The sequence below is a fragment of the Bidens hawaiensis genome, unplaced genomic scaffold (assembly GCF_021521415.1).
Source record: "Bidens hawaiensis isolate Kalapana, Puna unplaced genomic scaffold, B.hawaiensis_p1.1 tig00004682_1, whole genome shotgun sequence".
Lineage (NCBI taxonomy): Eukaryota > Viridiplantae > Streptophyta > Magnoliopsida > Asterales > Asteraceae > Bidens > Bidens hawaiensis.
Window position 1 is genome coordinate 824,412 of NW_027491286.1, and position 72,089 is coordinate 896,500.

The following is a 72,089-nucleotide window of genomic DNA, read 5'->3' on the forward strand; positions in this document are numbered from 1 at the left end:
ACCACTATCGCCTCCACCACCGCCGCCACCTTCGCCGTACCACCATCACCACCGCCGCCGCCGGGCGTGGAGCTGGCGGCGGTGATGGGTTTGAAGTTTATTACATTTTTCATTTGTCCCTCTCAACTTAGAGAAATGACATTTTTTGCCCTAAACTAACCGGGTTAGTCCCGTTAGGAAAAGGCTTAGTAGAGGCCAGTAGAATGAAAATTGAGATTAACCTAAGGAATTTATTAAGTTTGGATTAATACCGGCCAATAGGCTAAAGTTTGGATTATTAAAATCCAACATTCCAAAATTAAATAAGCACTTAATTTGTATATGTGAAGTTAAATTTTTTTGGCATTCACTTTCCTATATATAGAGCATCGTGTTTAGACCATGTGCGAGAAAGATCAGGAGCGCCATTCATCTCATTTTTACAAAACCTACACTCCTCCCTCAAAGTTATACGCTAATGCCATTCAAACTTTGTTAATTTTTTTTCGTCATTTTGTTATCTTTTATTATTTTTTAATTTTAAAACCTATTTTTAAGATTTTTTTACTCTTTTTTATATATTTTTTTAAAATGCCTTTTTATCTTTTTTTAAAACAACAAACATTTTTTCTTATTTAAAAATAAGTTTTTCTTTTGTTTTTTTAGAGACCGTTTTCAAAATTGTTTTTAGATATAGTTTGTAATTTTTTAATACAATATTCATATTTGTTTATTAATTAAAAAAAATAGTATATTTATGTAATAAACTTCACAAATTTTATAATTGAGACTAAAATATACTAATGTTAGTGATAATTAATATTTTTACATAGCAATTGTGTTAGATGAGGATATATACATCAAACAAAATTGTTAGAGAGTTGAAAGTTTATAGAATGAGATATGACAAATAAGGAATAGAGTGTACATTTAGCCTAACCATGTATTTTACTATTTAAGCAATGAGCCAATGACTATACGTGAGTAATGGAAGCACATTGGGCCTCCCCGTGAGCCGCTATATGTGAGACTGTGATTAGGCTTACCCTTATAATATATTATTTTAAATAGCGTGTGCTTGTTAGATTTAAAAGAAATTGAATGCATAATTTTGTTTTTACTTTTTTCTGGCATTATGATATAAATTAAACCAAAACGAGTTGTTTTCAAAAATGTTGATTGTATTAAAATTCATAAAAGTTAAATAATAATATGAGTGAGCAAGTAAGAAGGGGTGAGTGTTATGGAGAGCCGGAGAGGTGAGGGTGCCACTCTCTCTTACCTCATCCATTTAAACGCCAATTCCACCACACAAGAAAAAGGAAGTGCCATCCCTCTAGCTCGTCAATACGGTAAATGGGCATCTTTGGTGGAGCCAAGGTTTTCTCTAACCAATCAAAATATCTACGTACTCACCTTTCTATAAATTAAAAAAAGATTTAGTAATAAATGTTTTTCGGTTAAACAAGGACACGTTTTTTAATGAAAAGTTAGTGGATGCCCCATGCCTAGGCGGCACTTAGCAGCGACGTGGCCACACTTTTGGTTAACTAACCATGCTCCATAAGACATGGTCTAAAAAGCGTGTTGATGTGGTGCTCAAGGTGGCGGGGCCTGTGAGCATAGGTACCCAAACCGGTTTCAAACTCTAAACCAGTTGGGGTTGAAAACGGTTCGGTTTGATAAATAAACAGTCAAAAACAGGTTGAAACTGGTTCCTTGGCTGGTTAATTACCTAATGTTTGATCGGTTTTGGTTTAGTTAAACTGGTTTAGAATCAGTTTTAATGAAGTTGATTACAAACCAGGCTGAAACCTACGGTTTCTATTGGTTCCAAACTGGTTCGGTTCTTTCTTACATAATAATACTTAACAACTCTGCTTTTAAATCTTTTAAGGAGACAGAGAAGAATACCTCAGCATTTGTGTACCTCTGTATGAAGCATCAATCAAAGGTAACTGGGTAGCTGCTGAAAACATCATAATGCAGCATCAAGAGGTGAAGCGGTGTAGTATCACTAGAAGTCATGAAACGGCACTTCATATAGCAGCATCCGCTAAAAGCACCAATTTGATGGAGGATTTTGTTAGTAAGCTAGTCCTTTCTATGGAACCGGAAGACCTAAAGCTTTGGAGTGAAAGTGGCAATACTGCACTGTGTTTAGCAGCAGCAGGAGGTACCGTAAGTATTGCTAGAATTTTGGTAAGTCGTTGCGACGACCTACTAAATATTCCTGGTAGTCTAGGAATGCTGCCACTCTATATGGCTTCTTTATGTGGAAACTACGATATGGTGGATTATCTCTATCAAAATTCAAACAACATGAATGGTGCGTTTTGGACTGATCAGAATCGTGGTTGGGTTCTCATGAGATGTGTAGAAGCTGATTTCTTCGGTAAGAGTGTGTGTGTGTGTGTGTGTTACAGTTTTTTTAATGCTTCTCTCCAGTTTTTTTATCACCGACAAAAAAAAATATTTATATCTTACATGTTTTAATGTAACTATTATTTAATGGGTTTTTCTTCTACTATGAGAGGGCTTTGCAAAAATAACAAACCGCGTCCAAGAAGAAGGAATGATATATATCGATAATAGAATTTAGGTGTTTAATTAATAATGGATGGAAAAAATGTAGAATTAGTGACAAGTTGACTCACATAAGGGAGAAAAAACTTTTGAGTAGTTTACAAGCTAGTGGGAAACCATTGTTAAGGATATGCAAACACTAGAAAACAAGCAAGTTCTCTTAGGAGACTCAAATTTTTTTTAAAAAGACTTATGTTAAACACGAATTCACAACCAAAAACCTTTTTGTTCTTCATCTCGTTCTTACATTTTAATTTATAAGTTCTAAATGTACTGTATTCTTTTAATTTTGTATTGTAATTCAAATTAAATGTGTTTATTTTACTTTATTATACAAACAGTTCCTACAACCTCATGTGATCATGTTGTTATGAACATCTTAATACATAAGATTTATTCTTTCTTTTGGGTTCTTTTGGCCACGGTTTTCTCGGTGAATAGTTGCGATTTATTTTAACACTTTTTCACTATGTGATAGATCTTTCAATACTTTGTAGATTTGCGCTGAGAATAGTGACAAATCGGCCAGAACTTGCTATAAACGGTGATGTGCTTAGAGCTTTCGCTAAAAAGACTAACGCATTTGGGGATATAAAACTTCATTTTATCCAGAGAGTCATCAATAAAAGTAAGTTTCTCTTCCATGGAAGGGCGCCTAAATGGCTAAATGTGCTACGCTCTTCTAAAACTTTATTGCGCTTACCTTGAAGTAGATGTGGGCTTGGATTATGGGTTCTAGGGTTTTATTAGTTTTCTTATTGACCAAGTTAGGTTAGCACTATACATATGTTTTAACCGAGTTTAGGGTTTTGATATGAAAGTTATTGTGTTAATGTTTTTGAATTATATTTCCATGGTATAATAAAAGTGGCATCTCTTAAATATTGTGTGTTCTGATTATTCCTTTGAGGCATTGACTTTGTGTTTGTGATTGATGAGTCTAAAGTATGACATGATATGATAGTGTGACATGATGTCTATATGATATGGTGATGATATGAGACGATGTAATACTAGATACCATAAGACAAAATATGGCGTGATATACTATGAAAGTTCCGCATCAAGGTTGGACCGAAGAAGTTCTTGGTTCATAAAAAAATTCTCATCTCAAATATATCAACACGTTTTGGATTTAATGTTCAGGGGTGAGAGAAAAACTCCAAATTTAAGCGTGTTCAAATTTCAATGGAAGTAATATCATGATGGGTAACTAAAAACAAGTTCTTGAGTCCTTTATGGGCAAATCATACATTATTGCTGGTACAGGGGGCTAAATGTTAATTACAAATGGTATCAAAGTCACTCATGTGTCATTCGAGATGTTGGGACAAACTTCCGCACGGACATTTTTGGAATTTTCCCTATATAATATCTTGTGTCTGTCTAATGGTTTATTCTAAAGCAATAGTTCGTATATGTTGGTTTCTTATTTGGTTGTCTTTCAGTATTTGCAGCTATTCATGTTGTTGAAAGAGAAAGGCTTGCTATTCAATTATTAAGAGACATTTGGAATGCTATAGTGAAGAAGCCCAAAAAAGAAATTGATGATATTTTAAGAGGGCCACCAGACAAGGAACAGCAAAATGACAAGGCAACAACATCAAAACATGTCAAAAAGAATACATACTCTTCCCGAGTGCTATTTATTGCTGCTGAAATGGGAAACACTAGATTTCTGGTTGAGCTCATTCGCCGATATCCAGATCTTATTTGGAAGTTAAATGATAGCAACCAAAGTATATTTCATGTTGCTGTCTCACACCGTCAAGAGGGTGTCTACAATCTTATGTACGAGATAGGCTCCATGAAGGATTTCATAAGTCCTATAAAGGACATTAACGGAAATAACATGTTGCATTTAGCTGCAAAGAGTGCAAAGAAGAAGCGACTTCAAGAAACTTCAGGAGTGGCTCTACAAATGCAAAGGGAACTCTTATGGTACAAGGTAATTAATACAATTTTCTCTCCTAATCTAGAAAGTTAAGTGTTTGTGTGTATGTGTGTGTGTGTATGATCATTGTTCTTTTTTCCCTTTTTAATACAAATATGAATCAAAATTCCAATAAGAGCATAGAAATTGAGTTCCTTGTGCTTTTGTTTTCTCAAAATTTTGACCCCAAATCTAACGTCTTTTGTGTAGGAAGGGGAAGGTATGCTCCCTCCTTCTTGTCAAGAAAAGAAGAACAACGATGGTCTACTGCCACACGAATTGTTCACCAACGGACACAAAGATCTCATGATTGCAAGTGAGAAGTGGATGAAGAACACAGCTAGCCATTGTATGGTAGTTGCTGCGCTAATTGCCACCGTAGTATTTGCAGCCGCTTTTACTGTACCAGGTGGATACAATAACACTAGTGGTATTCCTATTTTACGAAATCATAGAGCATTTATAGTCTTTGTTATATCAGATGCCATTTCTTTGTCATTTGCCACAATTTCAATCCTCGTGTTCTTATACATTCTCACATCTCGTTACGCCGAGGAAGATTTCTTGGAATCATTACCTAAAAAACTTATGAGAGGTCTAGCAGCACTTTTCCTCTCTATCACTGCCATGATGGTCGCTTTTAGTGTTAGTTTTTTCGCTCTTTATCACAACGAGTTGATTTGGGTACCAATTATTATCACTGCATTTGCTTCGATGCCCGTTATATTATATGCCAGACTTCAGTATGGTCTTCTAGCAGATGTTTACAGCTCAACATATGGTTCCAAAAACCTCTTCAAGCCAAAAAAGCCTATGCTTTACTAGCCAAGTCTTAAATTCGGAATAATCGTTTGTTTCTCACTGTCACTATCGTGTTCATTTCAGTGTTGGGAAAAGTTGTTAAATTGAGCATGATTATGTAGTTGTTAAAGCTAATTATATTTATAAGCAATGTTTTATGTGTCATTGTACATTTGTCGTACTTCTTATTAAGTAAATAATTGATTGTTGTTTATATAGGAGCTATGATCATGAAACTAGTATTAGACATATCTATATTAGAACACTTCGTTTTAAAAAGATTTTATTACGAACATATAAAAATGTTCGGTAATATAGATACATATAAAATTACGAAATAGTTTTCCTAGAGCGGTAGATTTTAGGGAAAGCAACCTCTCTATCTACACGTACTACATAGAAAATGATCGAACTTAAACTTTCACATGGATGTAATGTAATTATAAATCGGCCTGGTGTCTAGAGGTTGAAATAAGAACAGTTCCAAGCATGGGAGATGGACACATACCCCATTCTGGGACGAGATTATGTCCGATATAGTTCTAAATATTGCATTATATGTGCACTTTTTCATTCCTGTAGCCTGGTTTCTAAATACACGACCCGAATTGGGCTATTTTCATTTGTTTATTATGTTTTTGTTGGGTCAGGTCCAAACAATTAACTACGAGTTCTGTTTTATGTTTAGACCACTTAATTAACTCGATACGTTTAAGACAGTGTTTAGCGGTGTGTCGGTTTATTGGTCAATTTTTTGGTGAACATGTGGTTCATTGCAAAGAACTCTCGGGGTTTAAATATAGGCATGATTTAGTCAAGGATGTCCTTTATGATGTGTTAAAACGGGCGGGAATCTCGGCAAAGAAAGAGGCTCCTGTGAATTTCTTGTCGGATTCGCATGAAGGAAGGTCTACTCTCCGACCAGCGGACATTCTTGTGTTTGGATGGGGGGGGAGGCATGCTTGTGTGGACCTTACTGAGGTATCCCCTCTTGTCGGGCTTAGGGACACCGGGTTCGTTGCTAAGCAGGCCGTGTTAAAGGCAGAAGCAGGAAAAATTGCTAAGCACGAGAAGGCGTGTGTTGAGAATCAACCCGCCTTCATCCTTTTGCTTTCAATACATTTGGGTCTCTTGCCCCCGTGCTGCTACTTTTCTGAAAGAGTTCAGCGGGTCGTGCACAGTAACTCAACAACACCGAAGAACGATAACTTTGTTTTCAGTAGGATCAGTTTTGCTATTCAAAAGGGGGGTAGCGGCGCAGCTTGTTGCCCGCTTACCTGCCTCTTTATTGTAATTGGATCATTTTATTTTTCATAAATAAATAAAAAATCTTTGTTTGGTTGTTTGGTTGTTCATATACGGCTTGTGGATTACAAAGTCAAAGAATTTGATGTGAAGCTCAAACTCGACTCGTTGAGCGAAGATGATAACAATCGTGCCTATTAATTCTATAGTATATTATGGGGAAAGTTAACGTACAAATAAAATTAGCGTACTAATTGTAAGAATCAAGTAGAGTAATTATATATACAACTAGAGTAATTACGTAATTACTCTATAATTTAATTACATAATTACTCTACTTGTATATATACTTACTCTTCTTGATTCTCACAATTAGCACATTAATTTCATTTGCATTTGATCAAACCCTATATATCATGTGTTTTTATACAAACTTTCAATCAGTTTTACTTTGCGTTGTTAAAATTTAACAATGTCATCAACAATGATTTTGATGCTACTATAAAACTTTCTATGAAAACACCAAAATAAATTATATTAACTTACAACTCTATAGTCTATAATGTTGATTTTTTATGAGATCGAGATCCTTCATAGTAGGTGTGTGGATTCGGATAAACTCATATCGTGTGGAGTAAACCCAAATCGTAAAATTTATGTTCTTAAGTAAAATTTAGACCAGAATGTATTAAATTTGATAAATGTTAAGGAACATAGGGAAGTACTAAAATTTTACATATAAGACTATAAGATGCACAACCATATAGTCTTTTTTTTTAGTTTTACAACATCACCTCTGCTTATGGTGAAGCTAAGTGTACCATGAACGTAAAATATTTTTGCTGCTCAATACCAAAATTCTGCCATAATGATTACTATGCATTGAATTTTAAGAAGTTGACTCGTGGAATTGGTCATCTAACATACGTTCAAAAGTCAAATGTAATCCATATGATGTGGTGTTCACAACATTTACTTTATAATAATATAATATAATAAATAAGTTTTTGATAGTGACTTAATGCATTTAAAATGTTTTTATTGACAAAACTAAAATTCAGAATGTCATAAAAAATTCAATGATATTATTTTTATGCTTGAACTTGATTCGGATTCGAATTTTTTTGGAAATCAATTATCTTTCTGTTATCTTAGATAAATGTATGATTTGCTTACATCATATTTTTTATAGGCTCTACTAATAATTTTGTTACGAGTGATGTTTTAATAGGTATAGTTGTTATTACATGATATCAATGTTAGTTAATGATAGTAAATCAGTAATTTACTAAACATTTATATTCCTAACTGTATCGAGGGCACTAAGAGAGTTCAAGAAATATACACCTTACTATTTTAGTATTATGTGTGCATGTATTAAGTCACTTCAAGAAATGCATCACGCATACGAAAATTGGAATAAGTTAAACATGACAAAAGAAAAATATTTTTTGATTATTTTAATACATAAAAGTTATAAATTATCTTTCATTACACAAATAAAAATATATGTATATTTATATATACTGTGTATGAAAAAGAAAATTATATTATATATATATATATATATTAAAAAGCAAGTTTTAGTTACCTTACAAAGGTTATTATTCATAATCACTAACCAGTAACTTTAATACATATGTACAAAAGAGTTAGTTTTTTCAAATGGGTAGTTAAAACTTCATTTTGTTTTGCGCATATAGGTCCCTTCAAAATTGTTATTGTACATATTAGTCATTATTCATTGTATGCGTCTTTTGTATGTTTGTACCGTATGCTTTAGTGATGGTTAGCAATTTCTATTATTATTTACTTCTCATTTGTTCCTTTGGTTTACACGCCATAAGCAAACGGCGACGACTGGTCGTTTCGTATCAACCAGCAGGGCCACATCATTTGATGGTTCGCTAGCGATAACAACCAACACCAGATTCACAACTACCTAACATGTTTTTTTATTCATTTTTCATCCCTTTCTACCAGCTTCAAACTTGCTTTTCTTCTGCAAGGCTCGATACTGATTGTCTGCATTGTTTAGGGCTTCTTCTTTGTTTTTTTGAGGTGTTAACTGACTTCTACGTCTCTTAACAAATTGGGTTTAATAATTCAAGCCCTGTAAATATCATCTTTGTTTGGGGCTTCTTTTTTGTTTTTTTGAGGTGTTAACTGACTTCTACGTCTCTTAATAATTTGGGTTTAATAATTCAAGCCTTGTAAATATCATCTTTGTTTGGGGCTTCTTCTTTGTTTTTTTAAGATGTTAACTGGCTTCTACGTCTCTTAATAATTTGGGTTTAATAATTCAAGCCCTGTAAATATTATCTTTGTTTGGGGCTTCTTCTTTGTTTTTTTGAGGTGTTAGTTGACTTCTACGTCTCTTAACAATTTGGGTTTAATAATTCAAGCCCTGTAAATATCATCTTACGATTTCATCATTGGTTAGAGAATTAAATTATCTATTTATATGAAAAACAATTCTGGACACAGAGTGATGATAGTTATTTTATGTTACTTTCGGGTATTACGAAGGTGTTATTGCTGATTTTTCCTATTAAAATGAAGCATAATGATATTCTGGTGTTTCTTACATGTTCAAGCTTTTGCGCATTCAAAAACAGAATGCAAACACGACCTATTTTACGGTTTAACACATCCGCCGCAAGGCGCGAGTAATAATACTAGTTTATATTAAATAATTAATAGTATATTACTGAATAGTATTGAAAATTAATAAAATTAAGGATGCCGACAAAAATATGAAGTTTAGAAGCCACTTCTTTTGTTTTTGTTTTTTTCCTAAATGCTAAAAGAACATTTTACTTGTTATATTATAGATTTACTTTTAGTTGACTTTTTAATTAACTTATGAGTTATAAAGCTATTAAATATACTTACAAAATTCGTGTCATTAAACCTAAGACAATTTATTCAAAACGTTCAAAAGAAAATAGTATTAAAATCTAACAGATTAAACATGGATAAAACTATAAGGTTGGAAATTCTAGGATTCAAGTCACGCAAATAACAAAAAAATATGTTTTACTTAATATAAACATTATATTTTATTAAAAATAAATATACTTATGGAATACGTGTTCTTTTTCCTTTAAAGTTTGTGATAAGTGATGAGTTAATTAAAAAAAATTGCTTGGGGGAATCAATCAAGTATACGTCATTATTTGTTGTTTAATCCTTCAAATTCCGAGTCCTGTCATTTTTCATAATAAAAGATTAATACTGTAAAGAAAATCAAAGCAAATCTTTCATATTATATGGCATATCATTTTAGCCGGCCGATTACATAAGATATACACGAATAGTAAGTCCTTTGGGGATGTTGGTCATCTTTTTTCTTTTTATTTTTTTAATTGACCTTTTAGCAAATATTCAAAGATTCGACATATTGGGATTTTGTGCATGATTTGTATTTAATTATTAACTATTTAAGTTACATAAATAAGATTTGCTTAACAAAATCTCACTTTCTAACAGTTAAATAGTTTTATCTCGATAACTATGTAAGGTTTACGGTAACGAAAGTACTTTCTTAGAATATATATATATATATATATATAACTAGTTTTTATCCTCTGTATTACGGAGTTGTTTTACATTATTCGTTTCTACTATTTATATATTTTTCTGGATTTTAATTTTAATTATTGTAAGGAATTTAATTAATTATATAATAATGAAAGTATTTCACAAATAAATAAGATTTTATAACCTGATTTAAAAGCTATATGATTTTGATGAGACCCATGTCCCGCTTATATTTTTTTACTATAAAATTGTTTCTTAACTATAAATAATATCTTTTTTTTTTAAAATGGAATATTAATTTTTAGTATATCTCTATTTTATAAAATTTTCATATCAAATATTTGGTGAGTTTAATTTTTAATTTAATGAGATGTTATAATACGTTTAAGGGCTATCTAGGTTTGGTGAGAAGCCTTCATTAAAAAATAAAGCAATCTGGTGGCTTGAAAGAATGTAGAAAGCAACTAGAGAGTTTTTAAAAGTTTCGTTTATATGTATATAAAATTAGATAGATATCTCTAATGTAACAACTAAATGTTTGATTTTAAATCTCCAACTAGTATTAACACGACCCGCGTTGCGGCGGAGGTGTAAAACCGTGTATTTACTTATCCACTCCACTCGAAAGCATGAAGTTATCACAACTGCCTTCGTTCGTCATCCCCTCTCCCGTAGCCAGTAACTAACGTCAACAATTAAGAAAACTGAACAAAAAGTAGATGTAAAAACGTTGAACCATACACGCTCGTTGCATCGTGTTAACACATAGAAATTAGACCAAAACATAAAATATAGAAAAAAAATAACTAAGTCAACTTAACATCTACACATTGTGATGGGGTCGTTAAACGGGTAAATAGACAAAAACGTTCAACCACGCACATGCGTTGCAACGTGTTAACTCGTTAAACTTAGACGTAAATATTAAACAATATGTACACCTCCTAAAGCATGAGGTGCAACTTTAGAAGCCTAAGAACTCCCAAAATTGTAATATATATAATACTACATTAATTTTATAAATAGACTTTCAAATTCATTGAATAGGTTTAATTATGGTTGTTCATCGGATCGGATAACGGATTATTTGGTTTATTTGGTTCGGATTTGAAATTTTTAGGGCCCTATCCGCAATCCGATCCGATCTGAATTAGGGGTGTTCTTATCCAATCTGAATTGATTTCGGATGGATTCGGATAATCCGAATAACCAGAAATAAACCGCATAACAAACATTTAAACAAGCGTCTAATTAAATTAAAATATAACACCGGAAAACTAAACTAAAACATACACAAAGAAAAGTCAAACTTCAAAAAAAAGTCAAAATCAAACCATGAGCCATCATAATTCTAAAAATTAAAACGGATACGAATAAAGCCAAACTTCAAAATTATTAAATTGCATGTTATTTATTCGGATATGAAATCCCTATCCGGATTTGAATAAGAATTCAGATAAGATTATTCGGGTTTCGATTTCGGTTAGGATTTCGGGTTTCGATTTCGGTTAGGATTTCGGGTTTTTTATATCGGATTTTCTGAACACAAATAGGTTTAACTATGCATTTTCACAAAATATGTCCAAAAGCTAAGACTAGAATGCATTTGGCTTGCAATTTTTTTTTTTCACAAAAGTTCAAATTTGTAAAAAAAAAAACCGGGGGTGGGGGGGGGGGGGGGGTGGGGTTATAATATGAAGAATTTTTTTTTTTTCATTCTTAAAAGGAAGTGAAATTTTAAAAGGAAATGGAGCCTATGAAACCATTTTTAATTTGTAATGGATTTAAGCAGCATATCAATTATTTTGAAATTGTAATACATCACAATGGCCACCCGACAAACATGCTCTCATTGTCATCGTCATCTAGCCATCACCCATCGGGCCATCGCCATGACCCTGGCCACCACTAGGGTGGTAGCAGAAATGATCGAGGTGCCAGGATAGCAGCGGCTGTCTAAGGAACGGTATGCGAGGTGTCAGGGTAAGAACAGTGGCTAGGTGACAACGGTGGTCGAGATGAATGGTGACAATGACAACAGTTTGGTGGGTGAGCAAGTTGTAGATGGTGGTTAAGTTTTTTCTAGATATTGAAGTTCAAAATTAAGTAATTATAATTGATTGGCCAAAAAATAACGGGGAAGGTTAATATACAAATGAAATTAGCGTACTAATTGTGAGAATCAAGTAGAGTAATTATACATGCAAGTTGAATAATACATAATTACTCTACTTGATTCTCATAATTAATACGTTAATTTCATTTATATTTGATCCAAACCCAAAACTAACAATAAGAATGAGCGTTAGTGACAGACTCACAATTCCATTATTATTATCACTTTCTGAAAATGTTTGGGAATCGATGTCATGTGTCTATCGGAAATTCAGATAATATATATAAACGAATATCAAATACTATATAACATACTATATTTTATCCCCCGTATTACTGGAGTTGTTTTACATTTTTCGTTTTTAATATATATATATATATATATATTTGGATTTTAATTTTATTTATTATAAGAAAGTTAATAATTAATATACTTGGGGTTTGATGATAAAATGGTTTCACAAATAAATGATATGTTATAATCCGGTTTAAAAGCTTTCTGGGTTTGGTGATACCCATTACCCGTTTATTTTCTTTATTATAAAATTGTTTCATTAATTATAAATAATATCTTTTTTAAATAAAATAGGATATTAGTTTTTAGTATATCCCTATTTTATAGGATTTTCATATCAAATATTTGATGAGATTAATTTTTAATATAATGAGAAGTTATAACCCGTTTAAGAGCTATCTACGTTTGGTGAAACATTTACCAATGAATTCGGATCAAATGTGTTAGAAGCCTTCATTTACAAATAAAGCAATCTGATGGCTTGAGAGAATGGTTGTTTTACATTTTTCGTTTTTTAATATTTATTTTTTGAATTTTAATTTTCTTTATTGTAAAAAAGTTAATAACATACTTAAGGTTTGATGATGAAAGGGTTTCATAAATAAATGATATGTTATAAACCATTTAAAAGCTATCTGGATTTGGTGATCCATGACTTGCTTATGTTTTTTACTATAAAATTGTTTATTAATTATAAATAATATCTTTTTCTTTTTAAATTGGATATTAAATTTTAGTATATCCCTATTTTATAAGATTTTCATACCAAATAATTGGTAAGATTAATTTTTAATTTAATAGGATGTTATAACCCGTTTAAGAGCTATCTGGTTTTGGTAAGACACATACCCATGAATTTGGGTTAAATCAATGAGAGTTTTTATTTAAAAATCAAGCAATCTAGTGGCTTTCATAAAAAGGGGAGCGCGACGCGTAGGATTATAGGGGTTTCATTTATATATGTTATAGATAATAATACATATTTTGGTATAAATTATACTAGATTTTGTCCCCCGTATTACGGGGGTTGTTTTACATTTTTCGTTTTTTAATATTTATTTTTGGATTTTAATTTTCTTTATTGTAAGAAAGTTAATAATATACTTAGCGTTTGATGATGAAAGGGTTTCATAAATAAATTATATGTTATAACTCGTTTAAAAGCTATCTGGATTTGGTGATCCATGACCCGCTTATGTTTTTTTACTATAAAATTGTTTATTAATTATAAATAATATATATTTTTTTTAAATTGGATATTAAATATTAGTATATCCCTATTTTATAGGATTTTCATATCAAATAACTTGTAAGATTAATTTTTAATTTATTGATGTTATAACCCGTTTAAGAGCAATCTGGTTTTGGTAAGACCCATACCCATGAATTTGGGTTAAATCAATGAGAGGCCTCCATTTAAAAATCAAGCAATCTGATGGCTTTCATAAAAAGATGGAGCGACGACATCACGACACATAGGATTTTAGGGTTTTCATTTATATATATTATTATGGATAGATACAAATCAACCAAAGTATTTTTATTCAACCCATGACCAGAAGTAGCACGTTTTTATTCAATTTGATAAAAATAAACATGGCATTTTGTGAAGGTATTTTCGGTTATACAATCAAATGTCGACCATTTTATAATTTTGACTTCCATTCCAGCCCAACACCACACACCATGACGGAGACTTATCGAGATCTCATTTAACACCAATTCCAATTTCATTTCCCCTCATCTCATTCATCTTAAATAAATAAACCCAATTCCAACTCCATCCAAAAATGCATCAAATCCCGTCAACGTATCCACCCCAAATGAACCCAAACCCAAACCCAAACCCAAACCCTAGCCTCCAATTCCCAGAACACGAGCATCTGAACTGCCCTAGATGCGACTCCGACAACACCAAGTTCTGCTACTACAACAACTACAACCTCTCGCAGCCGCGCCATTACTGTAAGAACTGCCGCCGCTACTGGACCAAAGGCGGCACGCTTCGTAAGATTCCCATCGGCGGCGGTGTTCGTAAATCAACTAAACGATCCAATAAACGTCCTGCTGAGTCATCGCCTCCGGCAACGATATTGAAGCCGGAATCATCTCCGATTTTCGATATTAATAATAATAATAATAATGATAGTCAAAGTATAAAAATTGTTTCGAATTTGACGGATGGTGAATCAAGCGGTGCTGCTGGAGGAAATGGGTGGCCTCATCTCTCAATCTTCACATCTGGTTCCAGCCTTCGTTAGATTTTATTATTTTTTATTTAAAAAGAAAAGGTAATTGGGGATCATGGGGATATTTTTACTTGTTAATTATGATGGGTTTATTTTATGTTGTTATATAAAGTTGTCAAGATACTATTAATTATTAGTGGTAATTTTATACAGTTGATTTTGTGGATTCTTTTCTTACATTGGTTATGTTTGGCATTTCTTATTTACACCTCTTTTTTATTTTTTATACTTTTACAACTTATTTTTGATAAGTCGCTCCCTCTTGACTTATCAAAAACTCGTTGTTCCTTCATAACCCAAACACTTTTTTAACTTATAAAAGTTAATAAGCTAATAAGTTAGTTTATGATATTCTTGTTCTTTTCTTGCGTTATATCTTTCTGCTTGTGTAAATATGATGGGGGCAAATAGTGGACGATAGGCGATAGCAACGATCTACTTATACATTACGTAGCGATAGTGATGAAATAGCGAGCATTATTTCGAGTTTAGCGATGCGCTAGAAATTTTTTTAGAAAAATCGTTAGCCTTACCATGGTAAGAGTCCTGAGAGTAGACTTCTTCATATGAGGTAAAAGCATGATAAATGTTTTTACATGTGATTTCGGGTGTTTATGCTCTTATGTGGGGCGAGGGAGTAAATGTCGTTGACGTGGTCCTGGAATTTGCGGAGAGACCGCCGTGTCATGGCATGTATGTGTATTCATTGGGGGTCAGATCTAGTATGGATAATATTTGGGACCCTATCCTTGAAAATCTTTACAATCATGAATCACTCGGTCACTTCTTGTCTGGACCACGTCGGCAACAATTGATCCCGACAAACTTTAAAATTTCCGTTGTTTTAATCATATAGAACTATGGGGATTTGTTTGTTATAATACAACCCAAAGAGCTAGTGTTAGCATTCCGACGAATGTGCGTTATCTAACTCTACTTCATTTTTCAATGGAGGTTATACGAATGATCCTGAGTTATGCACATATTTTATGTTTTCTCTCACTGTTCTAAAAATTACAAGTATGATCCAAATGGTTTGTTACATGTAACACCGATGCTTCCTAGTATGAATGACCGTTGTATACTTGTATTCTAATTAAGTGTGCATAAAATGATTAAAATACACTTATTTAAGAAAATATTTTTTAAAAAGGCATTAATGTGTGGAACCCGTATATACTGATGATAAACAAATAAAATTAATTAATATAAAAACAAATCAATATATAAATGTGGTAACCACCAACCATCTCAACAAGTGGAATTGACCCTTCCTTTAGCAAGACAATGTTCAAATCAGATCATGGAATTAAACATTTATACAGTCTATAAATGAGAAACCAACAAAGTCAAACCTCAATTGTTCAAAAGCCAACAGATTCAATCGGCTTGCGCAATGCAATCATTGAGGCCACCATGATTGACTAAGCAGAAGAATTTTATTAAAACTCTATGCTTTGATCTTTGATTTATGCAAAGAAATCGTTTGAATTACAACTCAACAGAACTGAAGGATGAGCATTCTTCGATAATCGAAAACAAATTACTCATCAAAATTAAGGTATCTACAGATGAGATTTGAAGATAATGACTGAAATGAAAACGTGTCATTTCTTATTTCCTCCGTCATAGTTGGCGGTGGAATGTGTACGACGGAGCGAGAGCAATGGTCGACAGAACTGGATGGCTACCGAGCTAATAATACACGTAGATGAAGAAGATGGGATGGGTGGGGCAAGTAGGTTAAATAATGTAACAAATGAAATAGCATAAAAGGACCAAAGGGGAAATTTGTAATCCATCACATGGGACCCACAATCTTTTCCGTGGTTATTTTAACACATAACTAATACTTCAAACATATTAAAAAATGGCATAAAACACTTGGAACGGAACGGTTTGAAAGGTTCCACGTCTTGAGTCTTGACTTATGCAAGATTCAGCTACTATATCTCAACTTGTCTACCAGATCATATTTCAAATTATACCAAGGGATGTGTGTGTGTATGTGTGTGTCAAAATTGTTTTACTAAAAAAAATATTGAAAGCACATAATCAAACACAAATGTGAAATCGAAATGGGGGATTAATTCCTCACTCTATGTTCTAAGTTGGTGTAAACTAAATGACAGTTGAAACAATTAAGATACACAATTATAACAGAAAACAAATCACATTACATGAGAAAGGTGCGCGCCTTGTACATGCAAATGTAAGCCATATGCCAATCGCCTGTAGCAACAAAACAATCAATCGAAGTATCAGACTTGTACCATATGGTATGTAGTTACCAGAGTTGCAAACCATTCAAATGTTTGGGATTGAGTTTAAAAACAACTTATTGACTTATTGGCTTTTTCAAAAAGCCATTTTAAAAAGTCAGGATTTATGGCTTTTACATAACTTTGTAACCTAATCAAAAAGCTAAAATAAAAAGGACTTTTGTGATTGCCAAACATTTAAAAACTTTGTTACTATTTTTGATGATTTCTTATTTTAAAGTTCACCCTAAAATAGCACGTAACTGTAAAAAAGTACTAAACGATTACCAAGTTTCAAAACCGTTCAATTTAGATCACTTCAGATTAAATTAACAAAAGAATATTGAAACGTGAGTGATTTTTGTAGTTGAAAAAAGGTTCGTGTGGCTTTAGTGAAACTTGGTTACCATTTAATGATATACATACCTCCTCCAGAAAGTTTTGTAATATCTTCTTCCCTTTGTGGGATTGGATTATCATCATCGAATTGAATCCATTTCCCTACATTAAAAATCAACTAATAGGTTCTTATTGTAATAGAGTTGAATAAGAGTAATGCCAGTTAGATGGACTGACCATTTTCTTGCTTGACCCAGGCAACATAGTGACCTGAATCTGCACTTCTGCCTTTGTGAGTGAGTACAGCTACCAAATCATATACTCCGGTCAACTGGACATTCTTATCAGAACCAACCCCTGAAACATAATAATAACCAAATAGAAATGAACCTTAAAGGTATAATCATCAAAACAACTGGTTTTTTACAATGTCAACTCATCTACTCTTGAATGTGTCTAAAATGGTTTAGAAGAATAAAAATTTGTAAAAGGATGCTAACCTTCTCCAACTGTAGCTTTGGATGATTCTTCGCTTCCATTTGATGGTCCCTGGGTGAATTATATAACATAAATAGTGTAGTCTAAGTAAAGCATATTCTTGTGAGATTTACATAAATTGTAATAAAATGTACATAGTACATACCTCTGCTGCATCAGACATGTTCACATCAGTGTCCACTGAAGCAGAAGTCTTTTGTTTAAGTTTCAGACCAGCCTTTCTACCATCCTCATCTCTTAACATCTAAATAAATACATCAATAGTTACTTCAAACCCAAAAATGAACAGCATCTATAAACAACAACAACAACAACAACAACAACAACAATAATAATAATAGTAAACTAATAAGTAATAACAGTAAAATAGTTGAAAATATCTACACAGCTAAAGATACAAAAATCACCAGGATGAAACTATTTAAGGGCAAAGTGCAAGAAATAGAAACTTTACACTTTTACAAATTTCATCAGTTAAATCCATTAATCCCCATTTGTAACAAAATGCATTTAAATCCAAAGTACGTAATATGGAAGTTACAAACCTGACGAGGAGTTTCGAGCTTTTTGCGAAGATCATCTGAACAAAGATCAAAAATATCCAACTCCAATGGATAATCTACTTTCTGAAAAAAAAAAGAAAGAAAAAACAGAAAATTGCAGACAGTCAACAAACTTTATACTGATATTCTGATAAATCACATTCAAGAATGGTCATAATGTTTTTCTTCTTAGACCATCTCGATTCTCCAATAGATAAAGTCATAAAACCCCAAATTTGGTCTAAAAGACCATCTCCAACCACAAGTGCCACTATTCAATTTACAAATTTATACTGTCCTTGGAAAATGAATCATTTATATGACTGTTCAATAGGGGTTGGATTTGGTAGAAACAACTTTTAACGTGTAATAACTACTTAGTAATTATTACTAGATTATGCTAACACTAGATTAATTATTAGCACTAAAGTAATTATGCTAACACTAGATTAGTTATTACTACGCTAAAGTTTTGAACTAGAGTATTAATAATTACACTAGTCCAGTGTAGTGTAATATTACTCTAGTGTTAGCATAATTACCCTAATGCTTCTTACACTTCTCACGTTAAAAGGTGTTTGTAATTGATCCTAACACTTGTTCAATATTCCAGAAAAAAAAAACAAAAAAAGGATTACATGTGCGCAATGCTCTAGTGTTAGCATAATTACACTAGTCCAGTGTAGTGTAATAATTACTCTAGTGTTAGCATAATTACCCTAATGCTTCTTACACTTCTCATGTTAAAAGGTGTTTGTAATTGATCCTAACACTTGTTCCAGATAAAAAAAACAAAAAAAGGATTACATGTGTGCAATATATCATTGTAACAATCTCGTTAAGACCTTTAAGTAAGCCCAAAACGAATATGAAATTCAATTACTTTACTATGTGTTTATAACTGTTATTAATAAGTTTATATTAGTAGTGTTCATTCCTTTTTAGTTATACTGAGTGATGGTAAGAGAACAAAAGGTTGATAGATAATTGGAAAAACAAAAAATATAATGTCTAGAGAATTTCTGGCTATTTTGAAAAAATAAGAGTTCAGGGTCTCTTTGGTAATTATAGGAAACATGCTTTTTATGCTTTGAAAAAGAAACTTAGGGCAGTGAGACTAGAACAAACCAGTAACCACCTCTTTTCACATGCCAAACACGTCATCCCTGATCCAAAGGGCTAGATCACTTTATATTCTGCCTTTAATTATTAATTTAAAATGTATTTGTAAAGAAAAAAGGAAATTATTTGTTCGTAACTTTGGTAAATGTTACTATTGTAATTATGTTTGTGAGTGAAGTTTATTACCCTCAAAATCTTTGCTTTCTGATTAGATTCCCTCTTCCAGAAAAATCGTACAAACTGGATAGTCAAGTACCTGCATGAAAAAGAAAACAGTTAAGAAAGGTAGGTCAACATGCGTCTTGTGTAATCAACAAGTTAAATTTTAAATCAGAGCTAAAACCATAGAGCAGTTACTTTGGCAATCCATTGATGCGAGAATCCTTCAAGTAAATTGCACTGCGTCCCAAAGAAGGAGAAGCCTTCTCTAGCTCTGATTTAAGCCCCTGCAAGAATTACCATTAAACCAACATCGCTAAAACAAATAATAAGTAGCATTAACAAATGGCTTGCTTTTTAGTTTGTGACAGAAATAAGAACAAATATGGTGCAAAAAATGAATTGCTTTATAATAGTACTTACATGCTTCAGCCCCTCATGTAAATGATTCACCTCCTGTGATATGTGGCATTTGAGAGAATAAACTGTTTCTGTCTCTGTACTTTCTTCACCACTCTCTGCACAATGAACCCTACACAGCATAATACAGTCAAATAAAATCAAAACAGGAAAACCATATCTGTTTTCAGCCATAACTATACGACAAAAAACTATTACTAATTATTGGAATATAAAGGGGTGTTTGGGATTGCTTATTTTCACCAACTTATAACTTATTAACTTTTTGAAAAGTAATAAGGTGTTTGGGATTGCTTATATTGTGAGAGGAAAAGTTCAATAAGTTACACTTTTGTAACTTATTAACTTAATGAAAAGTTATAAGGAGATAAAATAAGGAATCCCAAACACCCCCTAAGACTAGCAATTTATTCTAGCCTTCTAAAAGTTTAAAATTTTGTATACACCTTCCAAAATTCATAATCGTTTTTACCCTTTCTAAACACAAATTTTGTATTTACCCATTCTATATGAACTCTAACAACAAAGGGACAATTATGCACTGAAACGATTCACAGAAAGTATGTCTTTCTATTTGTTACTTATAGTGCTTTGAAAAGGAATATATAATACTATAAAATTTGGAAAGAGAAAAACAAAATCTTGACCTCTCTGGAGAGTATATATGAAATTAACAATTTATATTAACATGCTATGTATCTCATCCTGAATTAGAGATTAGGGTGCACAGTGAAGAAAAAATTCACAGTTATGAAGAGCTGGGAGCATGTTTTACAACAAAAACTGAAATATCAGTTCTACAATTTGATTTTAAGGATGACTAATGTATGATCATTAAAAGTAGAATCAACAAGTACCTGCTGACAAGGTCAATACCAAAAATTTCTTTCACCGTATCCACATTTGAACTGCATATTAAATGAGGATAAAACTTATTAGTTAGAACATAACTTCATATTAAAAATAGTATTTTCTGAGTGACTCATCAATCTACTACTTTGGCAGATGCATGATACCTGGTACTTGGTGATCTAAGGGCCTGAGATAAAGTGTACAAAATCTGCGTCCAGCATTCTTCAGCATCCTGACAGTTATCAAAAGATATTGATTTATCAAAACTCAAATCAGAAAATAACCATAAAAAGACAATCATAAATGAATGGCATCAAAAAAAACCTGTTGCATAAAGGATCCATTGTATAGCTGCCCAAATTGAGGATATTTTTTACGCAATACCTATGATCAAATAATGTGCCAATGATAACAAATTTCTTCTCAGATTTCTAAGAGAAAAAAAAGTGCGTAAACACAATGACATGACAATGAGATGAAATGTACCATCCAAAACTGCATTGGTGCAACTGGCTTGACATTCTTATCAAGCTCAGTAAATAAATCTCGTGTTGCAACAGTCAAGAGATGAGAAGACTGATCCAAGTCATTGCTTCTGCCAGATTGCGGCGGATACCTAAGCAAATAAGAAATAAACAAATTTGGAATTGGTAACAAAAGAATAGATGAATTTCAATAAGAATGAACAAAAAAAACAAGTCAACTGATTGAAAGATTCCAACTTCGTAACATAAGAAGAAAACTACAGCATAAAAGCAAAGCCATAAAAAATATAATCTGGAAGCTAAACACCATCGTAAATTGTAATCATAGTCCTTACACAGAAAAATTACTCACTCAATCAATGCAGATTTAAGCTCTGGAACTGAATGCAGACATTGCATGGTGGAATTCATGTAGCATGTATTTCCAAGATTAAATAATCCAGCAGAATGGCCCTACAAAAAAATAAGCAAAAAGGTAGGTAATTTACTTCCAGGCATTATGAATATGAACTTCGCAAGAAAAACAAAAATGTCAAGAACCTTACCACAGCAACTACTTGTTCTTCTTCTGGAAGATCTTCCACGAATACAGGACCCTTCTCTGGAGCCTTTACAATCTCATCAGCAGTTCCCACCATCATTAATTTTTGACCCTACAAATAGCAAAAGAGCATTTACCACATTTTCAAGAGTACAAGATTATAAACTGTCAAATGTAAAAAAAAAGACCATTCACCTCTTTTATACCCAACTTGGACCAATCAGCATCATCCTAGTTTAACAGAAAAAGATAGTGAGATTATGAGACCTTAAATAAATAGTTGATTGCTTTTATATTGCATAGCCAAGTAACCTAGAAAAGATTATGGCATGTAGAAAGATGGGATTGACTACCTTTAATATTCCACCTTTCACCATTATCTTTTGCCTTTCAGGCGGCACCCCTGTGAGGTCATAGAGCTGACATTTGAAAACATATGGGGGTTGGGTTGTATCTATCTCAACTCCGGGGTATAGCTCCTTTTGCCATTTTACACTCACTGTGATGTTGACAAAGAGTCAAAAGCAAACCTTCTAAAAATAAACCTAAACAGAGTTTGATTAACTTGTTCCCTATGAAAGTATCATATCAGCCACATGGTTTTTTTATATATATAAGAAGACACTCATAGCTACCAGCAGGATCTTTAAAAAGGGGAAATTAAACTTACTAGCCAGAAAGCAAGTGATGAATACAAACAGTGAGATCCAAAATATAAAGAGAAATAAGAGTGTTTTTATTGGAATGAATAGCCAGAAACATAACTTTGTATAGAGCTATGCCTATTGTTTCTGGTTTTATATCTTTTAAACGGAATCCAAACAAACACACTCAAATGCATATATATAAATTAATTAACAACAATCTAATCAAGTAATCAAAATGAAATTTATGAATGAATCAATCAGAGTACAGCACAGAACAGAAAATAATAAGATAATACATAAGCCCTAGATAGGTGATACAAAAGACGAGAGCAAATAATAGAATAATTGCATGTCAGATCTGAAATAAACGACTGTGTAATCTGAAGCAAGAAAGAAAGAAAGATAAGGTGAATGAATCAACCTGTTGGCATGATTACGGAAGGCCTGTGTGTGTCGCTTGGAGGAAAGGGCAACGATAACCGAGTGTGCGTCTCATCTGTGTGACCAATTTCTCAAGTACGAGTATATTTGTGGATTGGGCCTGCTTTCTTATTTATAAATTGACCCGGCCCGTGAACTTGGTATTTCGGTTTATAAAAGAATAGCCCTGCTTGCGGTGTGCGCATATAATGCATATATGCGTGGGCTCTTGAGTTGGCAAAAGTGAAATTGCACTAATTTTGACGTCATTTTACTAATTTCATGTAAATAGCTTTAAAAATGAAGGAAGATTAATCAGACATCAAGTGGTGGCGTTGATAGCCGAAAGACAGGAGTACATGCACCAATCGGCCTGGGTCTCGCTGGTTGAGTGTTATGTGTCTTATGTCCAAGGCTTGATGCAAAACCACTATCGAGCCAGGGGTCTCACTGGAAGCCGCCTCTCTATTCCTATGGGGTAAAGATAAGGCTGTCTACATCTTACCCTCCTCAGACCTACCATAGCTTTGCTATCGGTGGAATTTACTGAGTACGATAATGATGATGATGACCAGCGTCACCTAAGACCATGTGGCGTCGCTGCTGGAAATTGCTCGAAAAATGCTCGCTTGATTTAAACGAGCCGCTCTGCTCGATTCGGTTTGTAAGCGACCAGGCAACGAGCAAATGTCTGCTCGGTTCGATTCCGTCGAATATTTTTAATTTATTTTATACATAATTATATATGAACACGCATAAATATAAGTATACATTTTTTAAACCCTTTCAAATTTTTCCTATTTCGTCAATTTTATAGTTTTATTAGTTCGATTCAAGTTTTTAGAATACTAGAAATTTGTTTAGGTTTAGGAAACAAATTTGTTTAGGTTTAGAAATTTGATGATGGTTTAGGAAGTGATTGGTTAGTGTGATTTCATGAATATGAAGCAGAATCTAGTGAAAGTATTTGAAATCAAACTCACCATTGACGTTGTTTGTCTTAAGGTGAACTAACTGTATGGTATGGTTACACCTATGCTTTCATTTAGTTTCATAATTTAACAATGCGTTAATGGTAATACCCATCTAATTTTTCATATATCTAACCAATTACACAAAGTTTATGTCTTTAACCATAAAGTTTTACTTTATTTAATATTCTAGTCTTTCAGTTTCTCAAAAATGATATATTATACAAAACACAAACTTATATAGAACGTTATTCCATTAATTCAATGATTGTCCCAAAGACATAATTAATTAAAGCTTTCGTGTTACATAAATTTAACATCAGTGTAAAATGTCAAATAACTTGGTCATAACAAATGCGGAAAGGAGATTATGAAATCCTCCCGTACATGAATACGTCAATCTTGAAGATTGTTGATATGGTAAAGAGTCATTTAAAGGTCATATCTATGCTATTATATCACAAATACGAAAATAAATATATATAATACGATACTCAAGAGCGTGACCAACAAATCAAGCCCTTAACTCAAAAACAAGTGTTCTAATGTATGAAAAAAGTAGATGAAGAACTCTAAAAACTAACCGAGTATCATTTTCTAAACACCATTATTTGTTATGCACTTATGTGTAAGAAAGTATTATTTTCTAAACACCATTATTTGTTATGCACTTATGTGTAAGAAAGTATCTTATCCGATATTATCTCCTATGAAATATCTATCTTCCATTATAGACTTACATTTTAAAAGAAGGATAACAAACCTTAAAGTTACATTTTATCATCGACGTTTCAAACACAAATAGTAAATTGTAGACATGGCCCAATTTAAACCATACGATATTTATGTAAACAATAAGCCTAACAATCTGATTCGACCTAAAACATATTAAAACTAACCGTTTGAGATAATCGGTTTAAATGATTTTACAACCATAAACATACATAAAAACAACCATTAAAAACTATTAATTGTGAAATTTGGTTTGTCTCACAAAATTGTACTATTCATACATTAATACCTATTAGTTGTGAAAATTAGTTTGTCTCATAAAATTGTATTATTCATCAATTGTATATATTATTAAGTTTTGGGTACAATACTATGAAATGCCAATTGAAATTGTGGGGTCTTTGTGCATTATGTACATGTTCTTTCATTTCCAATCAAGATTTTCTGGCTTTTTTCTTTCTTTATTTGCGTGTGTATATAGGAAGAGAAATATATGTCCACAAAGGGATAACAACAATTGCGTCATAGACGCCGAACTTTGCTTCTTGGCAACGACTACATCAACGGTGATCGACGGTTGGCATAATTGTGATGGTCCAAGGCCGTGAATCAATTATTTGTCGAAAATTTTATATAATAGGAAACAATTCGACTTCAGGTATATACTATCAGTTATGTAAGCAAACAATGTAAAAATCAAATATAAACGTGCCAAACATGCCGGCGCGCTAAATATAACCGCAAACATGCCCGGGCATCAAAATAACAGCAAACACGCCGGCGCGCCATAGCTAAACGGAAACACGCCGGCGTGCCAAATATAACCGCAAACATGCCCGCGCGCCAAAAATAACCGCAAACATGCTGGCGCCACCTTAAACACACCTGTTAAAACAATCTAGTAAATATTAAACATGGTAAATGAAAGAAAGCTGTCAAGGTCAAGGATTAGATGAGTCATCCCATATTGATATTTTGTTGTTCACGTTTCTACGAGTAGAAGTAAATAATAACATAATAATAATAATAATAAAAACAAAAAATTAATTAAATCGAAGAATTCCCAAATTCTTTGGCATCTTTTCCTTGTGACGGTATCCAGGTTTACAATACAACTTCCGCAATTCGATTGATTATATATACTTCGCCGTTAAAAACTCACGTCCGGTAATGTACGGCGCTTCCGGCAAGCTCGGCCGTGGCCGAGGCGGTGGTGGTGGCAATCCCAATCGGAACAGCCACTCCACCTTCCAACCTTTTTCCGTTCAACGCCCGTCCGCCGGTGGCCGTCAATCCGCCGGTGCCGGTCAACGTAACCCTAGCAGTGCACCTTCTACGGCCGACGAAACGTTTAGCTTACTTCGTTATAATCCTCTCAACTTCGGTATGACTGTTAAGCTGACGCCTGCTCTCGTTGAAGAAATCAAGCGGTTCGAAGCGCAGGGCGGTGTTGCCAGGATTAAGTTCGATTCGAGTGCTAATAATCATGCCGGAAATGTAGGTTTATTATTAGTTTCATGTGTTTTTTTTTACCTAGATTAGTGGAATTTGGTTGTTTAATATGTTACTGGTATGCTGCTATGGATTGTACTGCTTTAGAGATCAATATTAGATTCAGGATCAAGGTATTTAAGTTGCTAGGTTGAAGTACCAATTTACTTGACAAATATTATTGGAGTTTAATTCAGAGGTTTGTCACTTAATATAACTGAAATCTGTCACGAGAATTGTGCATAATTACAACAATTTTGCAATTGCTTTATGGAAACAGTTGGTGATATAATATATTTTGGTTGTACGGATATATGTTTTTGTCTATTGGATCACATCACAAGGTTCAGCTATTGCGGTTTCTTTGTTTTGTTGATGTGGCAGGTTCTGTTATTTAAGCTTTTTTTGTTGTTGTTGTTTCAGGTCATTGATGTAGGAGGCAAGGAATTTGGATTCAAATGGTCTCGAGACACTGGTGACTTATGTGACGTATATGAAGAACGCCGAAGTGGTGATAGTGGAGATGGATTGCTTGTTGAATCTGGATGTGCTTGGCGAAAGTTGAACGTTCAACGTGAATTAGATGAGACATTTAAAAACCATGTTAAGAAGCTAACGGCGGAAGCAGAACTAGAACACAAATCACGAAAGTATGTTATATGTTTGACATGAAAAATATTATATTTCCACCCATGTTTTTACATGCATTCATGTTGCAGACTTGCAGTTTGTTCTTAATTGTGTAGATGTGATTACTTGCTAGCCGCTAGGTTATTTACATTCCATCCTCTTTTTTTCTGCACATGATATGCTATGCAGCACTTTTAAAAAGCTTGGCTTATGAATCTCCTTATATTGTTTCTTATTCATATGCTGTGATGTCTTTCTTAATGTTCCATAAACATTAATCCTTCACTGCAAAAGAACTCTTCATTATTGTCGTATCAAGTATCAAAAAGCATTTTCACTTTCTGAAGTTTTGGTGATCATGACTCAGAAAGGGCAACTCTTTTTATTTCTTTTTTGCAGAACCATTGTTTTAGATCACAAAAATCCATCTATGAAGACTCAAATGAAGGCTTTAGCTGCTGCTGAAGGTATCATATTTATTTAATCATAACTATCCTTAGCTGCCACTTATTTCCCTTGCTTTTAACTCACATGCTTTTCACCTTATGCATATCTTTCTATTCTTTTAGTTTGCGCATTATATATTGATGCATAGACTTTGAAAACTGAATGCACTGTTCAGAAATTAGGAATCCTGGTTCAGCTTGTTTTGGTTACTATTTTTTAGACCATCTTTGACACTTATCAGTGAGGGAAATCATTTTTCATTTGTACTCAACACTGCTCACTAAGTCACTAGAGTTCTAATCCAATGTGCGTTATTTTTTTCTTGTTCGTTGCTCAATGTGCATTATTTCTGAAAGATCTCATTCATACTTGTAAAAAAGGCTGCCATGTTTAGTATTTACATATTTTTGAATTTTTAAACTTCGTATCAAGTTTTCTTATTTATCCTTTGGTTGCAGTTAATAATAACTGGAGAGGGTCATACAAGAAAAACAAAGAGCTCCCTTTCAAAAAGAAAGCTGAACCTTCTTCAGGTAAGGGATTTTTTTTATGCCGATAGTGATGATAGTGAGTATTATAACCAAATTGTCCATTTAAACAATTTGGGTTGGACCATATGGTTTGGATTTCTGGGGTTTGGATCAGTTGGGACCAAAAACCGAGTTATTATTTTGGTTATTAACATAAGAACCTAAAAGTCCAAACAAGCCAAATAGTATATTATTTTTTTCTTTTTATTCTTTTTTATTTACATTTTTGTTTGGAGCTACTTTGTTTATTTTACTTTTTTTCGCTAGCATCTTTTACAGCAGCAATCCCTCCTAAATCTGTGGGAAAAACTGGATTTTCTTCATCAACTCCTTCTAAAGTTAGGGCTTCAGTTTCACCATTATTATCTACACCTGAGCAATCTGGTGTTCCATTGTCACCACTTATAAACAGCAACCTTAATAAAGTACATACAAACAGAGACGATGCTACTTTGACTCGATCTAGTAAAGGGAATGCTAATGCATCTGGTGTTGTACTGAATAAACCTGGGAGCAATGAAGTATTGGGAAACAAACCTACTGACCTGCAAAGTCTGTTGATTTATCTTCTTACGGAGAAACCACAAGGAATGAATCTCAAGGTAAGTGTAAGAATGATTCTAGATGCATGGCATTTTGGGCCCATATATTTTTATGAATGGGTTGATTTGGGTTGTTATTTAAAATCATACAACCTCCTAAATCATTTTTATTCAAGGATTTAGATTATTATTGCATAGCCAATTCATTAGTCATTTATAACTTTTTGAGGGCAACTGTAAATGCAATCATGTGGACTTCTCTGAATTTATACAACCACCTCTTAATGATTATGATCGTCTTATTAATGCTGTTTATTTTCCAGCAAATAGTTTTTCCAATATTAATATTATAATACATTATGTAAACATAGTAGCTAATCCTGTCTCATCCATGAATTTCACATTTAAACTCATTGCTAGTTAAGTTGAATACATTCTCATCTTATCTTTTAGGCTCTAGAGAAAGCTGTTGGAGAAACCATTCCCAAATCAGTGAAGCAAATTGAGCCAATCTTGAAAAAAGTAAGTGGCAATAAACCAGTGATAATCATCCTATACTTTGTTCTTTAGGGCCTGCTGAATAACTTTGTTTTATCTCGTTCAGATTGCTGTTTTCCAAGCTCATGGAAGATATGTTTTGAAACCAAATGCCGACTTAGAAAGTTTCAAGAAGTCTCTATCTGAAAGTGGAAGGTTAGTCATGTAGACGAGCCTTTTGTCTTTTTATTATGCAGTTAATATAAATGTTGTTACTTGAATATTTATGCCATAAACTGATATCATATGAGTATTGCATGATTTTCCCTTTTCAGTTCTCCAGAGAACAATAATCACCTCATAGAAGCTGATGTCGTGAAGGAATTTGAAGAACCATCTCACCAAATTTCTCAACCTTATGAAGATTTAAACACATCAGAAAATATTGATATAGATAATCTTTCACCAGATGTATTAAGTGATAAAAAGGTTTCTCACAATAATGAAGATCCTGCGGTTAGTGACAGCAGTGACAGTGAAAGTGACAGCAGTGACAGTGAAAGTGACAGCAGAAGTCGTGTTGGAAGTAGCAGTGACAGTGATAGTGACGCCTCCGCAAACAGCAAACAAGGTTCTGATGAAGATGTAGATATCATGAGTGATGATGATAAAGAACCAACACAGAAATTACAACCGTCGGATCCTGATTTTGGATATACGCATAACATGGCTGATGAAAAAGATGATGGTCATGGCTCTGATTTAGTTGATCTTGAAAAAGATTTGTTCGGAGAAAACGATGAAGCTGGTTTGCATATAACTAATAACAATTACAATTATGCAGATGAGACCAATAATCTTTACCATCAAGAGAGTGAAGTTCATGATCAAGCTAAAAAAATCGTATCGAAACATACATCCAAACGAGGATCCGATCAGAACCATTTTGATGAGAACGAACATGCAAAACGATTAAAATCAGGGAAGTGGTCTCGGCCCAATATATCTGGATCTCCTGGTGGGCCCAGAATAATGGGCCGATCTGTAGGTGATGTGTCTGATTTTGACTATGAAAGTTTCAACAATCATGAATCTATTGATCTTAATGCTCAGGCAAAACCTCTTGCTGACATGGATAATAGGTTCTTTGAAATGGGCCCACAGGAGAACAATGTGTTTCCAATGCCAAAAGATAATAAATTTAACAAAGAAACACTAGCTGGAGATAGAAGACCTCCAAAGAATTCTGGAGGCAAACATTCTGGTTCTCATAAGAAGAAACACGGTGCTTTAACCGAAAAAGTCAGGGGGCCTGAGCTACAGACAACATCGCAGGTCAAAGATTCTCCTGCTGACTTATTAAAAAAGTCAACTTTAATAAATGGAAGCCGACCCACACTCCGAAGAGAGCTCTCGGATTTAGAAACGGGTGAGTTTCGTGAAAATCCGCATGAAGAAAAGCGTTTTGAACGAAACAATAACTCGTTTAAACAGTCGGAGAACAACATATCAAGTTCAGATTACTGGAATCTTGATGATCAGTTAAACCTGCCTAAAATGGTTAATCCTGAGGAAAACGTTGATGATTTCACAAGGTCTAATGGTTATGGCAAACAGCCACTATCAAGAGTAGATCATGTGAAAGCTGGGTCACAACATAATAAAGTCAACACAGACAGTCAAAGGAAAGTGAATGTGGATGAGCCACATAAGCATGAGAAACAAGTAGTTCCTGTTTCTACAAAAGATAAAAAAAGGCATAAGTCTAAAGATTTAGGAGAAAAAAAGAAGGATTTTAGGATGGTAAATAGTATGGATAAAAATGGACAAAATAGGAGGGAACCGGAGTCTTTATCTGATGACAGTATTAGTTCATATATGAAGTATGAGAAAGAGGAGCCCGAGATGAAGGGACCGATACGGGATGTTACACAGTAAGTAGAATATACTGATTCAGATTTGAACTATGTTTTATTTCTATCAGGGCTTGACCTGTAAATGAATCGAACGAATACGAACGGGGCATGCCTGTGTTTGGTAGTTTAATTCTAACCGAGCAAACGATCATACACGAACAATTAAGGGAATGGAGTTTCTCGTTCGTGTTCGTTCGTTAAGAAAATGATTGTATTTGTGCCCGTTTATGTACGTTAATAGTATAAAAGAATGGTTTGCGAACGTAAACGGACATCAATATGTTGGACCTACAAAATTAATAAAGATAGACTAAATTGTAATGGATGATATTTAAATTGTAATGGATGATATTTTAATTTCATAAAGCTATAATAAGTTGTAACGGGCCTAAAAACTATCAATGAATGTGTAAACAAACAAACATAAATGAGAACGTATACGGACGCAAATGAACAAGACATGTGCTCATATTTGTTTGTTTAACCAAATGAACAAAAAAATCTGTTTATGCTCGTTTATCTATTAAGCAAATGAACTTCCTGCTGAACGGTTCATTGGACGTCCAATTCATTTACAGGCCTGGTCAGGGCAAATTAAAAAAAGCTTAAAAGCATACTGGTCTAATCACTAATGGGTCGAAACCCATCGAAAGTCTACCAAAATGCACTTTTTATGCTTAAAACCTTCTAAATCGCTTCGTTAAGAAAACCAGGTTATTAATGAAGTTATATAAGTTATCATTATTTGACACACTAATTGTTTAAGAATGCTTTTGATCAAAAAGGGTCTAGGGTCAACCCAACCCAATTTGGATTCGTTCCAACCTGTTCACATTGTCATGTTTAGGTACAACGAGTATGTGCAGGAGTATCGTGAGAAGTATGATTGCTACCATACTTTAAATAAGATTTTAGAATCTTACAGGTTTCAAAACTTTCATCTGCATTTTATATTCTTTTACAGTCCAGCTTGAATATCATTATTTAATAAAATCTCATCTTAATATCCAGACATGAGTTTCAAAACTTTGGAAGGGACCTTGACCTTGCTAAAGGAAGAGATACTGACAGATATAACAAAATATTGGAGCAGTTAATGGAATCCTATCGCCAGTGTGGGACGGTACAGAAAATATCTGTTTCTTTGATAGTTTTAAGAGTAAATTTTAATTTTAGTTCTTGTGGTTTGGCCCAGATTGCCAGACGCATCATTTTTTTTTTTAAATTTTACCATAGGCATTCTGTGGTTTGCATTTTGTTGCATCTTGATTCTAGCTGAGTAATTCTGTTCATTTTTTCTGTTAAATTGAGGGGCATTTTAGTCCTCTTAACTGTCAACTCAGGTACAAGTTACTAATGCATGGTACAATCCCTTAATGCATAAAGTAAGTATCTAGTATTTTGTATTTAATGTATGCATTAAGGGATTGTACCACACATTAATAAATTGCCCATCAGTTAAAAAAGACTAAAATAGCCCTCAACATAAAAATGGACGGGGCTCAAGTTGCAACAAAATGCACACCACAGCGTCATGCAAAATATTTAAAAAATGACGCATCTGGCAATTTGGGCCAAATAGTAGAGGCTACAATTGAAATTTACTTTGATTTTAATTATAATTCTGATACTTTATTTCTATAAACTTTTGATCCATTAAATATTCGTCACATCAAAGAAGCCGGCTAAGGCGGCTAAGTCTTAGCTGGCGCTTTTTGGGCACTGAAATTTATAGAAAGGAAACGGGACCCACTTCAACCAATCCAAATGTAACACGTGTCCAAAGCGGCTACACTTAGCCTACAGCTCCAGTTTCGTAGCCGTCATGTCCGACACTTAGCCGGCTTCGAGATCCGTGCGTATTCACTTAACCGACTCTTTCTCTTCCCTCTTAGCTGGCTCCAACTCAGCTCGCTGGCTAAAATTTCACTTAGTCGCCTTCTTTGCTTCCTTTTAACCGCATAAACTTAGCCAACAAAATTAACTCTACCCACCAAATTTTAACTTTTAGCCAGCTTCTTTCTTTCTTTCTTTTTTCTTTTAGCCGGAAAGTTTTAGGCACCAAATTAAATATATTTACCTGCCCAATTTAATGTTTTTTATTACTCCCAGCCGACCCTTTTTTTCTCTTAGGCAGCATGTTTTAGTCGCCATATTAAATGTGTTTACCTGCCAATGTGTTTTTTTTACCTAATATCCTTATAAAACTTTCTTTACCCTGCCATTTTTCTTCATTTAAAAAAATGTTGGTTGATGCCGTCCTTAATTTAGTGTGTGTTATTCGTTTTTTGAGTTGAATTGTTTTATCAATAAAGCTGCTTCTTGTTGATGAACTCGGTTATTAAAAATAGTATGTATATGCAGATACTAACGAAAAATGACAAACAGAAGTGTTCATTAATACTGAAAATTAATAAACATAATAATAACTAGAAGAGCACTCCCTTTACATTTGGCATTGTGTGTCTACTAAGAATATATTACTTTTAATCTTATATTTTTATGTCTGGTTATTATTATGTTTCTTAATATTCAGTATTAATGAGCATTTCCGTTATTATAATTTGTTAGTATCTACATATAAATAATATTTTAATAACCGAGTTCATTAATAAGAAGCAACTTTATTGATGAAATAATTTAGCTCAAAAGACGTATAAAACATACTAATTAATGGTTGATGTTAATAAACATTTTTTTTTATAAAATTGAAGTCGACTAATTAAATTGGGTAGGTAAAAAATTTTCATTTGGCGGTTAAATTTTCCGGCTAAAAGTAAAAAAGAAAAAGCCGGCTAAAAATATAAATTTAATTGCGCGGCTAAATTTATGTGGCTAAATGGAAGAAAAGAATATGGCTAAGTGAAGTTTTAGCCTGTGAGCCGAGTTGGGGCCGGCTAAGAGGGAAAAGAATGAGCCGGCGAAGTGAATAAACACGGATTTCGAATCCGGCTATGCGTCAGGCATGTCAGCTAAGAAACTGAAGTTGCAGGCTAAGTTTAGCCGCTTTGGACACCACGTATTTGGATTGGTTGAAAGTGGGTCCAATTTACTTTTTTTTAAAAATTTCAGTGAGCAAAAAGAGCCGGGTAAGTTTTATAGCCGGCTTCTCTGACGTGGTGAATATTTATTGGACCAAAAAGCAATGATTGTGAAGTTGAAGCCTATATAAATTATAAAGTATGCCTATTTTTGAAAAATTGTGGTCAAACTTGTTTATTTTGGTAAATTTCCCCAAGTTATATGATTTATCAACGCCGTAACATGATCGTTGAATAATTTAATGTTGCAGAAACATAGAAGGCTGAAGAAGATTTTTGTTGTGCTCCATCATGAACTGCAGCATTTGAAGGAGATGGTTAGAGACTTTGCTGATAAACAAACATAAGCATGAGGGCCACTTGGCACAAAGTTGATTTATAGGTGCGTATATGAAACAGAAAACACAAAGTAAAAACGAAGACCAAATACAAATCTGCTGTTTTCTTTTTCATTATATTTTTTGTCAGTGTTCTAGAATCTTCCTGCAGCATTGGTCAATGGAGTTAGCAAGCTGTTGGTGGTGTTTGACCGATGAAGTTAGTTGAGCTCTGGTTTGAGGTTTCATAGGCATAATGGTGAAGGTAAAGTTTTTGACTAGTTATGGCATACAAACACTGTATATGTACTTTTTTGTTTTCTTATTTTTAAAATATTTTTTATGCTTTATTTTTGTCAGAAATGTTTTTGGTTTTGGTATTATATTTGTAGTTTTAAGGATATTAATTCTAGCATCTCTAGTTTGATTGTTTTCTGATCCAAAACCGGAACTAGTGAGCTTTTTAGCTTTGTACAAAGTTAAACCATTCATGAATGTTTCGATGAGACAAGTACTTGATCATAATGTATGGTTGGTAGTGTTGTTAAAGTGGTTTTGATTTGCATTTTGAAAATGTTGATTTAAGAATTTGTTAATCAAAATTAAGTAATTAGAACGGTTTAACATAATCAGCAATCCATTTTTTAATTTTTAAAATTATAATAATAGCTTGTACTCAGAACGTTTCATTGTTCATGCTTATGTCTGTTTTAAAAAAATTTTAGAGCTTGAGGTTTTTTTTATGTTTAGAAAATTTAATTTTGATTTGAAAACAAAAATACGAGCTTTTGCTTTGCTTCTAAAAATAAAGAATCGTTAGAAAAGTAATTTTACATTGACTCACACTTAATTTTATTTTTAGAAATATTAAATTCTTTACTCGATAAGATAGCATATTCGACAAAACTATTAATAAATGATTTCATTTGTTGACCTTGCATTACAATAAGCAGCAACGTTTAAAACTTCGGACAAAAATAATTAGCAATAATACAACATATAAGAGCGTCTTTATTCTAGGAAACAAACAATGAGTAGTGTTTTTTATTCTCTCCTCCTCCCACCCACCCACACACACTTTCATTCTCCATTTTAACCTCTCTCCGCTCACCTCCAGCTAGTTGCCACTTATAATATGTCGTTAAAAATGTTACTCTAAGAGCTACTTTCTAAAAATAACAGTTTCAACTTATGTCTAAAACATCTTTTTACTTTATTAGTGTGTGCTTCTTTGGTGAAAACTTGCAAATATGTTTCCTCTTCGTTTAAATATTTTAAAGAAACATTGTACTAAGAACAAGTCCCTGGTATATAAATATATAATATCAAAATAATTTTACTCTAACATAGTCATAAAGTAAATGAAAATTGTTCATGCTTTCTTTATGCTGTTTGCAATCGTCAATGCATTTAAAAGAAAACAAAATAGACAAGTAAATGCGCAAAATATTTTCAAATATTTAATAAATAAAGTTAAAACTTACTTAATATTACTAAAAATGAATTATTCTCTACATTAGCCTGGCATTTTAAAACTATTAACTCAAAACATTAACGATTTAATTTGTTTAACAAATTAAAATGGGCCGGTGAATCAAAAGAGTTGACGATTAAATAAGGCGCAATAAATTGTAAAGAGATAGTAAATAGTGAAACTATAACTCACATAAATCTTATTATTATTGTTGTTGTTGTTGTATGGACGTTGTTTTTTATAAATTGTAACAGAAATTCTATACCTATTTGTAAATAGCTAAAAACTTATGTGTTTCACCTTTTTTTTCCCTATTTTTAGTTGGCATTTTGCAAAGCCGTCTTGGAGATCTCGGGTGTCTCACACGTTTACCAAAAATATAGGCCCTTACGTATAAATTTTATTTCAAACATTGACGATAATTATAATAACAATAAACAAAATACTATTGTTTGCTTAGGTTAATTTAGACTCTGAAGTCTGAATCATGAATCATGTTATCACCCATGTATTTTATAATAATTGGGCTTAACTTAATTTATAATTTAAAAATAGGCATAGCCTCTTATTGTTTTAATATACAGTATCATTCATGATTTATATAACTTTAAAAAGGTTTTGGGCCCCTCCGCTGAAAACAAGCCCTAGGAGAATAGGAGAACAGTCCAGCGTTTTATCTGGGTAGACAGCCTTGGCATTTTATGACCTCCTTATTCAAAATAATAGGAACAATTATTATTTTGTCCATTATATGGGACAACCGCAATAAAAGATTTGTATTAAGCTATATATTTTTGGAAGAGTTTTTCACCAAAATGGGGTTGATAGAAAAATTATTTATTAAAATGGTTTATTTCAAAAGTATTTACTAAATTAGGTGATTTTTGAAAACTCTATTTTCTCAATATTGGATATAAAACTTTCTATAATTTTATTTTTATCTAAATTAAATGGAGCACAATATTAAATTGAAAAATAAATTTTAGAGGTTTATTTCTCATCTCGTTTTTCTTTATTTTTTTAAAATGATATTTATTCTTATTAAAATAGGGTGGTGGAGAAAACTATTTACCAAAATGGATGATTTGAAAAATATTTGCTAAAATAGGTTTTCTTTAACAAAAATTAATTTTCCTTTTTTTTATTTACTCAACATATGATATGATCAACCTCTACCCAAACCCCCCTCCCGTAGACTTGGTTTTCAACCATGTCGGTGACTGAACAACAACCCTGAATTATTGATGGCAAATACGAAGCTCACATTTTTTTGTGATTTTCCGGGCATATACGACCCCCCAACAGAACTCTTTTGATTTGCACCACCGCCACTGCAACAAACACAAATTTCTTGTTGACTTGGATTTTGAGAGGGAGACGGATTAATTATTGTGATGGTGAACTCATTTTTCTGACACGGGGAGGTGAGGGGGTGATTTGGACGCCAAGAAGGCAACGTCTCAAAGTCAGCTGATGATGTTGGTCGCCCACCGGAAAAACGTGACTCGGATTTAACCCTAAAAGATTCCCGGAATCTCTGCAAAATCTTGGTAAAAAACATTTTATATTTGTTATTATAACACTATTATTTATATACGTATTAAAAATATTCTGAAAATAATCAAGAAAGTTCGAATAAACGTCTTTTTAATTTAATGAAGAGAAAAGGTTTGGCTCGAAAAAACTATAGGGATGTTTTAAATGTTTGTGGCTCGTCACTTGCGGCTTGTTTAAAGTTCGTTTGATTAAAGCCGATTTAAAAAAAGCTCACATATATATATATGTAAATGAGCCTCGCAAAGCCGACTCAGTTAACCACGTAAGTTTTTTTTAGTTGAGCTTTTATATTCCTCAATTTAAAATTGCTCTTTTGTATATATTTTTTTTTCTAGTAAACGTTTTGTATAGTTAAAAAACAACATAAAATTTTTTATTTTATTTTAAAAAATCATGTATGCGTTACTAATTTTGCACCACCTAGTAATGAAATGTCAATTCGATTGCAAGGAAGCTGTTTACAATTGTTTTTATTATAGTTATATAGTTATTAACTCGACTTTTCAAAACATTTTTTTATTAATAATTTGAAGAAAACGAGATGAAATAATTTTTTTTATTTTCAATTCAGTTTTCTTATATTACTTCTATCTTATTTTAGATATATTTTTTGTATAGAAAATCTTTTTGTCCAATAAAAGTAGGAGTGAGAAAAATGAGGCTTTCAAAAATCATCTAATTTGGTAAATACTTTTAAAATCGTTTATTTTGGTAAATAATTTTTCCACCCAACCCATTTTGGTAGAAAACTCATTTTTGGAATACATTTCAAATACACTCAAAGAAAATATATTAAAAATGATTAAAGATACAAAGAAATACTTCTTCCTATTTCCCATGTCTTTCAATTTTATTGCATAATCTGAAATAAAAATGAAAGATCCAAAAATATTTCCTTTCATGCTTAACTTTTTTTTTATTATAAATACTATTTACATTCTCTTTGTTTCCACATCCTCGTCTTTGTTTTCATTCAAATTCAAATCAAACACAAGAGAAAGAAGATCAACAAGCACTCGGTATCATGTTGTCCGACTCCGAAACTGAATCCGAATCCGAAGTGAAACCTAAATCTAAATTTCAACCGGTACATATTTTTATCACTTTCTTTCTCATTACTTAATTCTTGTTATTATCAAACCGATATAATTACTTTGCAGATTGTTACGGAAAAGGAAAAAACTAAGAAAAAGAAGAAACATAAGTCGTGTAAGTCATGTTGTTGCAAGCATCGGAGTCATGAAAAGGACCATCATAAAGCCGAAGCTTACGTGAAGCCTGGAGTTAATAAAAGCATATGCCGTAATATATTATGTAAGGATCATTACGAGAAACCACTCATCATGCCAACTTCAGTAGACAAGATGCAACGACCACCATTGTTTCCATCACCTTTTTATCACCAACAAAGGTTTATGGGTCCTCCGCCACATCCGTTTTATCCTCCCCCTCCACCACCGACGCAGTTTTATCCATACCGCGATGGGATGCCACCTTATGGTTATCTTCCATGGGGTGAATATAGAGGTTGATGTTGGTTTAATAGTTTTATGTTGAATAAAAGATATATATGAAATAACAATATAACAGCAGTTTTAGTTTGGTTTTTGTTTTGTTTAGACTTTTAGATCTTGGCATCTTCTTTATATTTATTTTTCTTTTTAAGTATGAAATAAACTTTAATCTTTAGATCTCTAAAAAAGAAATATAAAGACAACTTTGTTTTAGAAGTCTAATGAGAACAAAAGTCCATGTAAAAATAAATATTATATGATATAGTTCAAAAAGAACTCCGAAAAGTGAGGAACTTCTCTTCCGGTCCTTGATTGGTTGCATATGAAGATCAATATTTGTCAATATACAAAGCTGAATGCTGAATCGTATTTATTATACAAATATTTTATTTTCGGATGCGATTCACATTCTTAAAATTTACAAAGAATAATGCACTGGTTTGTTTTTAGTGAAAAACTAGTGTGACCAAAACCATTTTCACATTTTTAGACAATATTTATGTGATAATATGGAATTGTAAGTTTTTAGGGAGTGTATATTGTTGTTTCTAGTTCGATAACCTATGATTTGTTTAATGGCGATTTTTTTAATCCTTGTTATTAGAAGGACTTGAATCAATACCTTCCCTCTCAAATGAGTCAAACCCAAGTATCTAAAGATTTTACATTTACCAATGGACCACCACCACATTAATGCTATAGCCTTCCACCAGAGAATTATATACAATAAAAATCAGCTTAGGAAGTTAATTTGTTTCTTTATAATTTTTTCATCAAAATTTTAAATATTTATTTGGCCACCTAAGTTTTAAATATTTATCTTTTAGCCTTTAAATTTTGCCATACAAGTGACAAACATTTAGCTATTGGTCCCTTAACTTTGCTAATGAAACTTTTGTCACAATACTTTTATAATTTTAGCCTTACAACTTTGGCTAGCAAACTTTTGCCACAAAATTTTTAGCCTTTTAATTTTGGCCACAAAAATTTTAGATGTTTACAATAAAATTTTTAGACTTTCAACTTTGATGACAAGACTTTTACCGAAACAAATCGAACGATACCTATTGAGTTCCCCTTGCTCCCCTGATGCAACGTGTTGTAGCTTCCAAATATATAAACTTGTGATTCATTTAAATATCGAAAAAATTCGATGGCATGCACAAATTTTTAAATTCATAAAGAGATTTTTCAAGATTAAAATATGTGTGATTTATTTGTTCTATTTCAATGTGTGTTGCCATCCCTTGAGAAGTGTTCTATTCAAATCTCCCATCGCTAAGCTAGAAGCTTCGCCTCTAAAAACCCACGAGGTTTTTAAATACTTAAAACAAAATTAGTAGTAAGTTGACTACAATGTTCTCTGAAACTGTTACTTGTAATAGTATATAGTATTAAAATAGGGAAAGTTCTCAAAATAAGTATTTATGAAAACAAAATTCAAGTTTTAGATGGATTATATTAACACACGAGTAGTTTACGGAGCCAATTAAAACATGACATGTGGCCACAAACTAACCATGACGAGTACGTTTACTAATCATTTAGTCGCCACGAATAAAGAAGTTGCATGCCTTGTAATTAACGCTCATGGGTACTGCATAAATCTTTTAGTCGCGACGAGTAGATTGCAACTTTTCGAGACACGAGTAGTTTACTAAACTAACCATGACGAGTTGTTTTGTTTACCAAATACATCGAACCGAACTGGACCGGTTAGTTTGAAAGCTCAATTAATTAGTCATTACGAGTAGATCTTGGTCGATGACTATTTCTTCCGGTATACATTTCCAATAACTCGTAGCAACTAGTTTGACCTTACAATCTACTCGTGGCTACTAGTTAGCGGTAATCCGATTTGTTTAAAAAATATATAAAAATATTATGTAATCCCTTACTTTTGCCACTCGAGCCGTGAAGCACCAATTGGTATATGCAAAGTTCACATATACTTCAATTAATTTGATAGTTTTGTCATAATGTTTTCTGATTGCCCCCTGCCATATCTTGGCTTTGTTTTGGGACAGTTAAGTTATGCAACTCTCCAATCAGTTAATGTTATCTAGTGGGATCAAGATTTTTGCTGAACTACAAATCTTATCATTAGGGGAATGCATTATGCATTACACCCTATATGAATATAATGCATCAAATATTAAATAACTGATTTTATGATTTTTCAATACTCTATTTCAACTTCAAACATCATAAATTATTTGTGGTCTTTTCGTCTTGTGTATTTCAAATTTTTTCGTTTTATATCCACGGGTACAACTAACAAGAGGTTGAGGTCCCAATTAAAGGGACAGGTTGACATCAGTTTTCATGGATTAAGTGTTTGGGATTTCAAAATAGCAACTTGGATTATTTAGAGAGTCGTGTGATAACTTTCAGATTAAAAGTTATTTTGGTGGTTCTTCAAAATACTTTAATCGGATAAAACCCTAACTTGAGACAAGAATTTCGTATGGAATTTGTGAGGAAGATGAACCAGCGAAAAAAAATCAATCCAAATATGAACGATATATTAACCTAGGGCACTTTCAAAATTAGATAACTGCTTTATTCAAAATTCGTTAATAAATAAACTCCAAATTAAACTTATGATTATGTGTGACATAATCATAAAATTCATTTTTCTAATGAAATTTTAATGAAGCAATATTAACGAAAATATTGCTTAACCCCAGGCTGGGGCAGCTTAACCCCAGCCAGGGGCGCTGCCCCTTGGACCCTGCTAGGGGCTGCCGCCCTTAAAACCCCGCAACCGGGGGCGCTGCCCTCGGACCCACGTTCGTTAGGGGCTTCGCCCCTAGCATCATAGTAAACTAAAGAAAGCGTGCACTCCGCACATCCCGAACTTGCTTAATGTTTACTATGATTAAATTGATCGACGAGTTAATCCAATTACACTAAACTACTAACATTAAGTACACATCAAGGAGGCATGTATAGATTCATAGAATGGAACTATTACAAATTTGTCATGTTGTTCTAAACGTCATTGATATTTTCGTAAATACCTTCATTGGTTCTGGATGATGGGGACCTTTGCATTATCTCCGAAAATTTCATCTTGATGTTATGCCGACAAGGTGCTTCACAATATTCCCTACAGACCCTTCCATGGAAGTTGGGGGACCCATGGCCCCTTGTAATTAAGAAATGTGTACGCATCAAAGGAAGTCATAAAATTTATAATACATATAGACAATATAGGAAAGAGAGGAAATATAAACCATTATCATATTTGAAAGCATCATAAAACCATTTATAAAAAACACTTTTAAACTTAAACCACTTTTCACTATTTTTTATGTTATTAATCTTTATAAAAAGAAAAACACATATGCAGCTCATGAAAATGACTATATAGATTCTAATCTACATATGTGTGTACACATACCTCGTATGAGATACAATACATGCATACATATAGCTTCGCGAGCTACATATATATTTATTTTGGAATAAAAAGAAATGAAATAAAAAATTTTAAAAAATTGATTGGTTGATAGTGGTTTTTGTAATTTTTGAGTTAAATATGATTTTCGTTAAATAATTAGGGTCATTTGAGAACTTATCATGAGTTGTAAGAACCATGAGGACTCCTATCAAACAATCAATTTTTTTTGTACATGCTATATATGTAAATTATGTATATGAAAATAAAAAAAAACATGCATAGGTCAACTATTTACGTATATGTAATATATAATCGTTCGAAAATCAGTGTAATAGTGCAATTTACACAGGTTACATACCGCATTTTTGCGATTCAAAAAGGGGTAACGGCGCAGCTTGTTGCCCGCTTGCCTTCTGTTTCGATGTAATCTAAAAGACATTCTAATTGTTATATGGTCTTAAATTCAAAATACACCGTAGTTAATTGCTTCTCCAGTACGTGCGTGCTGTCACTTTGTTCCAAACTATTCATGAAACTTGTTTATTTAACGTATGCATCTTCATCTATTTTTTTATAGTTTTATTATTTCATATGTGCAATTTTAGTACATAATACAAAATAAAAAGATCTTAAATAAGTGTAGAATGACTTTGAGGTTTATCATATCAATTTAATGGTTATTATAGACGATAGATTCGATGGTAATTTTGTAACTAACCGGAAGTTACTAAGATCGATCCTCTCCTATGTGTTACTTGTTCATCAAAGCGTGTTAGATCAATATTTTTTAAACATAAATAAATTTGATATATTTCATCAATAAAAAGTACTAAATAACATTATAACTTGCTAACCTATCTCTAACTTGTTCATCAATTTCATCACTTTCATGAATTGCTCGGTCGTGTATCTTTTCATCCGTACCCACATATTTTTAACATTCTAATAATTCTATTAAAGGAAACCTAGTTTGACTTTCCTAATCAACGTGAATTTATAATTTGACTTACAAGTTACAAATCAATTGGCGTTTATAGTTTGATGCATCAAACACAATTGCTAGAGAAAGTGGGAAGCGATCTTAATTAGATGCAAATCATAAGGTTATGGAACCAAAACCAATAAGAAGCATTTCGACATTTTTTGTTTTCTAAAATTTGTCTTTTCTAATTTTTATTAGCCAATCTCTTGGTGCTATGAGTGCGGGATCACTTCATGTGATGGCAGTTAAGTTATTGCCGAATATGAAAAGTTGCATGTTCTTATGAGTTATGACTAACGAAACTTGATGGCAATTAAGATATACATGGGTGCCTATGAGAAAGTTGAATTAATATATACGAAATGTTTTTGTTTGAATATGTGATTTTTCAGAATTCGATTCCTTGGATTAGAAAGCTTTATTGGTTATTAGTTTATCATCTATATGTATGATGACAAATAAACATGTAAATATGAACCATTTTAATGGCAAATCTAATTTTCTTTGCCTTCTAAACTAAAACAACATCTTAGTTTACTTGTGAATTTGGGATATGACAATTCATCTGCCTTCTTCAATTTTCTTTCTTAAATTCTTTAATGGAATCCTCCACTTGAACAAAATACATATTATTGTAAGTTTACTGTATAGTTAATATGCATTTGCATTTAATTATAAATTTCTTTTAATTTCATAATTATTTATACTTAATCCTGTGTATCACGTTGGCTAATAACCTTTAGTATTTCTAACATTCTAATTATTTTATTAAAGGAAACCCAGTTATTATTTTAGTTTGAATTTATGAAAATATTATATGTATAGTACCTAGTCCTACTGTATAATTTGTGTGCATGAATCGAATCTTTCCTGCCCATTGTTCGACATGTTGATTGTGACACCCCGACCATGACGGAAACGTCGGGGCGCAACCAATTGTTCATAGCACACGACACTATTAAGTGACAATATTTAATCAACTCATTTAAACTCATAAAAACACAAAGAGTCACATAACTTGTTCATACAATAACCAAATTCAAATCATAGTAAATAATATAATGTTCGTTTTGCTAATATCCTAATAGCCTCGATAACGTTTTTTTCTTCAAGTCCTCGAGTCAACCTAAAGTCAAACCTGTAACATTGCATAAATAGATTTTGTCAACACAAAGGTTGGTAAGCCATTTCATAGTTTTTGAACAATAGATATATAATATGAAATTCCACAACTTGTATACAAAACAATAAATAATAGTAACAATTTAGATAAATGAAATCGTTAATAAGAATACATTAACGACACCTTTCTATAAGGGGATGCCAAATATACTCAGATTTTGTAAGAAATCATTAATAAGAATACATTAACGACACCTTTCCATAAAGGGATGCCAGATATACTCGGATTTTATCAACCATCCAAAAGCGGTAAACACATTAACACTCAAGCATATAAGCATATAATCACCAAATCGAGCATTTATTTAAGTAAATTATACAATAAAGTTTGTGGTTTAAGACTCAAATATAAATCATTTGGATTTGAATAAGTTTGCAATGTCACCCCCAAAATATAAAAGAGTGAAAATGGGGGATGAAAGTACTCAAATTCAAATAATAAATTTGAAAGATTTGATGATTTGGAGATTAACCGGAACGATGAGTTTAACGAACGAAGCCTAAAGGAGAAGAAGTCTTGTATTAGAAAAGTTGTCTTGGAAGTCTTTAAACGAAAATAAATGATAAGAAATGTAAACAATTTAAAGTTTAAGGTTTAAAATGTAAATATTTAAGAAATTATAATAATAGTCCTTTAAAAATGTAAGTTTGCTCGAAACCGGGTTAAAGTATCTAGCCCTTAATTTTACTCAACCTATGTTAAGTAATAAGGTGGGTAAAAATACAAGAAAGCAAGTCCCTTTATAATATAGATACTAAAACGGGTTTTAACGAGTGTTCGGGTCTTGGTGACTTGACCAAACCCAAAGTCAACTTTCCCAAAATAATAAATGTACGAGATAACTCAATAAATCTTAAAGAGACTTAACCAAGTATGTAGTTCTATTGTTTTAGAACTAACAACGTCCGTTAAGCGAGTGTTCGGTTTAATCGGTCCAAACTTTGTTATAAGATCAAGTTGGATTCAACATTCCGAGTACTTTGTGAAAATAATTAAAATCAGTTTATAAAGTATTTTTAAAGAAATATATAAGCTTTAATGGTTAAAAACACACTTGTGTGTCTTAAGCGAGTAAACTTGGTTTAGTTCGGTTTGGTTCGGTTTTTATCTTGGAATAAGGCCAAGAATGGTTACCATATGTCCAAACATCATAGAACTTGTAAAATAGTTTATAAATAATAATACCAAAGTTTTACATACAAAAAGTCAACAACAAAGTCTTTATACGAAAGTTCGGTTTCCGGTTCGGATCTTGTTTCGGGATAAGACCGAGGTTAGATTCTACAAACCCATAACCATGGAACTAATTAAAATGATTTTAGAAACTAAAATCTTACATAAAACATGTTTATACAACTATTTAAACAAACTAGTAAACAAGAGTTCGGCTTCCGGTTTGGAGCTATTTACGGAATAACCGAGGTTAGTCTCTACAAACCCATAACCATGGAACTCAAAATGTAAAATAGAACTAAGATGAGCAGAAGTTAAACAAGTATAACAAGTTTGATAGTTAGATGCGAAAAATATATATAATCAATGACTACTACGAGTCCTCCATGTAGCTTTGTCTTATGGGCCGGACACTTAACCGACCGAGACCGGAAAAATGCCCACCGAAGGTACAAAGGATGCTATTATATATATGTTGTGTAACAATCTTCAAGTATAAATAAGTGTTAACAAGTTGATTATAATGTAAGACTATGGTCAGTTTGACTTTGGAAAGTCAAACTGCCAAAAAAAATATGAAGAACACCTTTGAATGCTTGAGAATTGGAAGAGAAAGAGATGAATGGGTAAGGATTAATAAAGGGTATAGGGGTGTATATATAGGGTGGGTTGAAAGGGTCAAGCATGGGGTGTGATATCAAGGTTTGCATGCAAGAGGGGTCAAGACAAGTCACAAAACAAAAAAAAAAACTTTTGATGTATCTTGAGCGTTTTAAGTTCGTTTTCGAATCTGTAAAAGGGGTTTTTCAAATTAGACAAGCGGGAATGTATTAGTAACATAAAATCCAATATTTTATATATTTAAAATGTTCGGGATATAAATCGGGTCGGTTTACAACATAAAAACAAATAAAAAATAAATACCATTTGACCCGAAATCGAGGGATGTCGCATTGATTGCCCTGTATAAGTGTTATTGTACTATTCTTTTTTCTAAAGTTTCACAGAAAATTACAAGCACTGCTTTTTTGTGTTTCAATATTTTTCTTACATTCTCTATTATTATAAATTACATGAACTTCTTCTGTATATTTGTTATATATAAATGCATAATCTATTTTTTTTAATGTTAAAACGTGAAATTATTTTAATCAAATAATGACGATACTTGAAAATAAAGAATATAAGGCAATCCGTAGTGTGAGATCGATGTAAATTGTGAGTTCGTCACGTTTGCTTAGGTATTTGGACTTTCACATTTCACAATTCACACCCATATGACCATAGATTATGGTAAATATGAGAGGTGAAAGAGATGTTTTCTACCTTTAGGCAATTATTGTTAGGGTAAGGTTAAAATGAAAACCCATTTGAGTTGTGAAAACCCGCGAAAACCCTATGTAACATCGTTTTTTTTGTTACATGTAATATATGTTGTAACAATTAATAAAAAATATTGAAATATAAAAAAAAATGTTTTGCTATTTTTAACATTTTTTTACTAATTTTTATATATGTTTTCAGGAGAGAGAAAATGTTATATTTATATTTACATTTTTATTCACTTTTATTGTGGACCACAAGATTTAAACATTAATTAAAAACATGTGGTTGAGAATGAGTTTCTAGAGTTTTTACAACTCAAGTGGGTTTTCATTTTATACTTAGCCTATTATTGTTATATATATATATATATATATATATATAGAGAGAGAGAGAGAGAGAGAGAGGAAAGTTAACATACAAATGAAATTAACGTGCTAAACATGATAATCAAGTATAGTAATTATATATACAAGTAGAGTGATTATGTAATTACATCATAGAGTAATTACGTAATTACTCTATGATATAATTACATAATTACTCTACTAGTATATGTAATTACTCTACTTGATTCTTACGTTTAACATGTTAATTTCATTTGTATTTGATCCAAACCATATATATATATATATAGGGTAAGGTTAAAATGAAAACCCATTTGAGTTGTGAAAACTCTAGAAAAACATTCTCAACCACATGTTTTTAATTAAAGTTTAAATCTTGTGGTCCACAATTAAAGTGAATAAAAAATGTAAATATAAATATAACTTTTTATACTCTCCTGAAAACATATATAAAAATTAGCAAAAAATGTTAAAAAATAGCAAAACATTTTTTTTTGATGTTTCGATGTTTTGTATTAAATGTTACAACATATATTACATGTAACAAAAAAAAAACGATGTTACATAGGGTTTTCACGGATTTTCACAACTCAAGTGGGTTTTCATTTTATGGCCTACACACACACACACACACACACACACACACACACACACACATATATATATACATGGTAAGGATCCTAAAGAGAACTCTTGACAAATTGAGAACTTTGAGAACCATTTTGGACCACTAAAAAAAACCTCTAAAAAATATTTAAAAAATTATAAAACAAAAAAAAAACAAAGATTTTAAAAAAGTAAAAAAAAAGCAAAATTCTTATATTTCATTTCGGTTTCATTAAAAAAAACTGATTTTTTTTAAACTTGTATTATACCTATGCACATATGTATACTTTCATTTAATCTCTAGTTACGTAATGTACAGATATGTACATTATTATTTACCTTAAATTATATATATGTATATAGAAAAAAAACATGTGTATATATATGTATAATTTAGCTAAATCGAATTTTTTTCGTTTTTTTTAATTAGTATTATACCTAACACATATATATACTTTCATTTAATCTCTAGTTACGTAATGTACATATACACATTATTATTTACCTTAAATTATACATACGTGTATAGAAAAAAAACATATGTGTATATATATGTACATATTACACATATATGTATAGTTTTATGATTTTTTTTTATTTTTGGGTTTTTTTTGTGGTCTAAAATGGTTCTCATAGTTATTAATTCCCAAAAAGTTCTTACATGATCCTGATCCTATATATATATATAAGGGAGATTTCAAATGAGAACCCCTTTGAGTTTTAAGAACTCGAAAGAACTCAATGCAACAATTTTTTTTAGAATTTTTTTTACACATGCGTAATATATGCATGTTACATACACGTAAAAAAATTATAAAATTTTTTACGCACCGAGTCAACTTTTTACATATGTGTAACGGATGTAAAAGTTAGTGTAACCACTTACATCTTTATTCTCTCTATTACTTTGACTTTTTTGCCAGATTTAGTCTCAACCACATATTTCAATCTATTTAATTAAATGTGTGGCCTAAAATGAATTTCTTAGTTCTTAAAACATAACATGGTTCTCAAAAGATCGCTCTCCTATATATATATATATGATCAGGATCATGTGAGAACTATTTGAAAATTGAGAAGCATGAGAACATTTTGGACCACAAAAAACCCTAAAATAAAAAAAATCATAAAAAAAAAAATAAAAAAAAAAAATAGAAAACACAAACTTCATGTATTTTTTTAGTTTTATAATTTTTTAAAAACTTTTGAGAGGTTTTTTAAAGATATAAAATGGTTCTCAAAATTCTAGTGGTTGTTATGTAAAGATATATTAAATAGTAAACTAACTTCATGTATTTTATTACTGGATTATTAAAAATCCAAACTATATAATAAATTAATAATTACGATATAAATCTATCCATGAAGTTGCTATTAATTCTTGATTTTATTTATACTATGCACACATGTATGGGAATGGTGAAGAGGATGTTTGGTCCCCGGCTTCATCGCAGAACACGGTGCTGTCTACAAGAGAACAACGACATGCCACATGGATCTTGGGTGGGAATCCAACCAGTACTACGAAGCCACGTGTCAACAAAAAGCATGCGTTCACGTGTAAAGCGGGCCATACCATATGGACGTACACGACTTCATCGTGATACGTGCAAGATTGTGTACAACCTAGCAAGCAGACTCACGGTTAAAATAAACAGCGATACACTACATTAATTTAAGATTTTGATACAATGGGAGGGACCATTGTCTTTGTCTTTTATTAAATACCATCATCAATTTTAACTTAAGACTACTGCTATATTTTCTGAATAGTAAACATTACTCTTCCTTTATTACATCAATAAATCTAAACTATATTTTTTAACTATATTCTTGTCCAAGTTTAAAACCAGAGACCTTCTTTATAAGAGATAAGTCCCTCCACGAAGTGGACTAGTCCTATAATGACTAGTGTTATATTACTTAAGTCTTATACATGCCGTCTCCAATATTTCTTAGAGTTTCAGGGCTTGAGACTTGATAAAAATAAACATATGAAATCACGTTTTTAATTATGTAATAAATAATTTGACAATTTTACCAATTGAGTTATATTTCCAAAGCCCAATACAGATCAAAACAAAACAAAATAATAATAATAATAATAATAAGTTACTAAAATATCACATATAAAACACAAAGTGTTTTTATACATAAAATTAAAAACAATAATGCAAATTGAGTCGGTTACCTTTGATTCAAAGATTGCTCCTCTTTATATTGCATCAATGAATTATTTTATGAACTTATGTTTTAATACAAAATTATATATGAAATATATATAATTTTTTTATAACAATTATAGGCCTCTTGAAAAATGGGTCTAGATCTGTCGCCATCCTCAACCCCTTTGGGTTGGTTATGGTGTTATATAATTAGAAGTATTTAAGGCTCAGCTTTGAAAGCTTGAACATCAGTATCACTATAAACTATAAGAAAGCAGGACTATAGCTGACGAAAATTCAGTTAAAATTAGCATTCTCCGATGGAATTCCGTTGTCAATGGTGGGAAACCCCATTTACGACAGAACCCACGGGTAATTTTTAGATGGATTTCCGACGGTCCTTTTACTGATGTATTTTCCGACAAGTATTTCTCGAGCAAACGCTTTGTTTTCTCCGTCTAGTTTTAAAATTTGCAACGAATAGCCAACGACTAAAATTTTTGCGTTTCTGACGGGAACCTGTCACTAGCCCGTCGCTAGAGTGATTTAATTTTAAGAAATAAAAACATCATTTTATAGGTTGCGACGGCTTACCGATGGGTTGGTTTTGCTTTTCTGACGGAATTTTGTCACTTATCCGTCGGTAATTGTAATTTAATTGAAAAAAATATTGTTTTTTTTTAGCAAAACAAATACCACAATTATTCATTTCAGCAAATATTATTACAAATTCATTTCCTTAGATTCGATTACATATTCACTAGTTTGAAATTATCAACAAAACCATATACAAAATTAAAAAAATAAATTTATTCCTTGTAACGAACTTGTAGTTGGCCGGACTCAATCCACCAGATTCATTCCTACAATTTAATAAAAAATGTACTAGGTCATAAGTCGTTAGACGAGCCAAAACTACCTGTAACCACTTCATGATATTATAATTGTCAAAATAGGTACAAACAAGTTAAAACGATATGTAATCACGCTATAAGATAGAAAAAACATGATTAGTTGGACCGAGTGGATTAATAATCATCTCGTAGTTCTTTAATTCTTCTTTATTCGTTTCCTAGCGTTTGCAAGTTTTCTTAATACAATCTCATTCTTGAAAAAAATGCAGTAAAGATATTTAGACCGGAAACCCTAACCAATATCTAATCTAACTATATATTAAATCAACATGATTTTTTCACATGGCATCATTTTAGGGCTTCTACATAGGAAGCCACTTAGATGCCATGTGAGCAGTTTTCTATTTTATCATCTCTTCTTCTAAACACAATATGAAACATGAACCCGTTTAGTTATGTTATAACCTATGACCCAGTTTCTCTTTAAATACAACCATCTTCATATGAAGATAACACTTTGTAAAATTTTAAAAAATAAATTATTGTATGATACAAATCTCGAATACAAGACCTCATGTTTCAAAATAAAAATGATTACCAACTCCACTTAAGTAGTTATTGTGTTGGGTTTTGCCGAGTTATAAATGATATATTGTTGATTCACTTATAATTAATACTAGAAAATTATTAAACAATTAAGTTAACATCCAATGCTGTATTCAAAGAGGCTTTTAGAGATTTATGAATTGTAAAATTTTTTTGTTTATCAATATTAATATCTTATGAATTTATAACGTATGCCATCATGTATATTACTAAATTAAACTTTTTTGTTGTTTTTAACCACCGGTATATCGCACAGGCTCTATCATAGTATTACATATATATTAAAAGGAAATATACAAAGTTTTAAACTTCAAACTTTGACCATCAAAATTTAAAATACAATTTTTAAAATTTCAATTTTGGCCACAAAGTTATTTATTTTTTAAACTTTAGCCATCAAAATTTCACACCTTTACAAAATTGGCACAAGTCTTTTATATTTCAATTTTGGATACAAAACTTTCAATTTTACAAATTTCACAAAACTTTAGTGTATCAACTTTGACCACATAACTTTTATAAATCGTATATAACGTGTCCATTTAAAGCAACTACAAAGAGAGGGTTTGGATCCTTTCGGGATTCCAACGAGGTAACCAACAAGGCATTAGAGTTCGTTCACGAATCAAGTCGAGCCGCTTCAACACATGGATTCTCCAACTTGTTTTACCCAATGCCCAAAAGTTATTGAATGTTTATTTAAAAGATACATGATTGTCCTAGGTAAATAAGAAGAAAAATAATTATAATTGATAAATCAAAACTTGAAATAGAAATGCAATGCATAATAGTTAATCGACTATCTCATGCGTGCAAATTCCTAGTGTTGATGACGTATGTTATTACTTATTATCTAATGTGTCCTAAAGATTATGCCAAATTATGTAACAAACCTTTGATTTGATATCCTTTTGACCTAAAAGATATTGTTCTTTATATATATTAAATCTACAAAATCAGTGAAAATTATTTTTTAAGCATATTTGCATTCGAACAATGCTAAGTTTATGAAAAATGAGAGGATTGACAATGAAAGTGAAGTTTTAACACTAAGAAATGCCAAATTGGGGCCCATTTATTGTCTAATCGAGCTGTCGTGATGGGCTGCCTCTGTGTCTATTCAGAACCCAAATAACCATCACCAAACCTTAACTAATCCCTATTTTAAAAATAATTGCCGGACAATCTAAGACCATATATATACGTATACCTTTTAACGTGTTTTATAGTTCCACTGAAATGCTCTATACATTTTACTTCTTTATTTATCTTTATAAATCAACTGAAATGCTTTATATTATAACAAACGTATTTATGATTTTCTCATAAAATAAAAAATAATTAAATCTTATTTACTGCCTTCCAGCAAGTTGCTTGCAAAATGGTGAAACCCTCCCCCACCACCACATGATATCAACCTGAGAGCACTCACCTGCATGCATATCTCCTTAATATCTGTTTTTGTTTTTCGTGTGCAATCATTTATTATTTTCGAGTCATGTCTATGATTTTCTTTTTTCCTTTTTTTTCTTTAACCATGATCAAATTTGTTATAGAAAATTTTTTACATACCAGCTCTAACTATACAATAGACACACACACACATATATATATAGATAGATGGACGTTTATTTGAGAAAATACTTTGTTGAAAACCAACCGTCCTATAGAAAAATAGGTATTATCAACGGCAGTTCACCGTCGGTAATGTCTGGCGCTAAAATATTGACGGATATATATCGTCAAAATCCATTTTAATTATACATCAAAGGTACAATGATTCCATGACTCGCCGGTGATAATATATGAAAATCTGCCTTCGGTAGGCTATTCCGGGCCAGGTTTAACTCTCGATCAGCTATCTAGTCATCGTTTAAGACGGCATATTCGTCAGAAACTCTACAATGTTGAGCCCATTTTGTTATATTAAGTCTTTTGTATTTGTTAGTTTAATATTCCACGTCTGTATGTTATGATTTCGTTTCCTTATGTTGTATGTTTGGGCCCAAGGCCCCTTGTACACAAGCACATTGGGCCAATGAAAATAATAGATGGTGCATGAGACTTGCACTATAAATAGTGCAATCATCTCATGCACAAACAACCTTTTGTCAAAAACATTATCTCAGATTCTCAGCAGCTCTCTTTCTCTCAACCTTCTCTCTTAAAGTTTTCATAAAAGGAAACAACTTAAACACAACTCTAGATCCGAGATCTTGGTTAAGTTGTTGGTGATTTCCGCTGACCAAAAACCAATCTTGTCTAGATGCGTAATTCTCTTCATGCTTCTTCAATTGTCTAGATGCATAAGCAATAACTTTTTCACGTTGTATTAATACACATCCCAATCCTGATTTGGAAGCATCGCAACAAACTGTGAAATCTTCAGTTTCTTCTGGTAGTGCAAGTATTGGGGCATTTGCTAACTTTTGCTTCAAAGTTACAAAAGCTTCTTCTTGCTTAGGTCCCTATTCAAACTTGACATTTTTACATGTTAACTTTGTTAACGGAACCGCTATTCGGGAAAAATCTTAAATGAAGCGTCTATAATATTCTGCTAATCCTAAAAAACTCTGAATTTCTGTAGGAGTTTTAGGAATTTTCCATTTAATGATAGTTTCTATTTTGGTAGGGTCCACATGAATACCTTCATGGTTAATTAAGTGACATAGGAATTGTACTTCTTGCAGCTAAAACTCACACTTTGAGAATTTACAATAAAGCTTCTCTTTTTTCAATACTGTCAAAAGTGTATGAATATATTTGACATGATCATCACTAGTTTTGGAGTAAATAAAGTATATCATCTATAAAAACGATTACGAATTTATCCAGATACGGTTTACATACTCGATTCATCATATCCATAAATGCAGCTGGTGCATTGGCTAGACCAAACGGCATTACTGTAAACTCGTAGTGACCATATCTTGTTCTGAAAGCAGTTTTAGGAATGTCTTCTTCCTGTACCTTTAGTTGATGGTATCCTAAGCGTAAATTGATCTTTGAAAAATATTGAGCTCCTTGAAGTTGATCAAATAGATCATCAATTCTCGGTAATGGATACCGATTCTTAATTGTGACCTTATTTAGTTCTGATCATCGATACTTATACGCATCGACCCATCTATCTTTTTAACGAAAAGTGCGGAACAATGATTAGAGTTAATAAAAACATAATAATTCTTATTTCATAAACTGGGATTAAACCCATTTTTATACAAACATAAGTTTTATAGGGATACACTCTAATTTACAAGACACATTTCTTTATTCTGGTGGCAAGCCACTTATTTAAGCTGAAAGCCCGCATGCGTCATTCATTTGTCTCTAAAAAGTCACCTGAAACATGTTTAAAAATATTTGATCAGCAGAAAATACTGGTGAGTACATTCATTTGTAAATGACACATTTTACAGTTACAATATTAAGATGTTATTATATCTTCCTGCTTACAAATTACCGAAAGGTACTTGTCACTCGAACGTATCTGTGACTGTGGTCATATTACTTATTGACACTTGTCCAAGAAGTAACGTGTAATAGCCCAATAGGCAAGCCTTGTATATAGAACCCCACAATACCAATAGTAACCATCCCATAAGTCCACAGATACTTAATCACTGTAACGTAATTAAAATTCTTTAAAAATATATTTGAAAACATTTGGACTATCTGTCATGAGTTTAATAGGTTTAGAAAAGCATCATGGCAGTATCAGTTGTCTCACACAAATATGAGTTGTATAAAAACTCGAATGTCTCACTTTGAAAGTTTATAATTAACAAGCCTCCTGATATGAAGCACCTAGGTTAAGCACAATGTAGTATATCTAAGTTAGTATAACGATAAACACGAGACTATAAACTTTACACGATGACACAATGTATTACCTTGTTAAGGCAAAGCTTTTAGATTTGCATATAAAAGTATCCTTTAATCGGAGAGGGTATCGTTAAGACCACTCGGGTATTATACCAACTTATTAATATAAGAAAATTGAGAAAGAGATATCTGATTTGGTACGAGAAAATGAAATATGGATCCCAACCTATTTGTAGTTGAAACTGGGTCAGTTCGTGTAGCGCGAACTAACACCAACGATCACTTCGCGTCGCGCGAAGTAAACATAGGGTTGTCGAGTCAGCCCTAGCTATTCCACATGGCGTGCCACGTGGCAGGAAACATGCCACCGTTGCGTGACTATCACGCCGCGTAGCGCGAAGGATTTCTTCGCGTCGCACGAAGGACAAAGATTTTATGAATAACTTATAATGCTTCGCGTAGCGCGAAGGGACTTAACTTCATTCTTCGCGTAGCGCGAACGAACAAGTTCAAAGTGCGCCATCAAAGCGCCACATTGCGCCCATCGCACTTCGCCCGAGACCGTGCATGCCGGGTGCTTCACATTCTCCGTTAGGACCACTGGGTGTGATTTGTCACATAAGAATACATCATGTGAGCTTTCATTTTTGTAAAGGGCTTACAAGTTTTATAATCTAGCGATCTGGGACAAGAACTCACAATCTTATTTATATCATTGTGGAAGCATTCAATTTTCTTTCCTCCACAAATGTGTGATGGAATTTACCTTTTTTATTTTCTCCATTCTTCCCTTTGTTTATTTTATTTCTTCACCTTTTATTTTATGGTTTGTTATACAATTGCTTCGCATTTAATTCCAATCGCATTCGCATTATTGTTCACATGCGATTAGGATTCCATGCACTTAGAATTTTTTAGAGATTTCTATTGTTTTCAAGACTGTATTGACTTGGTGTTTTCTGATCAGTTTGTAAAGATGTCTTACGGTCCAGAATTGTTAAAGAGCTTCATGATACTTGAAAATGAAGCTGGGACTATTAAGAAACCACCTAGACTTCTGAACTTTGAAAGCAAATTTGAGCACTGGAAATGAAGGTTCAAGAACTTCATAAGAGCAAATGACTTTGAAATGATAAGATTGATTTAAAATGGACCTCATAGACTTGCAACAATGACTGATGATGGCCCAGTTGATGTTCCTCCTAAAAGTCTCATCGATGTTGACAAGCCACTTATACTTATAGATGAAAAGGTTTATGACTATCTCAGTATGTTTCTATCTACTAAAATCATTGAAAGCATAAGAGGATGTGTTACTGCAAAGGCACTTTGGGATGCCTTGGTGGAGAGATTTGAAGGAAAATTGGACATGAGGGAAAGCCAAAAAGAGATGTAGGGTGAATTTAATATGTTCAATCATGTTCAAGGGGAAATAGTTTCATCACTCCTTAACAGATTCGAAGCCCTGAACGCCATAATGAGAAGTGCTGGTATCCTTTGGTACATGTCTGGAATCAATAAGAAGTTGTTGAACTCATTAACGTACACGTGGAACAGTAATGTAACTACCATGAAAAGAACCACAAATCTAAACACAACAACTTTTATGCAGTTAGCCTCCACCATTAGATCATTGGAGATGGATGTCAAGCTCCGAATGAATAACCATGTCAGTTATCTCAATCATGTAGGTGTTTCTACAGGTTCAGGAGTTGGATCGGCTCTTCTGAGTCAGTCACATCCTACCGTTCATGCAGTTGATGGGGGTAAAATGGGTTAAATCTACAGTTCAAGCCAATTAGAATAAAGCTGCTATTTCATTTGTTGGCGCATCGGGATCGTCAACATCAAACTCAATTCAGGAATTGGTGAACTATGTAGTGAATCAAGCTCTAAAGGCTTATGGCATCAACCAGTCTTCAAGCAGCAACTCAGGCAGTGCAAGTCAACCCACCAAGCAAATTGATGATTCTCATGTTTCACTATTCCATTCTTTATGGCCAGTCTGAAGAGTTGCTGAAAGGAAAGTTGTCGCCTCCATCCTTCAATCAAGGTGACTTGCCGGAAATTAATGAACAAAACCTTGAGAAGATGGACACCAAGCATCAAATGGCCATGGCAGTTCACCAGGCCACAAACTTCATGAAGAAATATGGAAAGAACAGCTTCCGAGATGCAGATAGCAACAACATTGGGTTTGACAAAGACAGACTCCGCTGTTACAACTGTAACGAAATGGGGCACTTTGCAAGAGAATGCGCAAACCCAAGAAAGCCTGTCAAGGAAGTGAAGATTGTGGATGTGTCTACTGAGGTAAAGGGAAATGGTTCTAAAGCCAAGGGAAAAGGGGTTAGGTAAATCAGCTCATCAAGTCGGGGTGTTCCATGAACTGGCCAAGGAAACATAAAAGCAGATGGTAAGGCTATGCTTGCTCAATTTGAGGAATCATCTAATCCCGATTGGATAAATCAAATGGGTGAGCTAATGCTGCCAATGAACTTTGTTGGGATGGCGTTTTTGAACAGGAATTAAGCTTCAACAAGTGCTCCAAGTGGAAGCAGTCAAACAAATCCTGTCATTCTCGAGGTACACACACACTTATGCTCACAATTATGCATTGATAAAGTTAAAAACTATATGCATTGATAAAGTTAAAAACTATAGAATCCAAAATGCTAGTTTGTTAAGAGAAAACATTAGCATTAAGTATTTTAATGATGAGTATAAGAAAGCTGAAAAGATAGTTATCACTAGAATTAAGACTCATCATGATGACATGAAAACCTTACATCGAAGGTTATTTGAAACAAATTTGCAAGTTGATTCTCACAAAAAAAAATACAAATAGATTTTTAGCATGTAGAATGCCGAAGACATGGCAAATTTACAAGTTGATTCTAAAGAAAAATACATGTATATGATGACATGGCATGCTTTCACTTTATACTATTTTTGTTATTTAAATTTACAAAAATACATGTAGATTTTAGCATGTTTAAGGCTTAGTTTTAAAAGATTTATTGTGGTTTTTCTTTTTCTTTTTTTAAAGTGCATATATTTGTGCATGCATATGCATAGATTTCTTTCTTATTTTTTTTTTTAATTTCATAACAGGAAGATAACATCAAGAACAAATTACAGTAAGTATCATTTACGTTAATATTTAGTTGCTCATTTATCCAACCAAAAACTAATTGCATATATCCCTTCTTTTTAAAAATTTTCAACGACAAAAATACATCTGAAAACTAAAATACCCCTAACAAAATATAGCAACCGTCATTTACAATCTTTTTCCAAGTGACACAACCTACATTTGTCGATTCCAAGTAGGAGATACACACAGGGTTAATTCGATGTCGGCAGACCAGCTAGGGTCAATTCAGCGATACACATGTTCAGTGCTGTTGGTTTAAATTGATAATCTTGATATTGTTAAAAATATGGAACATGCTATATGAATTACTTAATAGATCGAATATAATAATATGCAACATACAATTTCCTACCTTTAAGAGAGGACAGGACACCAATATAGGTAGGGTGCATGGCTTTCAAATCACATGACAATATCGCCGCCACCCCATGTGAGTAAGTGCATGACTTCATTTCATGGCAAAGGTTTGCCACATAAAACTTATTCACTTTTGGCATTTATTGTACCTAGGCTGTGCGCTATGGGTGCGGTGGAGGGGGGAGAAGGGCGCGGTGGGGCTGCAAACACCGCCGGGGGGGGGGGGGGGGGGTTGGGTGGGGCGCAGAGGGGGGAAGGGTGGAGGGGATGATGGGCGCGGTGGGGGGGGGGGGGGTGAGGTGGGGGCCACCACCAACGGCATTATGACCGTTTAAAAAAAATTAAATAATATAAAATACTATATATATATATATACCATTCATCCAACCTCTACAAACATTCCATTCTTCTATTTAAACTTTATAAAACTTTCTCCTCAAATATGTCTTCCGACTCATCTTTCACACCCGACTTCTAGCCCGATATCGACGATATTTCCAATTCGGATTCAGAGGATGAAGCGATATTTAGTTCCGTTCTAGAGGCTGCCCGACTCGTAGTCCAGAATTGCGAAAGCTCACAACCACTAGAAAGACGGCCTCATCTTCAACGGGATAGCGTAGGTGCACATGACCGGTTGATGAAAGATTATTTTTCCCCGGACGCGACTTTTGATTCGGAACAATTTCGGTGCCATTTTAGAATGAGTCGCCAACTATTTTTACGAATAGTTGGTGATTTAGAAAGTGTTTATGCATTCTTCCAACAACGGGCGGACGCGAGAGGTAAACCGGGATATTCAACAATGCAAAAATGCACGGCGGCAATTCGTCAACTAGCGTACGTGACTGCTAGCGACGTCATGGAAGAGTACTTACAGATGTCGGCGACAGTGACTCGTGAAGCGCTTCACACATTCTGCGAATGTGAGTATTAATATTCTAATTATTTATTTCAAAACCGTAACATTTTAAGCATGAATTTCATAAAATTTGTTAAACTTGGGAATGGGAAGCCTGTCCTGTTGCTTGGCAAGGTCAATATCCTCAGGGTGATCATGATGGCCTAACAGTTATTCTTGAGGCGGCTGCATCATTTAATCTTTGGATATGGCATGCGCTTTTTGGGACGCCTGGTGCAAACAATGATATAGCTGTGATTAATGCGTCCCCTATTTTTGACCGCCTCACAGACGGAGTCTCGCCCGACAACTCATTTTCCACGAACGATGTCAACTACGAATACGAATATTTTCTAGCCGACAATATAAGTGGGTCACGTTGGTTCTTAGCTTTACGTGCCCGACTGACGAAAAACATCAGTATTTCAAGAAAAAACACGAGTCGGCAAGAAAAGAAATCGAAAGGGCATTCGGTGTATTAAAGAAACGTTGGTCTATCATTAGACAACCGGCTCGTTTTATACAAATGGATAAGTTAAGAAACATAATGTACACTTGCATTATCTTGCATAATATGATATTGGAGGACTCGGGTAGAGCAGTTTGCCAAGGCGAGTACAACGATGAGCCAGAGCCGATCTGTACACTAAACGAAGATGAGAAACTTGCTAATCTATTAAAAACACGAAAAAGGAAAACGAATTTCAGCCTTCGATCGGATTTGGTTGAACATCTTTGGAGTAATAAGCAAGATGACGGCGACTAAAAATAGCTTTAATTTTTTTATATGTTTTTTTATTCAATTTATTTTGTATTTTAGTATTGTTGTATTTTTTTATTATTGTATTGGTTTTTTTGTTTTAACAAAAAAGAAAAAATGTTGGGCTTCGAAGCCCCCTCACCATAGAAGGCATTATGCCCTGGGGCTTCGATGCCTCCAATGTCCACGTGACGCTGACGTGGCACTGTGGAGGGGCTTCGAAGCCCCCACCATAGCACACAGCCTTATATAACTAAAAAACAAACAAAAAGTTCTAGGATATTTGTGGGTATGTATTGCCAGTAATTTTATTGTTTGTGTGTACTTGAGGATAAAAATAAGATGACAGGACAAGATTAAGCGGTGTATGAGTTGTACCCATGAGTGTCGGCTCCCCCTAAAAATATTGTTTGATATGCTGTTACATGACCACATGATCTATGATGATAATGAGGTGACCCAACCCTGCGTGCGTATCTTACCCGATTCGAGCTGGCTATAATTAGTTTGTTACATGTATCCTGAAACTAATCATGTACTTTCTCAACCTCGGGTCACATCAATGTTAGTTTCTTTTCTTTTGTTGAAGTTTAAAAATATTAAATGAATTAAAATGAAGACAATTTCTAATATAGCCCTTTTAAAATAGAGAAAGTATGAAATGACTCAAAAATCTTGAAAATTTTCAAAATGGACCAAATAATTCGGACTGGGCGACTCATTGGAAAAAGATTCTTAATATGACACGGCCACCAAATTTTGAAAATGTTGAGGGAGCATGCAAAATTTGTGAATAACGTTGATGTACACGGCCAAATTTTTGAAAATGTTGAGGAACCATGCTATATTTTTTGACTTAATTTTCTTCTCAAACGGTTTTTTTTATGTTTCTACCTGATCCGTAAAAATTTTTAAAATCTTGAAAAATGTTCTTTTTAATTTTGTCTTGGGAGACGCATTTGACAGGAATTTGTTCCAATAAGACAATATTAATATTTTTGTTCCTATAAGTTGGAATCCTGTCCATACCGACCGAATATATTTTTAATCCGTCCACCACAACAAGAATTAAGTAGATTTCATCCACACCGACACTAATATATTAAAAGGCTCGAATCCGACAGGTTTAATATAACTATTTTTTATTAAATATTTTTCCTTATTTTTCATGTTATTATATCTATATGATGCTTCTTCTTCCATCTTTCATTCTTCCATTGTTGCCTTGTGAATACCTTAGGGTCTGCTTGGTACGAGGTAATGGAATGAACGAGGAAATGAAATGGACAAGGCAATGAAATGGACAAAGAAATGAAATAAATCATTACCATTTCATTAACTTGTTTGGTTACCACGCAGGAATGAAATGAATAATCACTTTATTATTATCTTTTTATTAAATAGTAAACTATACACACATATATTTTTGTCAGTTAATGGAATGTTAATAACATAATACGATATAATATAAAAATATAATAATAATTATAATTTAATAACAGTTATAATAATAATAATAATAATAATAATAATAATAATAAGGGTATGTTTGGTTGGAAGTAATGGAATGAAGGCGGAATGGAATAGGAGAAGGAATGGAATGGACAAAGGAATGAAATGGATAATTACATTCCTTTGTCTTGTTTGGTTAACCTATGAAAATAAAATAAATTATAACTTTATGTTGCTTGGTATCCAAAAACAATTGTAGAAATGAAATAGAAATAATAAAATCACTCACATCACAAAATACTTCAAAAAAAAAAACTACAATGGCGACGGTGGTAGCTCCAGTGAAGAAAATGGTGGTGGTGGTGGCGAAGGTGGCGGTGGTCAGGTGGCGGTGGTAGCATTGGTAGTGATGGCAATGGCACGATGGTGGTGGCGGTGATGGTCAGGCAGCGGCGGTGACAATGGTTGCGGAGGTTATGGCGACGTTGTTGGCAGCGGTGGTGGTGGTGGCGGTGGCGGCGACGGTGGTGGTGGTGGTGGTGCTGATGGTAGTTGTGGTGGTGGTTGTTAGGTGGTGGTTTTGTTGAGAAAGTAGGGTGAAGGAGGAATGAAATGAAAAAAAAAGGGGGGTGGTGGGAAGGAATGGTATTGATGGAATGAGATTTTATGTGTAATGGATGATTCCATTCCATTGAGTAACCAAACACCAATTTTTTCATTCTCAAGCAATGAATCATTCCATTCCCACTGTCATTCCTACATACCAAACGCTACTTAATAATAATAATTGTTGATCATTTTTCGTTCTATTCCTTAAAGGAATGAAAGAAAAAACACCTCTTACTAAGGAATTAAATGTTATATATGGAAGGGATTTCATTCTTTAGGAATGATTCATTCCATTGATGAATGACAACCAAACGTGTTTTATTTTATTCCTTTAAAATGATCCATTTCATTCCGCCTATCACTACTTATACCAAACACTACCTTAGAGATGGAATTTGATAATGTCGTGGTTTGTTATGGTGGCAAATGGCAAACCATTAATGGAAGTTGTGACTATGTTCCAATAAACCTCCACACGATCAACCCTTTTAAACTTTATGTTTTTGGATGAAGATTAAAAGGGTTTTGAAGAGATGAGGATTACAGGGTTTGAAGAGATAAAGATTTAATGGGTTTTGAATAGATGAAGATTCAACATATATCATAAGATTTGGACCGACTAGGAAGGAAAAATATTAATCTCGTATCCTTGGAACAAATTTTTGTCAAATGCATCTTCCAAAACGAAATTAAAAAATGAACATTTTTCAAGATTTTGAAAATTTATACTGATCAAGTAGAAAACATAAAAAAACCTTCTGAGAATACTGCTTTTTGAGAAGAAAACTAAGTCAGAAAATATGGTCTGCCCCCTCAACATTTTCAAAAAATTGGTCGTGCCCGTCAACATTATACACAAATTTGGCCTGCTCCCCCAATATTTTCAAAATTTTGACGGGCCATGTCATATTAAGGGTCTTTTCCCAATCCAAATTATTTGATTCATTTTGAGAATCTTCAAGATTTTAGGGTCATTTTATATTTTCTCTCTTTAAAAATGGCTATATTGAGAATTTTCTTATTAAAATATCTTATTTGTTTTTACCCATTGTTTATTTTACATTTAATTATATGACCGGTTAGTAGTTTTTAACTAAAAAACGAATTTCTTTTACTTTATCGGACTTAGACTCAAAATATTTGGATGTTTATAAAAAGCTTTTCTTTTTTACTGGGCTACCAATCTATAACGATTCGATAGTAATTAATGCACCATATATAAACCCTTGGATGTGCTCAAAGTCTATAAATTTTAACTTTAGTTATAACTAATTCTAACATTTTTTTACATAAATTTTGCATTCTTATATAAAATTTATAATTTTTTATAGCAAGTAATCTGTTAGCTTTTCACATGTACAAAAGAATTGTATCATGATTAAAATAAGTGAAATAATAGAAGATGCTGGTATTAAAATAAACGTATATATATATACACACACACTAACAACTAAAGCTCTTTTATTAAGTCATATGTATACAAAATGGTGAACAGATATATATCAGATCCAATATATTCAAAAGTATATATTTAAAATGCGCATCTGATCAGACTTTTGAAATTTAAATGTAACTTAGAAAAAACTAATAATTAGTAAATAATGAGCAGATCGAAGTGGGTTTGTGAATTGTGATGGTCAGTACTCAGTAGTGCCTGATTCTAACTGCACTCGCTCAACTTTACAGAGCGCATGAAACATGCCATGAGCATACTCCACTACTCACTACATACACATTATATATATATATAGAGAGAGAGAGAGTTAGGTTAGAATACAAACCCACTTGAGTTGTGAAAACTCTAGAAACTCATTCTCAACCACATGTTTTCAATTAAAGATTAAATCTTGTGGTCTACAATTAAAGTTAATAAAAAATGTAAAAGTTTATTTACATTTTCTCTCTCCTGAAAACATATATAAAAATTACTAAAAAAATGTAAAAACTAGCAAAACATTTTTTTTTATGTTTTCGATATTTTGTATTAAATGTAACAACATATATTATATGTAACAAAAAAAAAACGATGTTACATAGAGTTTTCACAGGTTTTCTCAACTCAAGAGGGTTTTCAAACTATACTTATATATATATATATATTTATTTATTTATTCACAAATACCCTACCTCTCTGTACTTTCGTTGTTTAAGATTCAAATCTCATAAATAAATTTGGTTGTATATGAGACACGAATAGAAATGTTTTAGATCGATGCACCAAACAAAATTACATGAAACAAAGGGGTTAAATGCTATACCTATCTTACTATACTATTAAATCAACATATATTTTTCACATGTTATTTAACTAGGTTATCTACATAGGATGCCAAGTATAAAATTTCTATAAATAAATTATTCACCTAATAAGCAATTTAATTTTAAACAAAACTCCTAAGTTGGAGAATGTTTCAAAATAAATAGTTATAATTACCATGTATTGAGTAACAAAGGCAATTAATTGTCTTTATTGTTATTTTCTAAAATTTTGAGGCTTTGTTATTTTATTTTTTTTGAATTTTGGAAAATTATTTATGAACGTTTGGACTGGATGTATGGATTAAAATGGTGGTTTAAATCACGAAGTTTGGATTTTATTGTTGCTTTATTAAACGGTTTAATCAAAATTATAATTGTTATATCTCATTGTTATATTCATATTTGTAGCATTTTTTATGTTGTGTACATAATGTTTTATAATTTTAATAAAATAGTTTTTACAGCACACAACTTATGTTACAACATCTACATGTTTACGATTCATAGCTTACAACATATGATTTTAGTACATTATTAAGTTTTAATTAATATGTTTTTTTTATTTCATGATATAAGTTAGAAATATGTTTTAAATTTGTTATTTATCTTTGTTTTTTTTTGTATGTTGGATTTTTTAATTAAAACAAAAATGTGATACCTTATCACTACAAGAAAATTGCGTATTAGTATTGAAAATCGCCGCTAATAATTAAATGTCGCCGCTGATAATAGCCGTCGCCGCTAATAGATTGTCGCCGCTAATAATATATGTCGCCACCAATACTCAAGGTTTTAGCGGCGACAAATGCGCCGCTAAAAGTTTTTTGTCGCCGCTAATAGTAGCAGGCATGCTGTCCACTACTGCTCTATTTTTGGTTCGTTTCCTGACCCGTTTTCCTGCATTTCATGATAATTTCCAGATTTTCAAAACAACACGAATCCAAAAAATTTCATACACATATATCATAAACATAAAACATCGTCTAAGTAGTTAAGATAAAACACGAAAACAACCGTATTAAACATAACAATCGTCTAGATAAAACATCGTCCAAAATACTCTCATTCTTCCTCATCCATGTCATCTTGGTTGAAGAGATCATCATGATTCCTTGATACCTTGTTCGATGAGGCCGAGGCATTATGTTGTGACATACGAGCTAGAAATTCCGGGTCGCTAAAAATTCGATCTAGTTGAGCCTATAAGTAAAAAGAATAATTAATTACCAACATGTATGGGTCAAGATTACCTAAACCAAATTACCAAGATAAAAAATATATTTATTTTTACCGGTGTAAAGAATGGCTGTGGTGTCGGCTCCTTATCACATTGATCCGCGACACTCGATGATGCAGCTATAGAAGGTTTAGGCTCGATACCTCTCATACACCCGCGTCGAGGACCCAACACCTTTTCAAATATCCCGACCGCATTTGAAATCGGCTCATTAGTTTTTTCAAATTCGCCTTCGCTATTAGGCTCGGTTTGCTCCTCGATCTCTCTCCTTAATTCATTCTATATTTTAGAACAACAGAAAAGAGGATTAATATATTTGAAAAATATACTTTAATAAATATACGTGAAAAATATACTTTAATAAATACATACGTATTGACGCTCTGCCACCTCACTATCAAAAGTGCTATCACGTCGACAATGAGCTTTCTTAAAAACTTGGAGCTCGTTCAAGCGTTGTATAACATTAAATATTAGATCATACAATATATATATATATATATATATATATAATTTTTGTATGTGTGTGTAAAAATATAAATCATTACATTTTTGTAGCCATAGCTGCTATAGGATGTTGTCCCCCCTGGTTTGTGTATTGCTGCTTTTATCAGTTTGCTTTGTTGACCGACGACCGGTTTTCATGTGACACGGTTTGGAAAAGGTCGACAAAATTTCTTCCAATTTTCTTCACTCATCTCCGTGGGGGGTTTGCTCTTTGTTAAGTCTATATTAGCCTTTCCACCCACAGCATTATAATGGCCTTTTGTTTTACTTTTTCGATCTCTATATCGCTTTGAGATCAACAAGTCAATGTCACCATTTAAAAGAGTTTTTTGTGGATCTTGCTCTATCTCTTGTAAATTGAAGTATCGCTAGAAGCAATTAAAAGAAATTAGTTAATTAAGTAAAAGACAAATATTAAATGAAGAATATTTAAATTAACAAATCACTTACACCAAGATGCTCAAACAAAGCATTTTTCTCCGTTTTAGACACATTCGCCCAACTTTCCTTGTCAAAGGCGATGTTCCTCTCCATGTATATTCCCACTTCGCGAATAAACATGTCGGCAACCTCACCAATCGGAATGAATGTAGCACTGCTGTCAAATATGAGAGACAAAGGCCCCCTATTTTTCTTGTATGCTGCTGCCAATTTCTTATTTTTAGCAGGACCTCGTCCCTTATGTCGAGGAGGTAAATCTACAAATACAATTAAAATTTATTAGTCACAACATGTATATTTATAACAATATATGTATTTATAATAAATGAATAAAATATAGTAAATAAATAAATTATAGTAACCTTACCATCCTCCTCGTGAACACCTCGCCAAAAACCACCCGAAGGTGGCGGATCCTCGGCACCATCGCCGCCATGTCCTCGAGGCATTACGTCCGCCATGATCTAAAAAGTTATAAGATATGCAATACAAATATATAATACGATTCAAGTTTTCTATTGCTACATAAAAATACAAAGTTTTCTTAAAACCACATACAAATACAAATTACAACTCTTATTTTAATCAAACTCTCCCTCGGATTCTTCAGTGTCTGCCTCCGATCTCTCCTTGTCGTACTCAAAATCGTCCTCGTCATTATCACTCTCATCATAGACAATGTATTAGCGGTAACCGTTGGCGGATTAACTTCACTTGATTTCTCATCATGAGGCTGTTTTTAATTATATGACAATTATTACAAAATAAATTACAATACACTATATGCATATAAGCATCTAAATAAATTAGTGATATCATTATAAATTTAAAGTAACTTATGAAGTATTAATACAAAGTATAAATTTGATTCGGTTTTAAGTTTCAACGTTAAAATTATTATACAAAGTATAAATAACTTACGATACACAAAGCATTTAAATAACTTACGATACACAATTATATACAAAGTATAAATAATATCTATCATACATAAGGATTAATTTGATTCGGTTTTAAGTTTCAACGTTAAAATTATTATTTATTTTATTATAATATAAGTCAATATTAATTTGTGCTAAAATAAGTACAAAGTTATAGCAACTTTTAAACTCGACGGTTTTAACCGGATGTTTGAAACCCGTCGGTTTTTAGTTTCAACGGTTTGGTTTCGGTTTTCGATAATCAAAAACCGTCGGTAATGGTTTGCTTTACTGTTTGACCCAAAACCGTCAAAACCGAACCGTGAACACCGAGACAAAAATCAGTTATCAAAAAAAAACGCCAAGGCAAAAATCAATAACACCATTCGGCAATCTCAAACAATATTCGAACAATTTTCAGGCAATTATACATAAACAAAGAATATCTTACAGTTTTTTTAGAGTGGTAGTGTCGGATCGAGTGGTGGCAGGTGTATGAGGAGCATCACCTAACAATACAAATCACGGTAGAGACGAGTGGTGGCCGGCGGGGTGGTGTTCTGCCAAGAAGAGTGGTGCACGGAGTGATGGCCGGTGTGGTGGCCGGAGTGGTTGCCGGCGTCGGAGGTAAAACCCTTGCTTCACTCCAAACACAAAACAAACATCAAATTCACAGTAAGATGGAAGAGAGGGATGACGGCGTCGGAGGCACAAAACATACCGAAAAGAGAGGATGACGGCGGCGACCTAATTGGAGGCGACGGCGGCAAATTCACAGTACAAATGGAGAAGATGAATCTCCAAAAAGAGAGGGAAGGAAAATATATTTTCCCAAGTGACTATTAGCGGAGACGGCGTCGCCATAAAACCCTAGCCATTGGATCAACACAGCAATTAACGGTCCAGATTCGTTAGGACGCGGATCAAGGGGGTCGCCGCTAATAACCCCCGTCGCCGCTAATACGAGTTTTTTTTGTAGTGTATATTAATAATGTTAGATTCTCTGCCGTTTACAATTCATTAAAATGTATAACACACACACAAATATATATATATATATATATATATATATATATATATATATATATATATATATATATATATATATATATATATATATATAAAGTTTTATATATGTCAACCCGTGTGTAACACGGGATCTAACCTAGTTAGAGAATATTATTATCAGGGTAGTACGCCTGGAACAAGAAGGTTCATCGTACAATTTCGGCGATTACAAAAATAAAGGAGTATATCCCTCTCCCTTAGTGTCTTTCCACTTCCGTCGTTCAGGAACTATAGAATATATATTATTAGAGTTTTTGTATTACAGTGTTACCATAATTAAGAGAATGTATTTAATTATGTTTCCTTCTACTTGTATTTATTTAATTGGATACTTAATTAATAATGCATTACACCTCACATGGTTTTCATTATTCTATATGGTATCAAAGTCTTACAGTTCTGTTTTTCCTTTTAGCTATATTCTACTTTATCTCTTCATTCATACTTTACCTTTAAAAGCCTTTTCTAAGCAAAACGTTACCGAGTTACCGACTTACCGGCCTCATGATCTCTGGCAACCCTCGAGCAAAACCATTCCTACATCGGCATTCGGCACTGGCCGGAATTGCCTACGGGCAGATTTACACGCCTACGGGCCGAAATAAACAACATTGCCTCAACCATTGTACTCGTAACATATATCCAATCGACCTAGTTGAAAAACAAACCCGTCGAGGCTCTACCACTCTGCCACTCGCTCATCGGAATCCATAGCATATACCGACATAACGGTTCGATAAATACGGTTTTCTTTTACTGGTTAAGCAACCAGTGATTTCCTTTTATTTTCTCTAATATGCATATGCATATACATCTCAACCTTTCAGAAAATAAAAGAAGGAAGCAAGCAGGCAGGCAGCATCATAATTTTATTTTCTTTTTTTGTCTTTTTTTATTATTTAATTTCTTTTTGAAGAAAAAGAATCTTTTATTTTCTTAGTTAAAAATGATTGTTATTATAGTTTTTATTTATTTTATTTATTTTTATTATGCCGCCAGTCGTTGCTTCGGCCGACTCAATCATGGCTCCTGCTGCTGTAGTCGGAGCTCCTATCTTCATGCCCAACCATCGTTTCCTGCTGTTGCAGTCGGAGCTCCTATCATCATGCCCAACCATCGTTTGACCACGGTCAAGATGCCACATATCGTTTTAGATCTTACAACCGATCGAGTTCATGCTCTACGTGACAGCCGATCGTGTATCTTACAATCTTTGCACTCAAGTCTGAGCGTTCGATTATTAGAATTTTAGTATTATAGTGTTACCGTAATTAAGAGATTGTAGTTGATTATGTTTCCTTGTATTTATCTAATTGTACTCCTATATATAGTTGATCAATAATATATTGCATCTCACGGGGTTTATATTACTCTACAACGCCAAGGCGCTCGTCAACCTCATACTTCTACTTTTTTTTTACATATCTTAATTGCCTCCTGCCCTCCTGTAGTCCTCTACTTTAAGACACTGTGTGAAAAGAGTGCACTAGATTTATGCAATGATAGTCAGCGACAGATTTATGATATTTTATCAGAGCCCGAGTATATAATATGATTCGTTTAAAACGGGTTGGAACTTGGAACAGAATGAGTCGGATTAGAAGTCAGAACGGTGAGGGTTAAAACATATGCATGTTGATGGAATAATTTCGATTGTCACATAGTAGTAATATCCTAAATTTATATGTTTGTTAGATAAGTTAATCAAGGTAGTTAATTGGCAGTTAAACCAACCATCTTGGTCGTGACCGTTAATACCGTTATATAATTGAACAAATTTGTTAAAAGAAATAGTGTGCAAATTTACTCTTATATAAAGTGAGAGGTGGTTAGCTAGTGAGAACTCCTGAAAGCTGCAATTCACTTCCTCACCTAATTATATGAATAAAAATATTGGATAACAAATGTTACGAATAAAAAAATGTAGCAAAATAGCAGCACTGTTATAATATTAGCTCTAATTATAACAAGATTATTGAAGTAATAATTGAACTTTATTATATCTAAGAGACAAGAGAGTGAAGAGATATATGTGAATTGTTAGTTCTACCGGGATGGATAACTTCGTTACAAATACATGCTATTTATAATATCAAATCTACTATTCAAAAAGTAAATCTACCGACAATCTCAACTGTTATATTTCATTTGGAGTGTTCGTGTGACTAAAGATGTTTGACAAATGTGTCATCCATCAATAATGTTATAGCATTCATCAATAATTCATAACACTCCCCCTTGGATGACACCATTTCAAAACTTCGGGGTCTTGAAGTACTGCCTCATTAAAAACCTTGCTAAAGGAAAACCCAATGGGAAAAAACTTTAGCTAAGGGAAAAAGAGTGCAGTATATAGCTCCCCCTCAAATTGCAGGTCGTTACATTGTTCGTACATGGCGCATGCCAATATCATGAACATGTTTCCTGAATGTTGCTGTGGGAAGTGCTTTTGTGAAAAGATCAGCTGAGTTGTTGCTGGACTGGACATATCTCATTTCAACCTGATTGTCTTTAATAAGGTCTCGAGTATACTCAAAGTATCTTGGTGGTATATGCTTTGTTCTGTCACTTTTGATATATCCTTCCTTCATTTGCGAGACACAAGCTGCATTATCTTCATAGATAGGAGTTGGAATTCGATCTTTCTCTAGTCCACAAGAAATCAATATGTGTCGTGACATAGATCTTAACCATACACATTCTCTTGAAGCTTCATGCAATGCAATGACTTCAGCATGATTTGAAGATGTTGCAATGAGTGTTTTTTTCTGAGAACGCCATGAAATCGCAGTTCCTCCATTCTTAAATACATATCCAGTTTGAGATTTTGCTTTATGGGGATCAGATAAATAACCTGCATCTGCATAACCAACTAACCCTTCTTTTGAATCGTTAGGATAAAATAAACCTAAATCAACAATTCCTTTTAAATACCGAAAAATATGTTTAATGCCACCAATGTCTTTTAGTAGGGGATGAACTGAATCTTGCCAATAAATTAACTGCAAAAGAAATGTCAGGTCTTGTACAGTTAGTAAGATACATAAGTGCTCCAATTGCACTGAGGTATGGTACTTCGGGACCAAGAATCTCTTCATTATCTTCGCAAGGACGAAATGGATCATTGTCAACATTGAGTGATCTAACAACCATCGGTGTGCTTAAAGGATTTGCTTTGTCCATATTGAAACGTTTTAAGAGTTTCTCAGTATAAGTTGACTGATGCACAAGTATCCCATTATGCATATGCTCAATTTGTAAACCAAGACAATATTTGGTT

General features: G+C 32.9%; 3 protein-coding genes and 1 pseudogene across 3 annotated transcripts; 3 read left to right on the plus strand and 1 right to left on the minus strand.

The window, feature by feature from the left end:
• Positions 1-1,535: 1,535 nt before the first annotated feature.
• On the plus strand, positions 1,536-5,323 carry LOC143627465 (uncharacterized). Its single transcript, XM_077097279.1, has 5 exons — positions 1,536-1,605; positions 1,877-2,392; positions 3,080-3,193; positions 4,014-4,513; positions 4,709-5,323. Exons 1-5 carry the CDS (start codon positions 1,536-1,538, stop codon positions 5,321-5,323), a joined length of 1,815 nt encoding a protein of 604 aa, XP_076953394.1.
• An 8,964-nt stretch (positions 5,324-14,287) lies between these two features.
• LOC143627466 (dof zinc finger protein DOF1.7 pseudogene) lies at positions 14,288-14,758 on the plus strand (annotated as a pseudogene).
• A 2,013-nt stretch (positions 14,759-16,771) lies between these two features.
• Positions 16,772-23,054, minus strand: LOC143627423 (ubiquitin carboxyl-terminal hydrolase 6-like). Its single transcript, XM_077097249.1, has 18 exons — positions 23,034-23,054; positions 22,319-22,464; positions 22,161-22,196; positions 21,970-22,077; positions 21,777-21,877; positions 21,426-21,555; positions 21,264-21,323; positions 21,104-21,171; positions 20,945-20,995; positions 20,091-20,199; positions 19,866-19,954; positions 19,695-19,764; positions 18,390-18,470; positions 17,990-18,088; positions 17,847-17,895; positions 17,584-17,703; positions 17,434-17,508; positions 16,772-16,978 (listed from the first exon to the last, which is right to left on the minus strand). The coding sequence occupies exons 1-18, from the start codon at positions 23,041-23,043 to the stop codon at positions 16,923-16,925; spliced, it is 1,458 nt and encodes a 485-aa protein (XP_076953364.1). The 5' UTR covers positions 23,044-23,054; the 3' UTR covers positions 16,772-16,922.
• Positions 23,055-25,881: 2,827 nt separating this feature from the next.
• LOC143627444 (uncharacterized) lies at positions 25,882-34,225 on the plus strand. The gene is made up of 11 exons (XM_077097265.1): positions 25,882-26,232; positions 26,650-26,876; positions 27,256-27,323; positions 27,762-27,836; positions 28,101-28,435; positions 28,829-28,897; positions 28,980-29,068; positions 29,188-30,786; positions 31,616-31,693; positions 31,780-31,891; positions 34,061-34,225. The coding sequence occupies exons 1-11, from the start codon at positions 25,906-25,908 to the stop codon at positions 34,154-34,156; spliced, it is 3,075 nt and encodes a 1,024-aa protein (XP_076953380.1). The 5' UTR covers positions 25,882-25,905; the 3' UTR covers positions 34,157-34,225.
• The last annotated feature ends 37,864 nt before the right edge of the window (positions 34,226-72,089 follow it).

Bases quoted from the DNA above. Each gene is read 5' to 3' on its own strand.
- LOC143627444 (XM_077097265.1), top strand. From the start codon at position 25,906: ATGTACGGCGCTTCCGGCAAGCTCGGCCGTGGCCGAGGCGGTGGTGGT. The intron at 26,877-27,255 runs GTATGTTATATG...TCTTTTTTGCAG, and splicing joins CTAGAACACAAATCACGAAA to AACCATTGTTTTAGATCACA. The intron at 30,787-31,615 runs GTAAGTAGAATA...TGTCATGTTTAG, and splicing joins CCGATACGGGATGTTACACA to GTACAACGAGTATGTGCAGG.
- LOC143627465 (XM_077097279.1), top strand. From the start codon at position 1,536: ATGCTCCATAAGACATGGTCTAAAAAGCGTGTTGATGTGGTGCTCAAG. The intron at 3,194-4,013 runs GTAAGTTTCTCT...GTTGTCTTTCAG, and splicing joins CCAGAGAGTCATCAATAAAA to TATTTGCAGCTATTCATGTT. The intron at 4,514-4,708 runs GTAATTAATACA...TCTTTTGTGTAG, and splicing joins GGGAACTCTTATGGTACAAG to GAAGGGGAAGGTATGCTCCC.
- LOC143627423 (XM_077097249.1), bottom strand. The intron at 21,556-21,776 runs GTGAGTAATTTT...TTATTTGCTTAG, and splicing joins CTTAAATCTGCATTGATTGA to GTATCCGCCGCAATCTGGCA. The intron at 19,955-20,090 runs GTAAGTACTATT...TAATTCTTGCAG, and splicing joins TACATGAGGGGCTGAAGCAT to GGGCTTAAATCAGAGCTAGA.